The sequence below is a fragment of the Phyllobates terribilis genome, unplaced genomic scaffold (assembly GCF_046119375.1).
Source record: "Phyllobates terribilis strain yellow unplaced genomic scaffold, ASM4611937v1 Scaffold_7__3_contigs__length_470593459, whole genome shotgun sequence".
Lineage (NCBI taxonomy): Eukaryota > Metazoa > Chordata > Amphibia > Anura > Dendrobatidae > Phyllobates > Phyllobates terribilis.
Genome location: NW_027362767.1, coordinates 408,031,709 through 408,103,797, shown reverse-complemented (window position 1 = coordinate 408,103,797; position 72,089 = coordinate 408,031,709). Strand labels below are relative to the sequence as shown.

Here is a 72,089-nt window from a genome sequence, read left to right as displayed (position 1 = left end):
TTCTCGCACAATCCGTTGGTTTGGGAGTGATAGGGCGTTGTCTTTATCTTCTTGCAGCCATACAGGTTGCAGAACTCCTGGAAGACCTCCGCTTCGAAGGCTGGACCTTGGTCAGTCAACACTTGGTCCGGATACCCGTGTGGACGGCAGAAGTGCTGCTGGTAGGCTCTAGCTGCTGTCTGAGCCGTTAAGTCCTTGACAGGGACCACCACCAGGAACCGGGAGTAGTGGTCTACGATGGTGAGGGCGTAGACGTACCCGGACCTACTTGGAGCCAGCTTCACATGGTCCAGGGCTACCAGTTCTAGTGGCTGCTTGGTGATGATGGGCTGCAGGGGAGTCTTCTGGCTGGCACGGTCCTTTCTTCTCAGTTTGCACGGGCCGCAGTCTCTGCACCATCTCTCAATGGCCCCTCTCATGCCTACCCAGAAGAACCGTTCAGGCAACAGGAACTCCAGCTTCTTCCACCCAAAGTGCCCTGCTCCGTCGTGGTATGCCTCCAAGACCATAGCCGTGTCTCATCTCGGGACCACTACCTGTCAGATCAGTTCATGTGTCCGGGAGTTGACAATTCTCTGGCACAGCTTCCCCTTGTAGAGAAACAGTTTACTCTTCTCCTTCCACAGCTGTTTGGTCTCTTCCGGAGCGTCTGGGTCAAGGTGGGCATCAGCCTGTGTCAGCATCTCTTTTACCAGGCAGACTGCTGGATCACTGTCTTGCGTCTCCCCCCAGCTGTAGTGGGGTAAGGGATTGAACGTGGCAGAGTGCTTGTCCCTTACACAGTGGGAACACTGGGTAATCCCATGACGGTGGAACGCAGGGAGTTCAATCTCTTCCCGTTCTTCTGGATCTTCTCCTCCGTCCGGCAAGTTCGGCATCCTGGACAGGGCTTCTGCTTTGGCATTTGTGCGTCCCGCCCGGTATTTGATGGTAAACTCATAGTTGGACAGTCGGGCCATCCATCTTTGCTCCAGGGCACCAAGTCTTGCAGTGTCCAGGTGTGTCAACGGGTTGTTGTCCGTGTACACAGTGAACTTGGCAGAGGCAAGGTAATGTTTGAAACGCTCCGTCATTGCCCACACCACTGCCAGGAACTCTAGCTTGAAGGAGCTATAATTCTCAGGGTTTCTCTCTGTGGGCCGTAGTTTTCGGCTGGCGTAAGAAATTACCTGCTCTCTGCCCTGCTGGATCTGGGATAGTACGGCTCCTAGCCCCACGTTACTGGCGTCTGTATGGAGGATGAAAGGCTGGCCGTAATCAGGGTAAGCCAGGACCTCATCCCCCGTGAGGGCCATCTTCAGCTGGCGGAATGACTCCTCTTCCAGCTTGTCCCACCTGAAGGGCGGCTTCTGATTCTTGGTCTTTGACTGACCCAACAGGAGGTTTTGCATAGGGGCTGCCATTTTGGTGAACCCGGGGATGAATCTTCGGTAGTAGCCTACCAACCCGAGGAACTGCCGCACTTCCTTTATGCTGGAGGGTCTTGGCCAGTCCTTAATCACTGTGATCTTATCAGGGTCTGGAGCTACTCCATCAGCACTCACCACGTGTCCCAGGTACTGTACCTTTGGTTTCAGTAGATGACACTTGGAGGGTTTCACCTTTAGGCCGTAGCCTGCCAGGGCGTCAAACACCTCTGCCACCTGTTTCAGATGGTCCTCATATGTTTTGGAATACACGATGATATCGTCCAGGTATAGCAGGACCGTCTCGAAATTCCTGTGCCCCAAGCAGCACTCCATCAACCGCTGGAAGGTTCCTGGTGCGTTGCAGAGCCCGAACGGCATACAGTTGAATTCGCTGAGACCCATCGGGGTGGTGAACGCGGTCTTCTCCTTGTCTGCCTCTGCTACAGGAACCTGCCAGTACCCGCTAGTAAGATCCAAAGTGGAGAAGAAGTTAGCAGACTTTAATGCAGCTAAAGATTCCTCTATCCTAGGTAACGGGTACGCATCTTTGTTCGTGATACGGTTGACCTTTCTGTAATCTACACACATTCTCATGGTGCCATCTTTCTTTTTCACAAGAACTAGTGGAGCTGCCCAGGGGCTACAGCTGTCCCTGATTACCCCAGCCTCCCTCATTTCTCGCAACATTCCCTTGGCATTCTGATAGTGTGCAGGGGGTACAGGTCGGTATCTTTCCTTTATGGGTGGATGGTCTCCCGTGGGGATGTGGTGTTCTACCCCCTTTACTTGCCCAAAGTCTAGCGGGTGTTTGCTAAAGACTCTTTCGTACTCCTGCACCACCCGGTAGACTCCCTGTTTTTGGTGTGAGGGAGTGGAGTCGGTGCCCACATGCATCATCTGACACCAATCCTCCATTTGTTTCTTGGAGCCGTTACCCTCCTCTGGTTGAGATGGAGGCAAGGGTTCCATGGCCTTTACAGAGTTTTGGTTAACGGTGAACAATCTGGCTAGAGTGGCATACCGGGGCAAGTATAGTTCTCTTTCCCCAATGTTTAGGATGCGGACGGGTACCCTCCCATGGCGTACATCGACCACCCCCCGTGCTGTCAAAATGGTGGGCCTACTGTCTGAGTAGACGGGTTCTACCATGGCTTGATAGTCCCTTCCTCTTAACCCGATTGCAGTCCGGCACCAGATCATCATCTCACTTTTTGGGGGCATGGCGATAGGGAACGGGTCACTCATCCTAACACTACCAATCTCACCACCAGACAGTTCTACCTGTTGCCTTTTCATCAGGGCTCTGATCTCTTTTTGTAGGACACGCTGCTGGCTGGAGCTGGCGTTCACCGCAACCTGCTGTAATATGACAATTATCTCTGCAAGGCAATTTTCAATAACATTAGTACCCAAGGTTATCTTAGGGTGGCTTTCACGACGGTCAATGTCCACAATAATCAGTCCTTGCACTGGCAGTTCAACTTTACCAATTTTTATGGTCACCTCCTTGAATCCCACCTGCGGCACGGGCTGACCATTGCTTGCGATGATGCTCAAATCGTCATCTGGGTAGCGGGTAATATCTGAGTCATTCCAGTACCACTTAAAAAGCACATAGGGGGTGGTGGTTACCTGTGACCCGGTGTCCAGTAGCGCACTCATAGGAATGCCATCCAGCACCACAGGCAAGACCGGTCATCCCCCTACGTACTTATCACGCCAGCTTGATGGGCCTGATGGTCTTATGCCTGGGGGTCGGCCCTCTGCCCAAGGTTGGGCCCGTTTAAATAACAGTACCTTGCCATATGTCCTGGTTGGTTGCAGCAGCGGCAGATGGGCTGTCCGTCCTGGTCGTAGCGGTCGCTGGGTCTTCCTCTGGACGATGGGATCCTCCTCTGTCGGCGCCAAGGGACGTCCTCCGGACTGGAAGCCAGCTGGATCTTTCCTGGAGGGGACACCTGTAAAGACTGCACAGTTCTGGTTAGCGCGGCAACGCTTTTGGTCAGCTCTTGGACCTGATGGTGCAGGTCTGCAGCCGGGGCTTTGTCCAAAGCCTGTGCATCAGCTCCCACAGGCTCTGCAGACAAGGGCACCGCCTCCTGGTAATAGGTAATAGCAGGGCGCCTGTGGTTTACAGCACCACCTGGTGCCGGTTCCCGGAGCACCCGTATGGCCCTGTCTTTAAACTGCGCAAAGTCCAAATCAGGGTTCTGCAAGGCCATTACACGCAACTGGGTTCGGTGGGCGCTGGAATGTAGACCCTCAATGAACTGTTCAGTCAACAGCTTATCCTCATTCCGCACGCTGTCAGGGTCTGCCTGCTTAATGGCTCTCAGGGCCTCCTGCAAATTCAAAGCATAGTCCCGTATACTGTCTTGTGCCCTCTGTTTGCATCCATAAAATCTTAGCTTGATCTCTGCTGAGGTGCGGGTATCAAAAGTGTCCTTTAGACGGGCCAGTAATTCCTTTACAGTCCCCTTTTCCCTGGCTGACCAGGACTTCACTTCTCTTTGGGCTGCTCCGATTAACTGGCCTATCAGGATGCTCACTTTTTGTTCCTCGGACGGGGGTATACTTTGAAGAGGCTATACAGTCTTTCTTTAAAGTCGCTCGGGGTATGCAACTCCCCTGAGTACTGGGGTAACCATGCCGCTCCGGGGATGTACGGCATCATGAACGGCATCACTGCGGCAGCAGCCGCGCTGGCGGTGGGAGCTCCCTCCATTCCTGGTGTCTTCCTCCCCCCTAGTTAACCGTGGCATACCTTCCGTTGCTTCCTCTCCGTAGGCCGCGGCTCCGCAGGCGATCGTCGGGGTCGAGGACCTTGCGTCGCACGCTGGTGACGTTGGCGTCCGCTGGGCTCCTTCCAGGACCTTGCGCAGCGTCAGTACGTAAGGCGGGGCTTCAGCTCTCGCACGCTTTTGACATCCACGCCCGTCTTCTTCCCGCGCGGCGTCCCGAAAATGGTGCCCAATGGCGGGAAAATGGCTGCGGATGGCGGGAAAACGGCTGCGGATGGCGGGAAACTTCACCATGGTAAGTATCACAGTCTTTCTCCAGGCACGCAGTACCCGGTGGTTGCGGGCACGAAATCCTGCCGACTACGCCAAAGTTGATGCGCTCCCTGGGCCGTTTGTGGGGGAATACCCGGAGCCAGGTCTCTGTGTAATGCTGGGGGTTGTAGTCTCCGTGGCGGCGACCCGGTCCCGTGGCTCAGGGTGGTCTAACCAGTGGCGGATCTGTTTATTTGGTTTTTAATGTTTAAATGTCCGACTACGCCACCCGTGGATTGCGGTCACTGAGAACCGCCGCTGCGGGGCAGACCGCTGAGGCTGATGTTGTGTGCGCAGCAGAGGGTAGTATAACTCCCCACGGGAGGAGTATAGCCTCAGGGCAGCGTGTGTAGATGGTGAGGGTTGTGGTGCATGGGCGCAGCAGAAATGACTCAGAGTCCATGCAGTGCAGTTCAGGGTGTTTACTGTTGGTAATGGAGAAGGCCCTGTCAGGAGTACTGGCTAACATTAGAAGCCTGGTCAGTCTGTGAGCGAACAAGAGTCCCCCTGGCCAGGTGGAGGTGTAGGCCTTCCCATCTGACTGCACTCTTCTTGGCTACCCTGCTGTAGTCGTGTAGTAGCCCACGTCCCTGAGTGTACCGTGTGGTGCTCATCCGTATGGCTGGTGACTTTGGGCCTTTGGTTCCTTCCGCTCCTCGATGGCGGTGCCGGTCCCTTGCGTGTGACTGAGCCTCTGGCCTTTCTACGGCCAGAGGGCCTGAAATCCCCTGCCAGGTGGTTTCTGCTGCTGGATGTGAATATCCCCACAGCCTCGGACTCCGGTGTCCGGTTCTCTGCGTCTTCTGCCAGGATGAGCTCTATCAGCTCCAATCCCTGGCCTTCAGCTCCTGGCTCCTACAGAGCTCCTTGCTGCTGCCCCTTCCTCTGGAACTAGACTGTCTAACCCCGCCCCAGATCCAGTTTATAAAGGGCAGGTTCCTCCCCTCCCTGGACTGGGGCAGGAGGCGTGGCATGCAATATTGCTCCTGACCAGGAAAACCCATGCTCGCTCTCAGACATGGTATTTCTACCACTGTGGCAACCAGACCCCTGGGGTGCCACACAATGACTAAAGATTAGGCCCGATATGGAATTTAGCAGCCACTGCACAAATATTTAATTTCTCTGATTATAATTTCACAGATTTATGATTAATTGGGCACAAATTCCAACAGACACTCTCCAAAATTTTGGGGAATGTCTTCAATGAATAATGACGACTGTTAAAGCAACTAAAGGGGATCCAACTTCATATTAATCCCCGCTATCTTTAAATAGTATGTCCATCAGGCCCACATTGCCGTGATGGTCGGGTGTCCACATACTTTTGGATGATTTATAGTTAATTTTTCACCTAAATTCTGATATTTATGGCAAAGTATTTGGTGCCAATTGTGTCAAATATATTTATTAAATAAGAATAAGAGTACCCCGTACAAGTCAGATTAGGCAATCTGAATTTGCAACACATTTAAGAAATGTTGCACTGTTTTTTTCTACTAAAATTAGTTGGTTATAATTTGCAAAAATTCTAATTGGACAAAGCTTGGCACATTTTATCATGTGCTAAATTTCATAAATTCCATGTGCTATTATCAAATCTACAGTGGGTATGGAAAGTCTTCAGACCCCTTTAAATTTTTCATTCATTGTTTCATTGCAGCCATTTGGTAAATTCGAAAAAGTTAATTTTTTTCTCATTATAGTACACTCTGCACCCCATCTTGACTGAAAAAGACAGAAATCTAGACATTTTTGCAAATTTATTAAAAAAGAAAAACTGAAATATCACATGGTCATAAGTATTCAGACCCTTTGCTCAGACACTCATATTTAAGTCACATGCTGTCCATTTCCTTGTGATCCTCCTTAAGATGGTTCTACTCCTACATTTCTGTTTTTTTTCAGTCATCATGGGGTGCAGAGTGTACATTAATGAGAAAAAAATGAACTTTTTAGAATTTACCAAATGGCTGCAATGAAACAAAGAGTGAAAAATTTAAAGGGGTCTGAATACTTTCCGTACCCACTGTATATAAAACATAGAAGTATAGGAGGTTTTATTATAAACTATTAAGCTACACCAAATGTATTAATAAATTTGTCACATCTTAAGATATTATGTTTCTGTCAAAAAATGTTTCTCCACTTCTTACTCTACTGTCTTACTAAAGTAAGTTTGCACTTTTGGGGGGGCAAGGGGGCTTTTATAAAAAGTTAAAATTCATGAACCTGGCCAAAATGTAAAATAAATCTGCACTATAATGCATCAAAGATTAAATATCATCATTCTCATCACATGGTGGTATGAGAATTAAGAAATTAAGAAGGAAACTTTTAGTTTTACTAAAATAATTGATATAAAAAAAATTGAAATCTTGTAATTATCACACTGACAACCAAGTCTAAAATTAGACGCACACTTCTTGTTCTATACAGATGACTGTTTAGTAGTCTTATTATCATCACAGACAGGATTACAATAAAAGACAACAAATCTATATACAGTAGATAACACAGGATCCACCATTCATAATAGGTGATATCACAGCTCACCTCCTCCTCCTCCTGTACAATGACTGATAACACCTCTATATACAGTAGATAACACAGGATCCACCATTCACAATAGGTGATGTCATAGCTCACCTCCTCCTCCTGTACAATGACTGATAACACCTCTATATACAGTAGATAACACAGGATCCACCATTCACAATAAGTGATGTCACAGCTGACCTCCTCCCCCTCCTGTATAATGACTGATAACACCTCTATATATAGTAGATAACACAGGATTCACCATTCACAATAGGTGATGTCACAGCTGACCTCCTCCCCCTCCTGTATAATGACGGATAACACCTCTATATACAGTAGATAACACAGGATTCACCATTCACAATAGGTGATGTCACAGCTGACCTCCTCCCCCTCCTGTATAATGACGGATAACACCTCTATATATAGTAGATAAGACAGGATCCACCATTCACAATAGGTGATGTCACAGCTCACCTCCTCCTCCTGTACAATGGCTGATAACACCTATACTACAGTAGATAACACAGGATCCACCATTCACAATAGATGATGTCACAGCTCACCTCCTCCCCCTCCTGTATAATGACTGATAACACCTCTATATACAGTAGATAACACAGGATCCACCATTCACAATAGGTGATGTCACAGCTCACCTCCTCCCCCTTCTGTATAATGACTGATAACACCTCTACATACAGCAGCTAACATAGGATCCACCATTCACAATGGGTGGTCACAGCTCACATCGCCCTCCTGTACAATGACTGATAATGATGGATTACACAGGATCCATCATTCACAAAAGGTGATGGCACAGCTTACATCCTCAGTCTAATATTAGGCCAAATGGCCAATGTAAAAATTACAAGTTTGTAAAATAATTACATTAATATAAAAAGGCCATTCTCTTTAATGCCTCCGGAGTAATGGCTAGAGTGTAATTATGGGGTCACTTACTTTCCACCACAAGCCAAAACGTTTGTGTGGAGGATGCAATGTAACTGGTACTTGCAAGAATCACACATGAGCCAGCCACGGGTACTCGTCATCCTCATGACATATTGTCACATGACACGTTATGTCTATTCCCTCACATCTCCTCCATTCCCTTTCCCCGGCTGTCACCACTCACCTAACTAAAATATTTAATCTCTTTCTCATCTGGTATCTTTCCCTTCTTGTGTAAACACTCCATCATACATCCATTACATGAAAAAAAACATCCCACGACCAGACTGCGCTGCTAACTACAGACCTGTCTCCAATCTTCCCTTCATCTCCAAACTCCTGGAACGCCTGGTCCTTTCCCGTCTAATCCGCTATCTCTCAGATAACTCTCTTCTCGACCCTTTACAATCTGGTTTCTGCTTTTTACACTCCACTGAAACTGCCCTCACTAAAGTCTCTAACGATCTACTAACAGCTAAATCTAATGGTCACTACTCCCTGCTGATTCTCCTGGATCTCTCTGCAGCATTTGACACTGTGGATCACCAGCTCCTCCTCACTATGCTCCGCACTATTGGCCTCAAGGACACTGTTCTCTCTTGGTTCTCCTCCTATCTCTCTGACCGCTCCTTCTCTGTGTCTTTCGCCGGCATCTCTTCCTCTCCTTTTCCCCTTACTGTCAGGGTTCCTCAATGATCGGTCCTAGGCCCCCTCCTTTTCTCTCTATTCACTGCCCCTATTGGACAAACAATCAGTAGAATCGGTTTTCAGTACCATCTCTATGCTGATTACACCCAATTATACACCTCTGCTCCGGACATCACCCCTGAATTACTACAAAATACCAGTGATTGTCTTTCTGCTGTGTCTAACATTATGTCCTCCCTCTGTCTAAAACTGAATCTGTCAAAAACTGAACTCCTTGTGTTTCCTGCCTCCACTAACCTACCTGTGCCCGATATTGCCACTTCCGTGTGTGGCTCCACCATTACTCCCCAGCAACAAGCCCGCTGTCTTGGGGTCATACTTGATTCAGATCTTTCTTTCACTTCCCACATCCAGTCACTCGCTCTCTCATGTCACATAAACACGAAAAACATCATCTCTAGAATTTGACCTTTCCTTATCTTTGACTCGGCAAAAACTCTTACTGTTGCTCTTATTCATTCTTGTCTGGACTATTGCAACTCTCTACTAATCGATCTCACTCTTACTAAACTCTCCCCTTTCCAATCTGTCCTGAATGCAGCAGCCAGGATCATATTCCTCTCCAACCACTACACCGATGCCTCCACCCTGTGCCAGTTAATGCACTGGTTGCCTATCTGCTACAGGGTCCAATATAAACTCATCACTCTCAACCACAAAGCTCTCAATGTTTCAGCACCACCCTACATCTCCTCCCTCATCTCAGTCTACCACCCTACCGGTGCCCTCCGTTCTGCTAATGCCCTAAGACTAACATCCTCAATAATACGAACCTCCCACTCCGGTTTCCAAGACTTCTCGCAAGCTGCACCAATACTCTGGAATGCTCTACCCAGGAAAATTCGATTAATTTCCAATATTCACAGTTTTAAGAGTGGCCTAAAAATGCATTTCTTTAGACTGGCCTATCGACTTATCTCACTTATCTAACTAGCCGCGTTTTGCCCATACAAAAATGTCCTCAGAATCTGGTCCTTTGTAGGATCTGTTCACACATCCTCCACTCACTTATTAGCCCTCTGTATCTGTACTGATACTGCCTGGTGTCTCGTTCATGGAGTGTTATGTGAATCCACTTACGTATTTTATTAATGGCGAGACAATTAAAAGCATTTTTTACCACTCACTTTTCGTGTTACCCTTATTTCCTCATAGATTGTAGCTTGTGAGCAGCAGGGCCCTAACTCCTTTTGGTATCTGAGTTATGTGTTATTCTTTAATGTCTTTTTGCCTGTACAAGCTCCCTTTAAAACGTAAAGTTCTGTGGAATATGTTGGCGTTATAAAAATTGAAACTATATTATGTGATGGCTGCAGTATACCAATAAAACTCTTTGTATTGCAGGGAGCCTCCTGGCCCTTGGTAATATTGCCATGGCATCTTTACCGCAGAAGAAGTGACTGTAACGAGAACTTCAGCAACATTCGAGAGCCTGATAGAGAATTATGTTTCATTAAAAGCTTTAATGTGTTCCCCATTTGTCACTGTCGTCCATGTAAGACGATTCATTATTTATTCTACAAAATCAGAAAAATGGACATTACCCAGGAATATGAAAAAATGCAAGAGCGCAATAGGGTCTTATCCAACGTAAATAATTGGTAAAGAAGTAACAGAACCGCTCACCTAAAAGGTTTGTGTGAGACACAACATCTAAAAAGCTTGGAATCCAGATGCTGCAGCTTCCTGGGGATAAGTCAGAAATAGGTGCTGGAAACGGAAGTTGTTCTGCACTCTCTGGAGTCATGACAAACCAGTGGTAAGGATAAAAATGTAGGTTTATTGTCTACGCATTTCAGAGTCCACCGACACCTTCCTCAGGACAACCATACATACAGATGTATGGTTGTCCTGAGGAAGGAGTCTGTGGACTCTGAAACACGTAGACAATAAACCTACATTTTTATCCTTACTATGTATGGCTGTCCTGAGGAAGGAGTCAGTGGACTCTGAAACATGTAGACAATAAACCTACATTTTTATCCTTACTATGTATCGTTGTCCTGAGGAAGGAGTCTGTGGACTCTGAAACACGTAGACAATAAACCTACATTTTTATACTTACTATGTATGGTTGTCCTGAGGAAGGATTCAGTGGACTCTGAAATATGTAGACAATATACCTACATTTTTATCCTTACTATGTGTGGTTGTCCTGAGGAAGGAGTTAGTGGACTCTGAAACATGTAGACAATAAACCTACATTTTTATCCTTATTATGTATTGTTGTCCTGAGGAAGGAGTCGGTGGACTCTGAAACACGTAGACAATAAACCTACATTTTTATCCTTACTATGTATGGTTGTCCTGAGGAAGGAGTCAGTGGACTCTGAAATATGTAGACAATAAACCTACATTTTTATCCTTACTATGTATGGTTGTCCTGAGGAAGGAGTCTGTGGACTCTGAAACACGTAGACAATATACCTACATTTTTATCCTTACTATGTGTGGTTGTCCTGAGGAAGGAGTCGGTGGACTCTGAATTATGTAGACAATAAACCTACATTTTTATCCTTACTAATGGTTTGTCGTGACTCCAGAGAGCGAAGAACAACTTCCATTCCCGGCACCTATTTCTGACATTACCCAGGACTGACACATCTACAAAGATACCAAATCCCTGCAACTTTCCGAGCAAAGCGCCTGATCATTTCTACCAAGCAGCAGAAGTTACAAGGTTTTTTAAAGTCAGCCCATCATGGCGGGTAAATTGGTGACACCAGTGGTGGTCAACGAGCTGCAAACCGCTGAGGGACCTACCTTCTCAAGAAAGAGAAAGCCTCAGTCATTATCAACTCAAGAAAGTGATTTAAAGAGTAATCATCATTTTATTTTTTTTATTTCATAAATCAATAGAACACATGAAATTAAGCAACTTTGTAATATATCTGATCAGAGAAATCTGCTTCTTTCTCCTTCTAGACTGATATTACACTCTCAAAATTCTCAATTGAAAGCTAAAATGTGTCTTCAGCAAATACAGATTCAGGAGAAAACAGTTGGTGCTCATACAGTTTTATGGAACTTGTAGTAGGATGACGGCCGGCCTCTAACTCCTCCTCCCTCCGTAGAATTGTAAAGGCACCAACTGTCATCTCCTATCTCAGTAATGGGAAAATACCTCTTCACTGAATACAAATTTTACCCGATGATTTGAGAGTGAACAATCAGTCCTGGAGGAAAAAGAAGCGGATTTCTCTGATAAGATATATTACAGAGTTTCTTATTTTCATATCTACTATTGATTTATGAAATAAAAATTAAAGTGACTGTTAGTCTTTAGGACTTGTCAGCCAGTCAAGGAAACTGCTGACCCTTAGGATATTAGAAGTTATATATGCCTCACCCAGGACTCAAACTCACAAATTACAGTGTTACACCATGCTTCCCAATGCGACAACCACTGAACTGCAGCACATAATGATAATGGTAGGAGATTTTGGTTATCTTGACTCTACATTGACATGAGTCCAGTAGCAGAGTATATAGCTCCATAGAAATACATTGTATATATAACAATGTATTTTTATGGTGGCTGTATACTGAGGTGAAGACAAATATTTTTCTTGTTCCTATAAGGCTATGAGCCGAAGCTCCGTAATGGCAGCGTTTTGGACGCCGCTCACCTCTGCTGCATCCAAAGCGCTGCGTTCTACATTAGAAGCACAGTGGATGGATTTATAGAAATCCCATGCCCACTGTGCTTCTGTTTGACGCTGCGTAAACTCACCCGCGGCGCAGATTTAGAAGCCACAGCACGTCAATTTCTGTTGCGGAGATGCTGGTCTCCACTATGAAATTTCCACACTAGAATGTCATTAGATGCGGTAACTCCGCATGGTTCAGTGAACACATGTGGATTTACCTGCGTGGTTAGAACGCAGCGCTTTGGACGCAGCGAGAATACGCTGCGTCCAAAGCGCTGCTCTTCCTGATTATGTTGGTAATGTAGCCTAAAAGTATTCAAAATAATAAACAATTAAAAATTCTTTTTTTTTTTAGTGTCTACTCAGGTCTTTAGCTCACAACCTTCACATTACAGATAGATGGGAGCCTTAGTGTGCTGAGCCACAAACTCCAGTGGTGTAATGAGGAGGATTCCATGTACTTGATCTGTACTGCAGACTCTGACTATATGCTGATAGGAATACACTGCTGTGTGCAATGTATGGATTTTTATTCTACAGGGAGACCGGGTATTTGCCCACGATGTGTACCAGCCTGGAGCCCCGACACTGCGGAATAGCCGCCACCGGCTTTCGCTCAATATGCAAATGAGCGGCGCCATTTTAATTTTTTTTTTCACCTGCAGACTTACGTCATAGATGTTAGGTCTATTGGGAAAGTCCACATGCGGATCCGCAAGAGACATTGACATGCTGCAGTCTGGAAAGACGCACCATGCAAGGCTGGACTGGCCATCTGGCAATTCTGGCAAATGCCAGATGGGCTGGTGACAGCATCTCCTTCACTCCTGGGATGGACATGCAAACCTTCTCCTGGTGCCCCATTTTTTTATTTAGAGTCCTGCGCTGCACGGGGATTAACTCCATTGGTGACTTGACCTCCGCTTCTTCCTATCCACATTCAGTACATGAAGGAGGAAGGAGGGCACGACGCCAATGCAGCCAGTCAGCTTAAAGGGGTTGTCCGGTCTGAAATGAAAACTCTCCTCGCTTTTGGACAAATCCAGACATGCAGAGAAAGTGAGAGCTGCGTCTGCTTTTTCACCTCCTTCGGATGTCAGTTATGTCCAAAGGAAGTAAAGTGAAGAAGCCGCTGAATTGCTTCAGGGATCACCTGAAATGGCGTCGGCACCAGAGGGGAGTATAAGTGTTATTTTTTCAATCTGAGGAATAAAAATAATAGTGATTGAGAAGGGGTTGTCCGAGTAGTGGACAAACCCTTTAATCATCATTTATCATCATTCAATATGCAACAAAAAAAAGGGGCTAATGAAAATGTAAAAAAAAGGAGCAATACAGTCATGGGGGCAGCTTAGGGAGTTAGAGCAGCTGATAAGTTCCCTTTAATGGTACATTTAGGTGCAGTCAATGCACCTTGAAGCGGTAGTCCGAAGCAAATAATGATTTTCATCCTTAATTATTATTTATTGTAATATCATTTCTAATATGCTTTAATTAGAAAGTCTTTATCATTCCCTTTCTAATCTAACTGATTTAGTTATTTTTTTTATCTATTTCCTCTTTGAGACTTCCGTTGGAAAATCCCCATTGCATGCTGGGATAATCAAACGAGTCTCCTGATGACTGTGACGACTCAGGTCAGAGGGCGCAATGACGTCTTTCCAGCGCGCCCTCTGCTGAGCAGTCACAGTGCGGCAGAGAGCGGGAAGACGGCGACGCTGAGGAGTCCGGAGCAGCGGCAGTGAGGAGAGGTGCGTATTTGAATTTTTAATGTATGTAGGCATGGAGCGTTATATAGGGCCCATTATGTAGGGAGCATTATATGGGGTCCATTATTCTGTATGGAGCATTATAGGAGGTCCATTATTCTGTATGGAGCATTATATGAGGTCCATTATTCTGTATGGAGCATTATATGGGGTCCATTATTCTGTATGGAGCATTATATGAGGTCCATTATTCTGTATGGAGCATTATATGGGGCCCATTATTCTGTATGGAGCATTATATGGGGCTCATTATTTGTATGGAGCAATATATGGGGCCATAATACTGTACGGAGGACTATGTAGTAACATAGTAACATAGTTTTTTAATGTTGAAGGAAGACTAAGGCTATGTGCCCACGTTGCGGACCTGAAGCATATTTTTTACGCTTCTCTCTGGCGGGAAAATCGCATGCGGATATTACATGCGGTTTTCCCGCCAGGTAGAAGCGTTGGTGAGGCGTCTTTGCATGCATTTCCGCATGCGGGTTATCAAGCACTTCTCCAAGCATCACTTGGAAAAGTGCTTGACAACTTGTTCAGAATGGTAAAAAATAAACTTTATACTCACCTTCTGATGCATTCTCTGCCCCGTCCGGAGGCTTGAGCGGCTCACGCTGTTGTGTGCAGGACCTGCGGTGACGTCATTGAGTCATGTGGTGGGTCACATGACTCAATGACGTGGCAGGTCCTTCAGACAACAGCGCGACGGAGGGAAAACATCAGAAGGTAAGTATAAACTTTAATTTATTCTTTTTTTTACAGGTTCTTTGGTACCCAGGTCTGGATGAGAGTCTCCTCTCATCCAGACTTGGGTACCATCCGCACATTGATTCCGCTGCGCTTCCGCAAAATTAATGAACATGCTGCGGATTTTTGACCGCAGCATATACGCTGCGGAAAAATCCGCAGCATGGGCATTGACATTGCGGAATGCCATTGGGGACCATGGGGTGCGGATATACATGCGTTTTTCAAGCGTTTACGCTGCGGAAATTCCGCAGCATATACGCTTGAAAAACGCTACGTGGGCACACAGCCTTAGGCTAAGTGCCCACGATGCAGAAATGCTGCTGATTTATTCTGCATCTCCCTGGCAGGAAAAACGCATGCGGATTTTACATGCATTTTTCTTGCCAGGTAGAAGCGTTTGTCAAGCGTTTTTGCATGCATTTTCTCATGCGGATTATCAAGCGCTTTTCCAAACGATTTTAGCATCACTTGGAAAAGTGCTTGACAACTTGGTCACACTATATAAATCCATGCAACCGGCATATATAGTGTGACCAAGTTAATAGTTAAAAAAAAGAATAAAAATAGTAAAAAAAAAAACCATCATACTCACCTTCTCATGGCCCGCAGTCTTCTCTCCGGTGCGTCCAGTGTCTTGGTGTGACCTGTCACATGACTAAATGACGTCATGGAAGGTCCTTTTACACCATCGCGAGCCACCAGGGAGCCAGGACGCACAGTACCGGAGACCGCGGACCATCGGAAGGTGAGTATAATGTATATTTTTTATTTTAAATTCTTTTTTTAACAGGTACCATGGTACCTGGGTCTAGAGGAGAGTCTCCTCTTCTCCAGACCCGGATACCATCCGCACATTGAAACGCTTAATATCCGCATGTGCACATATAGTGATGCGGATATTAAGTGATTCATTGCAACTCAATGGTGGCAATTACGCTGCGTTTCCGCAAAAATAATGGACATGCTGCGGATTTTTCCGCAATGATAATCCACAGCGGAAATTTCCGCAGCATGTGCACAGCACATAAGGATTATCATTGGGGACCATGGGGCACATATTACCAAGCGTTTTTAAGCGTTTTCGCTGCGGAAATTCTGAGACAAAAACGCTTGAAAAACGCATAGTGGGCACACAGCCTAAGTCCATCTAGTTCAACCCATAGCCTAACATGTTGATTCAGAGGAAGGCAAAAAAAAAAAACATGTGGCAAACACTAAGATCCACATTGGGGAAAAAAATTCTTTCCTGACTCCATACGACAATCAGACTAGTTCCCTGGATCAACTATGTGGTGCCCATAATACTGTATGGAGGACTATGTGGGGCCCATAATACTGTATGGAGGACTATGTGGGCCCCATAATACTGTATGGAGGACTATGTGGGGCCAATAATACTGTATGGAGGACTATGTGGTGCCCATAACACTGTATTGAGGACTATGTGGGGCCCATAATACTGTATGGATGACTATGTGGTGCCCATAATACTGTATGGAGGACTATGTGGTGACCATAATACTGTATGGAGGACTATGTGGTGCCCATAATACTGTATGGAGGACTATGTGGTGCCCATAATACTGTATGAAGGACTATATTGTCCGGTCTGCACTGTGCGCTTCGAGGATTCGCCGGTTTTTGAGATGTTGTAGAATTTACAATAGATATCGTTCATGTAATGTAAGCAATAAGTGAAATCTTCGACATGATACTGTACCTATATTTCTCTGCGGTATCTGTGCATCATGAATCGTGGTATGTGTTAAAGGGGCCCACTGAGGCTCTTTCACTCAGGGCCCACGAAAACCTGGAGCCGGCCCTGATTAGATCGGTGATGGTCCAATTCTCGGCACCGCTGGCAATCAGTTTTTTTTGCAGGGGCCACGGCCTCCTCACCAATGTAATATTTATGGTGAGAGGCTTGAGGGTCCGGACACTCTTATAAAATCCCGATTATATTTGAAAACTGTATTAGATTTTCTTTGATTTCAAACAGACCCTTCAGCGAGAACTGAGCAAAAAGATTCCTTTTGCCCTGGTCCTCTGTGGCAGCCGGACCAGTACAGTCTTTACTTTTGCATCAGATATCCTGGACACCTTATAAACTTACCCCGTCACCACAATGTTAAGACATCGCATGGGGCTTAGTTACTGGGCTTCACAGGACATCATGGCATTGCAGGGTCTAAGTAAACACAAGAAGCGACCAGATCGCCGGCGGAGGGTGTTAGGTGCAGAAGTGACGGCTGCTCTAGTCCAGCTGCCATGGAGGACCAGGGCATCGGAAATTGTTTTGCTCAACCATTTCAGCAAATAAAAAATAAAAATGATAATTAAAAAAAGAAGATTGGATGAAGGGGGAGCAGTTGATGGGTCGTTCGTGACCAATCCAGCATAAAGAGTCGGCTCCCTTTTGTGAACATGCCCAGGAAGAGCCACTTGCAGTTTATTAATGGCTCTCACTTGGGGTAAAATGACCCCGTTTGGCTGCTGACGAGAAGGGATTCAGCCTCATCAGACCATAGTATGAACACATAATTAATAGGGATCCATTTGGAATCCTAAAAAAAAAAATGTCTCTTTTTGGTGAGAAGAGCCAAATGATCCAGATCACCAAAAAGAGCCGGACTTCCCAACAATAACTGACTGAGGCACAGCCAGCACACCGGGTCATAAGGCATGTAATAATATACAGCCATCAATATTACACATTACCGCACAATATATACTACAGGAGCGGTCTGGTTTCCTATTGCAAACAGAAGACGGAGGCGTCTCCACTGCAGGAACCTGGAAAGACAAAATATACACCTTCGAGGACGCCTTTGAAAGATTTTATTTTTATGTATACAGTAGATTGAGATAGAAATGGATACCATGTCGAAAATCATACAACATCAACACTTTACTTTTCAATAGAAAAACTATACAACAAACTCTGGTACTTGACCACTGTGATGCCATAAAAGTATGTGTACCCCCTGTCTCACATAAGAAAATCACATACACCCACAAGGCACAAGCAATAAAGTTTATAGTTCAGACTAGAACCAACATGGCAACGAGCCACAACATCAGGAATGACCTCAGGGTTTGGGCCAGGCAGAAGAAGACAAGCTAAAGGCACCAAGACTAGAGATCTGCGATTCACAGTAAGGATTAGAGGTGAGGGAATAGATTCATAACAAATCAAGTGTGTTACAAATTTTCTGTAAATTTCATATTTGCCAGAATATGAAATTTTTGGGATTTGATATGAAAGAATCTTAGAAATTGGCAAACAGCTGTCATTTTGATGGAGTCTTTTGAGGACCAGAAAGAATCCATGAAAAATGACACTTACTTGTGTTAGGCCTGCCGCCGCAGCTTACCTCCCAGTCCCCCTCCAGTTTTTGGATCTTCAGGTGCTGACTATATTGGTCACATGGACCATGGCAGACAAGGAAATCAAGGGCAAAGCAAGTCATTGACGAGCATTGTGCTCCAGGTGACTGCTTGAGGTCTAGTAAGCGCCAGAAGATCCAAAGATCGGAGGAAGAGAGCAGAGAACCAGGTGAGGACAGGTGTGTATAATCTTTTGTTATTTTTAATTACTCCCTCCCCTCCGTTTATTGGGGTCTGGAGAGACCTCCAAGCATAATAAATTTATTTTCGGGGCACTTTCGATTCAGGTCGAATCAAATCTTTTTTGGCCGATTCAAGCAAATCTGTCTGAAACTAATTCACAGGAGAAGATATGGACCACCTCTCGTATTTGTAAATCACGGTAGGTTTAATGGTGCTAGGAACCCACTGCATACCTGACCATTAACTACTGGACTATTATCCACTTTACCCAATTATTGTGCCAGGATAGTGTTAAAATGGGGCAAAGATGTTACTATAGAGAAGGAGAGATGTTTTAATGCACACGTGTCAAACTCTGGCCCGTGGGCCAAATCTGGCCCTCAGGGTGATTACAGTCATGGCCAAAAGTTTAGAGAATGACACCAAAATTATATTTTCACATGATCTGCTGGCCTCTGGTTTTTATTAGTGTTTGTCTGATGTTTATATCACATACAGAAATATAATTGCAATCATATCATGAGTACCAATAGGTTATATTGACAGTTAGAATGAGTTAATGCAGCAAGTCAATATTTGCAGTGTTGCCCCTTCTTCTTCAAGACCTCTGTAATTCTCCCTGGCATGCTCTCAATCAACTTTTGGACCAAATCCTGACTGATAGCAGTCCATTCTTCCATAATCAATGCTTGCATTTTGCCAGAATTTGTTGGTTTTTGTTTGTCCACCCGTCTCTTGATGATTGACCACACGTTCTCAATGGGATTAAGATCTGGGGAGTTTCCAGGCCATGGACCCAAAATCTCTATGTTTTGTTCCATGAGCCATTTAGTTATCACCTTTGCTTTATGGCAAGGTGCTCCATCATGCTGGAAAAGGCATTGTTGGGCGCCAAACTGCTCTTGGACGGTTGGGAGAAGTTGCTCTTGGAGGACATTCTGGTACCATTCTTTATTCATGGCTGTGTTTTTAGGCAAGACTGTGAGTGAGCCGATTCCCTTGGCTGAGAAGCAACCCCACACATGAATGGTTTCAGGATGCTTTACAGTTGGCATGAGACAAGACTGGTGGTAGCGCTCACCTCTTCTTCTCCGAATAAGCTGTTTTCCAGATGTCCCAAACAATCGAAAAGGGGATTCATCAGAGAAAATGACTTTGCCCCAGTCCTCAGCCATCCACTCCCTGTACCTTTTGCAGAATATCAGTCGGTCTCTGATGTTTTTTCTGGAGAGAAGTGGCTTCTTTGCTGCCCTCCTTGAAACCAGCCCTTGCTCAAAGAGTCTCCACCTCACAGTGTGTGCAGAAGCACTCACACCAGCCTGCTGCCATTCCTGAGCAAGCTCTGCACTGCTGGTAGTCCGATCCCGCAGCTGAAACAGTTTTAAGATACGGTCCTGGCGCTTGCTGGTCTTTCTTGGGTGCCCTGGAGCCTTTTTGACAACAATGGAAGCTCTCTCCTTGAAGTTCTTGATGATGAGATAGATTGTTGACTGAGGTGCAATCTTTGTAGCTGCGATACTCTTCCTTGTTAGGCCATTTTTGTGCAGTGCAATGATGGCTGCACGTGTTTCTTTAGAGATAACCATGGTTAACTAAAGAGAAACAATGATACCAAGAACCAGCCTCCTTTTAAAGTGTCCAGTGATGTCATTCTTACTTAATCATGACTGATTGATCGCCAGCCCTGTCCTCATCAACACCCACACCTGTGTTAATGGATCAATCACTAAAACGATGTTAGCTGCTCCTTTTAAGGCAGGACTGCAATGATGTTGAAATGTGTTTTGGGGGTTAAAGTTCATTTTCTGGGCAAATATTGACTTTGCAAGTACAGTAATTGCTGTTAAGCTAATCAATCTTTGACATTCAGGAGTATATGCAAATTGCCATTACAAAAAATGAAGCAGTAAACTTTGGAAAAATTACTATTTGTCTCATTCTCAATACTTTTGGCCATGACTGTATATTTGGCCCGCGACACCAGAACCACCACCCCTATGTGGGGCCATTATTCTGTATGGAGGACTATTTGGGGCTCATTATACTGTATGGAGGACTATGTGGGACCATTATTCTGTATGGAGGACTATGTGGGACCATTATTCTGTATGGAGGACTATGTGGGGCCCATTATACTGTATGGAGGACTATGTGGGGTCATTATTCTGTATGGAGGACTATTTGGGGCTCATTATACTGTATGGAGGACTATGTGGTGCCCATTATTTTGTATGGAGCCCATTATCCGCGGCTTTGTCCAAGTTTTTCATTTTGGCCCTCTGTGTGTTTTGAGTTTGACATCCCTATTTTAATGTAAGCTTCTACTTTCCCTAAATCCAAAGGTTTCCAACATTTCCAAGATGATTCTATAGGGTTGAGATATAACGACATTCCAGGATTCTCTAGCAGATGGTCCAACATAGAAGCCTCATAATATATCACACGTTCTTCAGAATCTTCTTAGCCTTAGTATTCGCATCCTGTATTCGATCTTGATTCACTGCAACCTGGAATAGAGATAACATTTTTTTTTTTAGAAGTGCCTAAAACTAAAAGCTTTTGATCCACCCACGTGTCTCCATCTCACCTTTTCCATGATTTTTTCAACTTGTCTGTTCTGTGTATCAATTTCATTACCAACATCCAGCGCCATGCTACGAAGATTGCCCAGAATGCTTCCAACTTGATTTAGGTTTTCCTCCATTTCATCTTCTCGAGAATCCCTTGTTATCCTACAGTAAAAAAGAAAAATCTAAGGATGAAAAAGTTTCTCCAGGAATAGAAAGAAAAAAAATTATAGTAAGGAAGCTCTGCTGCTGTGACCTAGAGATAACCTATACTGCCATGCTGTCTCTACTTCACAACAGCCCCTCAGCATTCAGAAAGCCATGGTGAACAGCAGTATGAGCAGTCACTTCTTATCTCAGCAATACTGGCATCTCAAGTTTTAGATCACATAGACAGGGTGGACAATAGTGTGAGCAGCCTCTTCTTACCCCAGCAATCCTGGCATCTCCAGTATTAGATCACATAGACAGGGTGGACAATAGTGTGAGCAGCCTCTTCTTACCTCAGCAATCCTGGCATCTCCAGTATTAGATCAGATAGTCAGGGTAGACAATAGTGTGAGCAGCCTCTTCCTACCTCAGAAATCCTGGCATCTCCAGTATTAGATAGACATGGTAAACAGCAGTGTGAGCAGCCTCTTCCTACCTCAGCAATCCTGGCATCTCTAGTATTAGATTAAATAGACAGGGTGGATAGCAGTGCGAGCTGCCTCTTCTAACCTAAGAACAGCTGGTATCTTCAGTATTCGATCAGATAGACAGGGTGGAAAGCAGTGTGAGCAGCTTCTTTTAACCTAAGGTCACCTGGTATCTCTAGTACTAGATCAGATAGACAGGGTGGACAGTTGCATGAGCAGCCTCTTCTTACCTCCTAGCAATAACCTATACTGTCCTGCTGTCTCCAGGTCACAACAGCCACTCAGCATTCAGAAAGCCATGGTGAACAGCAGTATGAGCAGTCTCTTCTTACCTCCGCAGAACTGGTATCTCCAGTATTAGCTCAAATAGACAGGGTGGACAGCAGTGTGAGCAGCCTCTTCTATCCTAAGGACACCTGGTATCTCCAGTATTCGATCAGATAGACAGAGTGGACAGCAGTGTGAGCAGCCTCTTCTTATCTCAGCAACCCTGGCATATCCAGTATTAGATCAGATAGACAGGATGGATGGCAGTGTGAGCAGCCTCTTTTTACCTCAGCACCCCTGGCATCTCCAGTATTAGATCAGATAGACAGGGTGGATGGCAGTGTGAGCAGCCTCTTCTTACCTCAGCACCCCTGGCATCTCCAGTATTAGATCAGATAGACAGGGTGGACAGCAATGTGAGCAGCCTCTTCTTACCTCAGCACTGCTGGTATCTCCAGTATTCGATCAGATAGACAGGGTGGACAGCAGTGTGAGCAGCCTCTTCTAGCCTAAGGACACCTGGTATCTCCAGTATTTGATCAGATAGACAAGGTGGACCGCAGTGTGAGCAGCCTCTTCTTACCTCAGCACTGCTGGCAGGAACCACAGCAGGAGAAATCAGACACTGACTGAGTTATTGTAGCCATGAATGTTTTTCTCTGAAATCCTGCAGCACTTGGGAAAAAACATACTTTGAAAAGTCAAGCAGAAACTATGTGCCTCAGATGACTAGTCTGAGGAAGGTGGCTTCTCCTTGCCCCGGTCCTGATGGCCAACAGGTTTTTCTAAAATGCTGCAGAGTTTCAGAGTAAAACTTACTGTATACGGCTGCAATAACACAGTCAGTTCTCCTGTCCATGGTTCAGGCAGCATTAATCCGTGGACAGATTCCATTTAAAGATCTTTCTTTTCTCTTTTCTTTGCTCTCTCCCTCATTAATGATTGAGGTGCCTTCTCATGGCTGTAAAGGTCTGTAGATCTCTTAATATGACCCACAACCATGAGATGGCGGAAGTAGAATAATTTTTGCCTAAGGCAAAGACTCTAAGCTGGAGACTTTACCTACAGGAAGTGTTCACCTAAGGTTCTTTGACATGAGATTGTGGGTTTTTGGGGTCTTCCACTGACAGAGGCCTGAAATACCTGAAGATTCAATTGTTGGACCAGGTTATATCACAATATTAAAGTGGACCATGAGGTTGTTCAGGAAAAACCCAATTGTAGATCACTTGGGAGTTAAAATTTATGACCTGGGTCCTCAGAATCATGAAGAGTCCATTGTATTAAATAGATGATAAATGAGTGAACATAGACTATTGGTGGCAGCGATGAACATAGACTATTGGTGGCAGCGAGCTTGAACAGAGATTGATAGAGAAGTATTCTCAAATGTTACCTCCGGATATAACTTCCGCTCATCATCATCCTTTCTCTTTCATCGGCAACGCGGGAAGGCTGAGCAGAGACAACGTCGTCGTTAGATTTACCCCAAGCAGCCCTGGACGTTGCACTGCTCGTCAACCTGAGGAATCAGAAACACAACCGGCTGGGACAATCATTAGCAATATTTTATCAATTTTTAACAACTTCTTTGTTATGGGATTAGTTATAACTCCAAAGGTGTCAGAGGTGTCTGACAGCGGCTTACCCCATCTTACCCATTCAGAATACATGCACGCTCAGCCAACCGAGTGTGCATGTGTGCATTGAGGATCAGGAGGAAATGTCTTTTGCTTTACATTGAATAACCAACTTTACAGAATCTGTTGCAGAATTTCAGCACCATGAGAAATGCGCAGAGGTACTTACCTGTCGCAGGAGCAGAGTCCGCAGCATTTACTCATATCCGTCAGGTTCTTTTCTGCTTCTCTCATATCCTGATTGATTTGGTTCAAACCTTTGTCAATCCGCTCCAGCTGCTCTGAATGCATAACATAAAAAGATAGAGTTAGACAACTGTCCTGGGGGGTTTGGAAGCGTATCCCGGGTTCATCTGTATCTGCATCTTTGGGACGCAGCTAAATGCAATAGTGGAGAAAGGAGCCATCAGCTCCCTGCTCCACCATCCAGCCTGTGAATGTCCTCTGGGCCGTCTGAGGCTCACTGCAGGAAGCGCAATCACATCCCTAGAAGATATCTGCTGTTCCAAGCTTCACACGCTGCAGGTCTATGCCACATACTGCGGGAGCGGGCAGAGGTGCAGAACTTCTCTATATTCCTGTAGGTCAAAATTGGTAGTTATTATTATTATTTATTATTATAGCGCCATTTATTCCATGGCGCTTTACGTGTGAAAAAAGGGGTATAATACAAGAACAATTACAATAATCTTTAACAAAAAGTGACGGCAACTGGTGCAGGATGAGCGAGGACCCTGCCCATGAGGGCTCACAGTCTACAAGGGATGGGTGAGGATACAGTAGGTGAGGGTAGAGCTGGTCGTGCAGCGGTATGGTGGAGCGAGGGTTACTGCAGGTTGTAGGCTTGTCGGAAGAGGAAGGTCTTCAGGTTCCTTTTGAAGGTTTCCACGGTAGGTGAGAGACTGATATGTTGGGGTAGAGAGTTCCAGAGTAGGGGGGATGCAAGGGAGAAATCTTGTATGCGATTATTGGAAGAGGAGGTAAGAGGGAAGTAGAGGAGATCTTGTGAGGATCGGAGGCTGCGTGCAGGTATGTACCGGTTATGCGTTAATATGTATGGAGGCCTTTAGAATTGGTCATATTGTTAGCCCCAGTCCAACTTATTACGAATGTCTACAGAATATGTAAGAAACATCGAATCTGGGACTTATTTGCCAAGCCCTGTTCCTTCTATTTTATTGGACCATCAGGACAGTTGGGGGGAACGGCAATGTTACAAAAAAAAATGGAGTCAGAACTTGACATAATGGATGTGGGGGCTAATAAATATCAGGCCATTTTGATCTAAATGGCTAAACCCACCACCATAATGGGGGTACATTTTGATCTATCTTTGCATTGGGCCAGCTATGTTACACAACTGGTATGTCATGACAATTTGGCATGTTAAAATAAGTTAGCAGGCTTATCTGCTTGACACCCATAGACTGAACTTCATGATCTCATTAAGTATTATGCCAAGAAACATATTCATCTCTGCTGCATCTATGTTTCAAATTGAACAGTAGGTGTAATCTATATTTTCACCACCAGATGTCACTGAAGGATCATTTATGTTATACTAGTAGGTGTAATCTATATTTTTAGAGTAACATGTTATACAAGTTGGTGTAATATATATTTTCACCACCAGGAGTCAATGTAGAGTAACATATTATACTAGTAGGTGTAATCAATGTTTTCACCACTGGAGGTCACTGTAAGGTAACATGTTTTATTAATGGCACGCCAGTATGAGGAGACTTAATCACCTTGCATTCTCCTCTGGGAAATTAAATATGCAAATTGTCTCTTCAGAGAGGACTTGAACTCTTGTGCCACCTATTGGAAACTAAATATGTGTGTCTGCAAATTGAGATTACTGGTTTGGCTTTTATCCTAAGTCATATTGCAAGGCTCGTTAAAGGGTCGATATTGACTTTTAGGATTGCTGCTTCCAATAGGTGGCGCTAGAGTTCAAGTCCTTTTCCTCTTTGAATATTTATTTGCTTTGCATATTAAATTTCCCAGGGGAGCATGCAAGGCGTTTAAGTCTCCTCCTACTGGCGTGTCACTCTCCACAAGGAGAAAACATACCCCTTATATATAAAGAAAAAGTGGGAAAAGTCTCCAATAAAAATTAATTCTCAGTTTATTTGTGCAAAATATTAAAATATATAAAGGTCCATGATAGCAGAGATTGGTGTACTCAATATTGTCACCACCAGAGGTCATTGCAGAATAACATATTAAACTTGTAGGTGTAATCATTGTTTTCACCACCAGAGGTCATTGCAGAATAACATATTATACTAGTAGGTGTAATCATTGTTTTCACCACTGGAGGTCACTGTAGGATAACATGTTTTGCCAGCTGACACTTGTGCAGGAACTTTGGGAAAACTTTGGTTGTTACTTTTCTGTGTTCCTCAATGTTGGAAGTTATAGAAGAGCAAGAGATTGTGATGGAAAAGAGAGTGAGGAGGTTTATAAGACACTGAGTAAATGAAAATTAACTATTGACTGTAGTCAGTCTTACCTCCTTGCTCATCCAGCATCACCAGAGTCCTTATTCCAGCATCCTTACTCTGTCCCATAATGGAATGATGGGTAAAGAAAAATATATAAAGGTTACTAGTTTACCTCTATAACTTTTTAAATGGAGTTACTTTTATAGTTATGGATCCATTGAGAACAATGGGACGAGGAAAAATTTGATTAACAGCTTTTCTGAATTATTAGACTTTCTTAGAAAATGTTCATAAATAAAACCCAAAATACCAAAAAGGTGTTTTTATTTCAATGGAGCTGAGCTGCAGTACCCAAGTACGGCCACTACACAAATATGGAGCTGTGGTGTGGCGATTCCATATACTGTGTGCAGGACATTTTGGGGACAGGCTTTCTAATGCCCTGACATGGAGGCGCTCACTACCTGCGCCAAAATCCTTTGTAGGTAGAGACAGGCAGCAGCACTATGTGTACCTAAAATCATTTACAAGGAGCGTCAGCAAGAAGTATATCTGTGAGAGATACAAGGAAGTAGCACTATCTGTTCCTACATCATGGACAAAAATATGGAAGCAGTGCTATTTGTACTAAATCAATTACAAGAAGAGATAGGACAGCAATATTACCTTTGCCTACATCATTTACAAGGCTAGACTAGGAGATAGTACTATCTGTACTCACATATTTTACAGGAGAAAAACAGGGAGGCAGTACTAAATGTGAGAGTGATGGGGAGGCAGCACTTCGTGTACCTACATCATTTACAGGATGAGACAAGGAAGCAGCACAACCTCTAACTACATCAATAAAGGGATACACAGGGAAGCAGCACTATCTGTGAGAGAGACAGGGAGGCAGCACTATCTGTGAGAGAGACAGGGAGGCAACACAACCTGTACCTACATAAATTAGAGGGAGAGACAGGGAGGCAGCACTATCTGTACCTACATCATTTACAGGGAGAGACAGGGAGGCAGCACTATCTGTACCTATATCATTTACAGGGAGAGACAGGGAGGCAGCACTATCTGTACCTACATCATTTACAGGGAAAGACAGGGAGCACTATCTGTACCTACATTATTTACAGGGAAAGACAGGGAGGCAGCACTATCTGTACCTACTTCATTGACAGGGAGGCAGCAATATCTGTGCCTACATTATTTACAGGGAAAGACAGGGAGGCAGCACTATCTGTACTGACATCATTTACAGGGAGACACGGTGAGGCAGCACTATCTGTACCTACATCATTTACAGGGAAAGACAGGGAGGCAGCACTATCTGTACCTACATAATTTACAGGGAGACACGGTGAGGCAGCAGTATCTGTACCTACATCATTTACAGAGAGAGATGGTGATGCAGCACTATCTGTACCTACATTATTTACATGGAGAGACAGGGAGGCAGCACTATCTGTACCTACTGTACATCATTTACAGGGTTAGACAGGGAGGCAGCAATATCTGTACCTACATTATTTACAGGGAAAGAAAGGGAGGCAGCACTATCTGTACCTACATCATTTACAGGGAGACACGGTGAGGCGGCACTATCTGCAACTACATCATTTACAGGGGGCAGCGCTATCTGTACCTATATCATTTTTACAGAGAGAGATGGTGAGGCAGCACTATCTGTACCTACATCATTTACAGGGAGAGACAGGGAGGCGGCACTATCTGTACCTACATTATTCACAAGGAAAGACAGGGAGGCAGCACTATCTGTACCTACATCATTTACAGGGAGAGACGGGGAGGCAGCACTATCTGTACCTACATCATTTACAAGGAGAGACAGGGAGGCAGCACTATCTGTACCTACATCATTTACAGAGAGAGACAGGGAGGCAGCACTATCTGTACCTACATTATTTACAGGGAGAGACAGGGAGGCAGCACTATCTGTACCTACATCATTTACAGGGAGAGACAGGTAGGCAGCACTATCTGTACCTACATTATTTACCTCCTACATATTTTACAGGGAGAGACAGGTAGGCAGCACTATCTGTACCTACATTATTTACCTCCTACATATTTTACAGGGAGAGACAGGGAGGCAGCACTATCTGTACCTACATCATTTACAGGGAGAGACAGGGAGGCAGGACTATCTGTACCTACATCATTTACAAGGAGACAGGGAGGCAGCACTATCTGTACCTACATCATTTACAGGGAGAGACAGGGAGGCAGCACTATCTGTACCTACATCATTTACAGGGAGAGACAGGGAGGCAGCACTATCTGTACATACTCTATATACACAATGTTATTACTATTTTAAGAATTTTAGAAAAATAAAGTGACCACAAACAAATGAACAGAAATAACATAAATGTGGCATAAAATGTTTGTCTTTCGATCTCTCACCTCTTCCACCATTTGCACCATACGACGGGTAATGTCCAGAGACTACAAGAGAGTAGAAAAGTGATAACACAGTGACCTGCTCAGTGGATCTCCAGCAGATCCCAAGATCATGTTAGTCCTGACCAGAGATGACCATGAATACAGACACTTTCCAGGGAGACACCTTGGACCCAGCTCCCCCCATTACCCCGTGTCGTCATCTGGAGACCGTCCTGGGGGCCAGCTCGTCCTTACAGACAGAGCAATAGGTGTGATCTGTGATCCGCTCACCTCTTCCGTCACCTGGTCCACGCGCCTCTTCAGCTGTAAATCATTATCACATCGGCCCTTATTCTCCATCTTATGGGTTCGCAGTCTGGAGAGGTGCGGATCACTACAGACAAGGACAGGTATAACACATTCATGGTTCCTTAGTATCAATGACATCATGATCAGGTCATCTACATTTAAGGATATAGATTTTTAACTTTTGAAAAATCTCCCTTTGTTGAGGTGGAGGGTAACTTAAAGTTGGTATCCAGAAAAAGAAAAAAAAACAGTTTTCTTTTTGATAGAAAGAGCTCCACTCCTGACCACAGGTGGAGTCTGGTATTGCAGCTGAACCTTAATAATTTGACTTGGGATGAGCTGCAATCCCATACTCAACTAATGGACGGGAGAGGTTGTGTTTAGGGGAAGAAAACGTGTTTTTTGTCGTTTTTTTCTTATACTGTAAAGTAAACTTTCCTAGCACCTGAAATTCTTCTGAGCCATTCATAAGTGTAGCATAGCGGTCATGTAAAAGGAAGCAGGGGACCCCTGTAATGTTAGGATAAATAGAGATAGGGGACAGCATATAATGTAATGAACAGAGGAGCGCCAATTAGGCACAAGAGGTAAAGGGGCAGCAACAAACTAGGCAGATAGAGAAGTGAGCAGACCTGGAGAAGAAGTATGGAAGGTGAGGAAGAAGCCCCGGACCAAGAGAGCAGAAGAGAAAAGAACAGCACTAGACTACAAGGATGCTAGAGAATGGAGTATCTTGACTGGGAAGAAAGTCAATAAGGCAGCAGCACTGCACTAAGGGGATAGTTGAGAAGGGGACAGCACTGTACTAGGAGGATAGTAGAGAAGGGGACAGCACTGTATTAGGAGGATAGTAGAGAAGGGGACAGCACTGTAATAGGGGGATAGTAGAGAAGGGGACAGCACTGTACTAGGAGGATAGTAGAGAAGGAGACAGCACTGTACTAGGAGGATAGTAGAGAAGGGGACAGCACTGTACTAGGAGGATAGTAGAGAAGGGGACAGCACTGTATTAGGAGGATAGTAGAGAAGGGGACAGCACTGTAATAGGGGGATAGTAGAGAAGGGGACAGCACTGTACTAGGAGGATAGTAGAGAAGGGGACAGCACTGTACTAGGAGGATAGCAGAGAAGGGGACAGCACTGTAATAGGAGGATAGCAGAGAAGGGGACAGCACTGTATTAGGAGGATAGTAGAGAAGGGGGCAGCACTGTACTAGGAGGATAGTAGAGAAGGGGACAGCACTGTACTAGGAGGATAGTAGAGAAGGGGACAGCACTGTACTAGGAGGATAGTAGAGAAGGGGACAGCACTGTACTAGGAGGATAGCAGAGATGGGGACAGCACTGTATTAGGAGGATAGTAGAGAAGGGGGCAGCACTGTAATAGGGGGATAGTAGAGAAGAGGACAGCACTGTACTAGGAGGATAGTAGAGAAGGAGACAGCACTGTACTAGGAGGATAGTAGAGAAGGGGACAGCACTGTACTGGGAGGATAGTAGAGAAGGGACAGCACTGTACTAGGAGGATAGTAGAGAAGGGACAGCACTGTACTAGGAGGATAGTAGAGAAGGGACAGCACTGTACTAGGAGGATAGTAGAGAAGGGGACAGCACTGTACTAGGAGGATAGCAGAGAAGGGGACAGCACTGTAATAGGAGGATAGCAGAGAAGGGGACAGCACTGTATTAGGAGGATAGTAGAGAAGGGGGCAGCACTGTACTAGGAGGATAGTAGAGAAGGGGACAGCACTGTACTAGGAGGATAGTAGAGAAGGGGACAGCACTGTACTAGGAGGATAGCAGAGAAGGGGACAGCACTGTACTAGGAGGATAGCAGAGAAGGGGACAGCACTGTACTAGGAGGATAGCAGAGAAGGGGACAGCACTGTAATAGGAGGATAGCAGAGAAGGGGACAGCACTGTATTAGGAGGATAATAGAGAAAGGGACAGCAATGTACTAGGAGGATAGTAGAGAAGGGGACAATACTGTACTAGGAGGATAGTAGAGAAGGGGACAGCAATGTACTAGGAGGATAGTAGAAAAGGGGACAGAAATGCATTAGGAGGATAGTAGAGAAGGTGATAACACTACAAGTAGGATAGTAGGGAAGGGGACAGCACTGTACTAGGAGGATAGTAGAGAAGGGGACAGCACTGTACTAGGAGGATAGCAGAGAAGGTGACAGCACTGTAATAGGAGGATAGCAGAGAAGGGGACAGCACTGTATTAGGAGGATAATAGAGAAGGGGACAGCAATTTACTAGGAGGATAGTAGAGAAGGGGACAATACTGTACTAGGAGGATAGTAGAGAAGGGGACAGCAATGTACTAGGAGGATAGTAGAAAAGGGGACAGCACTGTACTAGGAGGATAGTAGAGAAGGGGACAGCACTGTACTAGGAGGATAGCAGAGAAGGGGACAGCACTGTACTAGGAGGATAGCAGAGAAGGGGACAGCACTGTAATAGGAGGATAGCAGAGAAGGGGACAGCACTGTATTAGGAGGATAGTAGAGAAGGGGACAGCACTGTACTAGGAGGATAGCAGAGAAGGGGACAGCACTGTACTAGGAGGATAGCAGAGAAGGGGACAGCACTGTACTAGGAGGATAGCAGAGAAGGGGACAGCACTGTACTAGGAGGATAGTAGAGAAGGGGACAGCACTGTACTAGGAGGATAGTAGAGAAGGGGACAGCACTGTACTAGGAGGATAGTAGAGAAGGGGACAGCACTGTACTAGGAGGATAGCAGAGAAGGGGACAGCACTGTACTAGGAGGATAGCAGAGAAGGGGACAGCACTGTACTAGGAGGATAGTAAATAAGGGGAGAGCAATGTGTTAGGAGGATAGTAGAAGAGGGGACAGAAATTCACTAGGAGGATAGTAGAGAAGGGGACAGCAATGTACTAGGGGGATAGCAGAGAAGGGGGCAGCACAACACTGTACTAGGAGGATAGTAGAGAAGAGGACAACAGTGTTCTAGAGGGATAGTAGAGAAGGGGAAAGCACTGTACTAGGAGGATAGTAGAGAAGGGGACAGCAGTGTTCTAGGGGGATAGTAGAGAAGGGGACAGCACTGTACTAGGAGGATAGTAGAGAAGGGGACAGCACTGTACTAGGAGGATAGTAGAGAAGGGGACAATACTGTACTAGGAGGATAGTAGAAATGGGGACAGCAAATGAGAATAATGAAGCGAGCAGCTCCGGATGCAGGGTGGGTGGGCAGCTGGAGGGATGGTTGGTGCCAACCATTCATTTTGGCTACAGGAATATTGTGGTGAACGTCAAAAAAAATCATCCCAGGAATAAGGGTCTGTAAGGACTGAAGAGAACAGCATGGTAGTTAGGAGGGAGATGTAAATCCATGGAGGGACAGACTAAGGTGGCGAGGAAAGCCAGCGAATGAGTTATTGTTGGGGAGGTGGATAATGGGGAGCGGGGCACTGGGCTACCAGTTGCCAACAAGGAGAATGAGCAACAGTTGAATGGGAAAATTATTCATAAAGGGGTCAGGGGCTACACAGAAACGGGATGGTAAGAGGACAGCGAAATCCACCATTGGAGGTACATAGAAGTACACAGAGCACACAGTGACATCATGATGTGACATCATGACACAGTGATGACATAACGTATACCGTCACAACAGATATCCAGTAGTAACAACAATTTGGGACTTTTCCGTCTCGTGACAACATTTTGACATTGTGACGGAGGACAGACACCTCACCTGTGTCGCCAGCAGTGGTCGTCTGGCTGTGAGCACAGCGCGGCGCCCCGGTGGTTGTGGCGGCAGCTTCTATACGTTGTGATTGGCAACCACAGGAAACTTGCCAACCAATAATTCCCACCCTGTAGAACGCAGCTGGCTACCATGACGACGTCTTAGTAACTTCACCATGGAAACGGCAATCTCCGCACAGGGCGGGAAAGGACAATGACAGCGGAGCATGATGGCTAGTTATTCTGTACACCGGGGTGGGCCGGAGGGGGGTTATATTTAGAAGAAATCATATTTTGGCTGATAAGAGGAGTATTTTCCTACAGAGATGTATGGCTTACACCCCTCCTCCTCTCAGTAAGTTTCCATGGGGAGGACGTACAGTCTGTGATTACTAATCGGGGGTCACCATGCTCCTCAATAATGAAGCCAGCTGCTATGTGAAACGTCCTTGTCTAATATCCCCAGATAAACTTCTCCTCTTCATACCATACATACATTAGGCCGAGGCCTCCCAGCTGTTCTGGATGCAGCAGGACAGTCCTGGTTTGGGGGGCGAAGTAGGCGGCAGACACAGTTGAATATGTTGGTGGTGGAGGGAGTGTCAGCGCCCCGCTCCACCATCCACATGTACTGTCTGAGGCTCAGTGCAGGAGGTGCAGTGACCTCACTACATCGCGCCTGCTGCATCAGGAACAGACACAGCACAGAGCGGAGATCTGCTCCACTCAACAGGAATCAGGCCAGGGGAGAATCTCATATATATTTCTGGTGGAGTGGAAAAAGCCCACATTGGCATCATGTGTGGGGCATCATACTGTTTAGAGCATACATGTCAAACTCAGGCCTGTGGGTCAAATCTGGCCTGCAAGGTGGTTTTATTTGGCCCGCGACACCAGAACCATCACTCTTATATGGGGCTCATTATTCTGCATTGAGGTCTATGTGTGGCCCATTATTCTGTATGGAGGACTATGTGAGGCCCATTATACTGTATGGAGGACTATGTGGGGGCCATTATACTGTATGGAGGACTATGCGGGGCCCATTGTACTGTATGGAGGACTATGTGGGGCCCATTATTCTGTATGGAAGACAATGTGGGGCCCATTATACTGTATGGAAGACTATGTGGGGCCCATTATTCCGTATGGAGGACTATGTGGGGGCCATTATTCTGTATGGAGGACAATGTGGGGCCCATTATACTGTATGGTGGACTATGTGGGGGCCATTATACTGTATGGAGGACTATGTGGGGGCCATTATACTGTATGGAGGACTATGCGGGGCCCATTGTACTGTATGGAGGACTATGTGGGGCCCATTATTCTGTATGGAAGACAATGTGGGGCCCATTATACTGTATGGAAGACTATGTGGGGCCCATTATTCCGTATGGAGGACTATGTGGGGGCCATTATTCTGTATGGAGGACAATGTGGGGCCCATTATACTGTATGGTGGACTATGTGGGGGCCATTATACTGTATGGAGGACTATGTGGGGCCATTATTCTGTATGGAGGACAATGTGGGGCCCATTATACTGTATGGTGGACTATGTGGGGGCCATTATACTGTATGGAGGACAATGTGGGGGCCATTATTCTGTATGGAGGACTATGTGGGGCCCATTATACTGTATACTGGTTGGCCCGCGACTTTGTCCAAGTTTTTCATTTTGGCTGTCTTAGTTTGAGATCCCTGGTTCAGAGAGACACTGGAGGCATCATACAGTGTGGGTGGCAATATGGGGGCATCATTCTGTGTTGAGGGGTCATTGGCTGTTTCATACTATGTGGCAGGGGTCAGGGGGTTGGCATACTATGTGGGAGGCTCCATACTTTGTGAGGGGCACCATTCTGTGTTGCTAGGTCACTGGGAGTTTCACATCATGTGGGGAAATCACTATGGGTAAAGTTGTATGAGGGGCACTATGGGGGCATCATTCTGTATTGAAGGGTCAGTTTCATAACCCCGTGACCCAGCCACATGGTAACATTGTGTGAGGGACACTCTGGGAATCATACTTTGTGAGGCACTGTGGGGGCTCCATACTATATGGTCGGCGCTGTGGTAGCACCATTCTGTGTTGCTAGATCACTGGGAGTTTCACATCATGTGGGGATGTCACTATGGGTAGCATATTGTGTGGGAGGAACTATGGGGGCATCATACTGTGTGAGGCTACTGCATGGATATCATATTGTATGAGTGGAGGCATAATGTGTGGGAGGGCATTTTTGCATAGGGGCACAGTGGGGGCATCTTTGAAGCGTTCTAGTACATATAAACCATAAAAATGGGTATTATGCCATATGTGACCCCTTAGGAGCTTCACTAGCAGCATTATGTACACATAAATAAGGAGAGTGCAGTCATAGGGGTGTGGCGGAGCGGTCAAAAAATTGCAGCAGCAAATTGTGTATCTTTCCTATGCTTTAGAATTGGGGCCGCATGGTTTAAGGCACTGGTCGCCATGGGAATGTGGCTCCCTGCAATGCTAAAGGGGTGGCAGAGGGAGGCCGGCAACTGTGTGACCATCACCTGACCAGGATTAGATTTCATCATGAAGATCCATATTCAATGACAGCAAGCATGAAGAGGGTTGAAAACGGGTCCACGGCCCTATTACAAATATCAGATAGTATGTACCACGTGTCTCATATGGGCGCAGTGTGTGCCGCATCTATCTGATATGTGAGCGGCGTGTACAATATGGAAGTATTACAGTATAATACACAAGGAAATAAGTTTATAAATAAATGTTTTCATTTTTTCTCCCCTTTTTCCATGAGCCATAACTTTTATTATTTCTTTATCACCATAAGGCTTTTCTTAACAGAACGAGTTATAATTTTGAATAACACCATTCACTTTACCATATAATAAAAAAAAAGGAGGAGTGGTAAATTGTTGGGGGGGGAACCAAAAGAGAAAACTAGATTCCACCCAAAAAAGCCAGAACTTGGAAAAATAGGGTTTTGGGGGGGTTTTTTGAGACCGGTGACTTTTTTACATTCCCGTGGAGCTGTGTGAACGCTCATTTTGTCCCTGATTTGCGGTTGTTTTTATTATTTACTACTATGTAGTACATACAACAGTTTGATAACTTTTTGCGGCATTTTTTTCTGGAGGGGGGGAGAAGTGCAACGACTTAAAAAGCAGAAATTCATTAATTCATTTTATACTTTCATAGATTAATTTTTTTTTCTCTTTTTTCATAAACATTTTTTACGGGAACCGGTCTGTCAATTCTTGCTGTGCAAATCAAGGGGGGAAACCATGAATCAGAGCTTGGCAGCACAATTACAGCCAGGTATATTTTTGCGAGAAAATATAGATTAAAGGATACAACCGGGAACCATAGCCGGAGACGATACTAGTCCAGCTTCCCCTTCATAGCTTTAGGTGAAAAGATTGTCCAATGTGTGTACTTAGCAAGTGTGCAAAAAGAAAAAAAAAGAAGCTCCAGCTGCAGGTAAGTCCAAAATTCTTCTTTATTATAATAAAAACAGATGCCAAAAGCACATGTCCACAAGAGCAACACGTTTCGAACGCAGATGTTGCTTTCTTTATCCAAGCTAAATACAAATTGCAAATGTCTGATATATATATATAAGGCTCCACCAATAAAACTACATAAATAAATCACGTGACTACTTAAAAACAAATGATGCTAAAGGATGTATAATTAGCTACATCTATCGCCAACATGGCAATGTCATATTGGGAGCACGAGATGCTGTACGTCTCCACCAATCCTTGGTCCCGGGACCGCTTCTGGTATGGCAGATACATCGACGATCTGATTTTCATTTGGAGGGGCAATGTATCTGCCATACCAGTCTTTCTGGCATATCTGAATAACAGCACCTTCAATTTGTCTTTCACCCATTTTTTTCATCCTACCTGCATTTCTTTTTTAGATCTTAAATTGGAAATTATTGATGGCAATATCATCACATCTACATTTGTGAAACCCATGGCAGGTAACAGCATTTTACATGCCAGTAGTGGACACCCACTGCATACCATAAAATCCATAGCGGTGGGTGAATTTACTCGTATTAAGAGTAATGCGACTAAGTTAAACAATGAAATTGAGGAGTACAGGAACAAATTAACTAGAAGGGGGTATCCCTCATGGACACTCAAGAGGGCGGAGGGCATAGTAAAGAAAAAAAACAAGATCTGATCTCATTCAGACACCCCCCAATAGTAACTCTGATAGCACCATTTCAATTAATAATAAAAGTGACAAACCAGTGATTTCTTTAAAATTTAGTCCTCAAATTTTACCAAATTAAACATATAATTTTAAAATATTTGCCTATATTACACGATGATGCCACATTGGCTAGCATATTGGAACCAGGATGCAGAGTGGTAGCTAAACATTCCCAAACATTGGGGAATTTACTATCCCCAAGCTTCAGTAACCCAAAAATACGGCGCCACACTTGGCTTGATTGCAAGGGTTTTTACAAGTGTGGCCAAAACCATTGTGGGATGTGCTGATATGTAAAGGTTACAAAAGAATTCTCCAATACAGAAAAAAAACACAACAACGTGAGATAAGGATTATTATTAATTGTAATAGTGAGTACATTGTATATATAATTGAATGCACGATTTCCAATATGTTGCATGTACGATAAGTAAAATGAAGAAATGCATTGCGGCACACATTGGAGACATTGCTAATGCAACTAACTGCAATATATCTTGCGTTTCTAGGCACTTTATACAGACTCATAATAGAAACACTTCTTCTTTCCAAGTGTATGGCATTGAGCGTCTTTCTATGAATCCGAGAGGTGGGGATAATCAGAGACGTCTTCTTGATCGTGAAGCTTTCTGGATGTACTATTATTATTATTAATATTTATTATTATAGCGCCATTTATTCCATGGCGCTTTACATGTGAAAAAGGGGTATAATACAAGAACAATTACAATAATCTTGAACACAATGTGACAGCGACTGGTACAGGAGGAGCGAGGACCCTGCCCGCGAGGGCTCACAATCTACTATCTCAACACTTGTCATCCGGCCGGCTTAAACATGCGGAGGGAGCTTCTATTTCATTACAACTAGTAGCTCCTTGTCCGACTCTTTGCTCTCCTTTTCTTTTTGAATTATTACTAATATTATATTCTGTTTTTGTTCTGTGTCTGTATCATCCAGCATTATATGATGCATTGTAGCTAATTATACATCCTTTAGCATCGTTTGTTTTTAAATAGTCACGTGATTTATGTTTTATTGGTGGAGCCTTATATATACAGTGCTGTGCAAATTAATTGGGACAAAGCATTTTTTAAGTAAAATCGTAAGCTGGTTACCAGTCAGTGATTCAAACCAGTTTTAACTTCTTTGAACAGGTGTGAGTGTACAACCGTGAGTAACAAAATGTGGTTTGACTGGTTTTAGTCAGAAAATAACAGCTAGCTGCCCCCTCAGCTTCAGTTGAGAGCTTGTTTCTGTGAGGAGTGGTTTAGTGTACTTTTTCTCCATGCTACAATTCCAAGTGTGTGAAGAAATTCCTGGAAGAAAATAAAGTAAAAGTGCTGGACTGGCCTGGCAATTCACCAGACTTAAATCCTATAGAAAATTTGTGGATCATTGTGAAGAGACGTCTTGGCAAAATGGACTGTACAACCAAAGAACGCATGATAAACAGTGCCATACAAGTGTGGTTCCATGATGAAGAATTTATGCAAAAACTTGGTAGAATCAATGCCAAAAAGCATTGAAAATCTCATATCTGCTAGAGGAGGACATATTTCTTACTAAAAATAGTATGTAACAGTGCATTATAACATTTTATTATTAAATATTCAAAAATATTTTTTTTTGGCTTTGTCCCAATTAATTTGCACAGCACTGTATGTACCAGTAATTTGCCATTTGTATTTAGCTTGGATAAAGAACGCAACATCTGTGTTCGAAACGCGTTGCTCTTGTGGACATGTGCTTTTGGCATCTGTTTTTATTATAATAAAGAAGAATTTTGGACTTACCTGCAGCTGGAGCTTTTTTTTTTTTTTTTTTTTTTTTTTTTTGCACATTTGCCTTCCGAAGTGCTTCATTGTGTCCCGTGCTTCAGGACGCTAGAGCACAGGTGAGCTGGTGTCTCCCCTTATTACACTTAGCAAGTGACCTGATAATCACCTAGAGGGGCGATGGGAAGAGCCGGCCAGGGGCAGCACCGGATTAGTCTTGTCTCTGCCTATGGTGGGATACATTACGGTCCCTATGACTTCTATGAGCGCCGTACAGTTTTCCATGGTCGCTAAGCTAAATCGCATGACCGGTCGCTGGCGATGGGCGACATACAAATAAATCATTGCAGAAATGAACTGGTTGGATTTATTGTCATTCACCTGGCATTACAAGAAAGCATATAAGAGCAGAAGCATCACACAGAACATGGTGCCAGCGGGTCAGGTGCCAACCACCGCTGACCACACAGCTCACAGATTCCAATATTAAAGTGAAACTTTTTTTTTTTTTTTGTCTTTTTTTCCTAAAGTTTTTCAAAAGGTAAGGAGTGTAAAAAAAACAGGCATGTATACAGCTGGGACAGAGGGGAGAGTCCTTCACAGCTCCATAACGCGGCTCTTCTCCTGGTTCATGAATACATCGTCAGTTGCAGCCACTGCAAAAAAAAAAAATCAGAAGTGTGAAGCCGCCATCATACTGCACAGGATCACAGATGAGGTTATTGAAAGGGATTGTCCAGGTTTATAAAAAGCAAAGCCACACTAGGTTGTGTGCAGAATTATGGCTCGGAATCATTCACTTCACTGGAGACTAGCTGCAATACCAGACGCAGCCACTGATGGTGGTGGAGCTGTTTTCCATTTCTTGACAAGCTATCTAAGAGTCACTACTAGAATTATGGTATAAGGGCTTAATCTGACAAGATTACGGTTCACTTTTTTTGGAATCATTCTGTCAATTGTTTTCTATTTAATCATCTGCTCACAACCGAAGTGATCTGACACTGAGCCACCAGCATTGTGTGGGGAGGGGGTTACAGTCTAGACTTCAAAGTCTAAGGAAGGATCAAAAATCAAACGATCGGCCTTGGCAGGCGCTGCTTGCTCTTAGAACGGCAATGAGTGTCTACCCAATGCTGGCTATGCAAAGCGCAGCAGACGAGATTAGTTTGTTATCGGATGCTGCGCTCTGCATAGGGGGCCAGTGAGCTGACAGAAGACCGTATTGAATCAAGTGCAGTGCAGAGCACATGCCCCCTGGGCAATCCAAGCTACCCCATAACCTAGAGCAACATTTTACCAGCACACACATAAAAATGCAGGCCATTGTAGGGCGCCCCGGCTGCCATTGTGAACAATCAATTAAATGACCAGAATTGGAGCATTCTGGCCTGTGGACTAGGGTGTCAGCCGTACCTCTGTGACCCCTTGAAGACCCTGAGAACAGAGTTCTCTTAGGAATCTCTCTTTCACAGTGTCTCTTCCAACCACCTGTGTTTTGCTGTAAGACAGCCCCATGCTAGTGAATGGGTCTGTGCAGGTCAATGTGGTGGGCTGGAGAGAAAAAACTGTGGAGTCCCAGAAATCACCTTCAAAATGCTGCAGACCCTTAATTATGAGGTTCATCGAGGGCCCCCCCCCCCCCCAGTCAGGAAGCAATTGCAAATCATAGCCTTACTTTCTGTTGCAGGAGAAACTACCTCTTTAAAGGGTTATTTGAAGAATTGAAAGTTAATGCTACTCATAGGTACGGGGAGATAATGTACTGATGGCTCAGACTCTCAGTAATCAGAGATTAGTTGGAGTAGAATGGTGTGGAAGTGCACATGCTTGACGTTCACTCCATTTAATTGTCTATAGGACTGCTGGAGAAAGGAGAGTACAGTTCTCTGCTATTACCAGCGTCTCACAGACAATGAGGTTGAGCATGTGTACCTTCATTCCATTCGCCCGGAAGTCTAGGTATAGGGATCGGTGGGGACCCAGCAGTCAGAGTCAGTAACAGAGTGGGGGAGGGGATAACATTCAATTCAGGGAATACCCCTTATATCATTCCATTTCCATGGGAAAGTGTGAGGATTGCAGAAACACCTACATCCGCAGTCTCCGGAATAAAAAAAAAAAAAAAAACACGAAAAGCTCTCACCTCCTGAATGGTCACCCTGATCTTCCCATCTCCATCTTTATCCAAAGCTTTAAAAGCACCTGGAAAACAACAAAGTGAAGTATGATTACACATTGCCATCACCCTCATCCAGCAAAGGGGGACGCGGATGGAATCCCACCACTGGTTTTTGGATTTCATTTTCACGCCATTTAATGTTTGTAAATGGACTCTACAGGTCAGTATGCTTACTGTGATACCAAACTTGTATAGGTGGGTTTTTTCTTTGTAATTTTTAGTATTTTTGTGGCTTTTAATAATGTAAAAAAAAAAAATGGTTTGTGTTGCCATTTTCCCGAGACTTATAACTTATTTTTCTGGAGGTGGATCCGTGTGAGGGCTTGTTTTTTGTGCTTAATGCTGTAATTTTTATTGATACCACAATTTTTGGGTTCATTCATTGAAACAATCACTTTTTATTGCATTTTTTTGAGGAGGTAGATGCCATTTTGGAATTTAATCCCCCCCTTTTTACCTTATGGGTTAAATAAATTTATATATTTTGATAAATCCGTCTTATACAGACAGGGCGATGCCAAATAAAGCATGGGAGTCAAACTAACATTTCACTTTAAACATTTTAAAATATATATTTTTATATTAAATATTCACTTTATTTTTTTAGTCCCCTTTGGGGACTTTGATGGTTCGCACTATATTGTGCGTTACATAGTACAAGCAACAATCTGCTATGAAGCTCAAACTCGCTGTGTACGGAGCAGGGCTAATGACTTAAAGGGGTTGTCTAGGATCTTTATGTAGGATAGGTCACACCGGTATGAGATCGGCGGAGGTCCCACATCTGGTGCTCCCCCACCCATCAGCTGAAAAGTGCTCTGGCAGCAATAGGAACTAAGTAATGTATGGGGCAGAACACAGGAGTCCAAACGTGGGACCACCTCCAATCATCAGTATGTCAGCCCTGGACAACCCCTTTAAGGTGCAATAAAGTATACGAGTATTTAATAAAGCAAACAGGAGTCAGGAAAGACAGACGCTATGCTGTAAAGGAGCGCTCCAACCCCCTATCCAGAAATGACAAATGTTGGATGGCTGAGGACTGGCCGCTGGCATCATCTATGGTACGCACCAAACACAAGGCGGCAGAGTCTTCCCAGTGATGTGAACGTCCCATTATCCCGTTAGTGTGGTATTACTTACGGAACATGGCGTCGAGCCGCACCAGACAGCCGATGTAGTTGTCGAAGTCCATGTCCCCTTTCTCGTCGGAATAACGGCGGCTGATCATCTGGTACAACTGGCCGTTCAGCTGGAATCCTAAAAGAAGGGATGGACTATGTAATATGGTGATATCTGTAATGGTGGACGGTCTCCGCAATGATTGCTACCATCTAGGCTCGAGGCTCACTCCCCAAAATAATGATTCGTACCCTACATCAGATGTCAGGGGAGAATTCAGAGACCTTAATGCACACGAATACGAGCTAACAGCCAGCTCTGGTCACTGCTATAAGAAGCTGGTGCCCACCTAGTGAAAAAGCAATGGATTTTCAGCTCCGTATTAACTTATGGGAAAAGCTGCATATACAGTGTCAGCACAGGGCATGAGATATGTATAGATCGTGCTGTGAGATATCTCCACAGCGTAAATGGACTAGAGTTCCACGCGGCATCCGCCCCCACCCTGCGCCCTCGCAGCGGGCATCCGCCCCGCACCCTCGCAGCCGGCACCTGCCATAACTATACAATGATGTAAGAAGGGGGTTAAGAATGGGGAGTCAATGGATAACAGACCTCCTGCTACAGAAGCAACTAGGACACTGGACGGGGAAAAATGAAATCGGCCCCCTTCTTTTAGATGGTAACACTTATACGAAGTTGTGAATGCAGCCTCCTCTGTCACTACCCTGTGAGAGGGTAGGAGTTGTAGTAACTACCACCCACCTGCTGCTTGGAAAGCCCCTGGGAGCTCATTGCCGTTAATTGTTCCCGATCGGTCAGCGTCATATCTCTTGTAGATCATCTGGAAAAGTAGAAGTGGAAAAGATTTATAATACCCCCCTCAGCCACTGCAGAACCTCATAATACCCCCCCCCCTCAGCCACTGCAGAACCTCATAATACCCCCCCCCTCAGCCACTGCAGAACCTCATAATACCCCCCTCAGCTTCTGCAGAACCTCATAATACCCCTTCAGCCACTGCAGAACCTCATAATACCCCCCTCAGCCACTGCAGAACCTCATAATACCCCCCTCAGCCACTGCAGAACCTCATAATACCCCCCTCAGCCACTGCAGAACCTCATAATACCCCCCTCAGCCACTGCAGAACCTCATAATACCCCCCTCAGCCACTGCAGAACCTCATAATACCCCCCTCAGCCACTGCAGAACCTCATAATACCCCCCTCAGCCACTGCATAATCCCATAATACAAAACATTAGTTCAATGTGCACAGGAATCTCTCCTTACTCATGTAGATGCTGACCCTTCCTGTCAGTCCTCACAATGTGCTCATTACTGCCCCCTATAATCACTGGATAGGGCAGAGTACCCGCCTGGTGCGTGATCATTCTGCACTTTTCCTTACCTGCCATTTCTTGATGTTGTTCCACAAGTACTTGAATTCCTCAAAGCCCAGTTTGCCGGTGCTGTCGCTCTGTACGGAGGGGTTAAGGCGCAAACATCTCACCCATCACCGCTGCCTCCGTGTACACTACAGTACGAGGACTATCAGGTATGGGAAGTCATTATATAAACGTCCAGACTAATGTCACCAGGATTTGTATCTGGTTTTGCAGCGCAGCACCCTTGAAGAAATTGGAGCTTGTCTGCAATACCAGACAACCTGAGGACAGGTGTGTTGCCGTTTGTGGAATAAAGCACTGAATAAATCCCTAACAGTGAGACACCTATCAAAGCTTAATGCGCAAGGACGCCCCCTAGTGGACACTGCCCTCTAATAAGTGTAGAAAACGAAGTTAGTGATCTCAGAAAATGGTGACACAAAGTAAAATATTTCTTTTATGAAGTTTGGAATTTTTTTTAAACTACTAAAAAATATGTATATATTAAATTAAAAAAAAACAAAACATAAGTTTGGTATGGCCGTAATCGTACTTCCCGGGAGAATCGTGTCGCTAGGTCATTTTTACCGCACAACAAAAATGAACCCCCCCCCCCCAAAAAAAAACAATGATGGAATTGTTTTTTTTTCCCCAACTTGGAATTTTTTTCAGTGTATTATATGGTAAAATAAATTAACTATACTTCGCCTCAGAAATAAAAAAAAACAAGCCTTCATACTTCATATGGAGACGTCGGCAGAAAAAAATAATAAAATAAATTAAAAATAAAAAATGGCCATCTGATGTGTTGTGGGAGAGAAGGATCGGACATGTCGAATCTAAGAGGGAAGATCAGCCACTAACAGAGGACTTGGTGGGAGTCGGGAGAGATGGACGGCATTGGAGCCAGTACACGGGACGCTATGTAAGGATACGTCCATCACGGCGACCATACTGCGACATGAATCGATGCTGAAGCCGTCCGTCTTCAGGTCCTGATCTGTAAGAACAGAGGATCACAACGTCACTATTGGCCCGGCCGCGTCTGTGTGCAAATATAAGAGCCGACATTTACATGTGGAGAAAGAGGATCATCACCGGGATTTACATGAGGCTCAGCATGGGGCAACCCCAAATATGAAAGGGCCATTCCCCCTGCCAGGACATGCCATTACTGTATCTAATTGGGTCTCAGCCATGGACCCCGAGAATGACGGACGCACAAAGCCACCCGGCCGTGCAGGGACCCGCAGCTGGTACTGTTCACCGGCATGGACAGGTAACCATCGTGCAGGGAAGGACTAGGAAAGGGCACTGTGTCTTCTTCATTTTTAGAATCGGTGGTGTCTGAGAGCTTGGACCTCCACAGATCATAGAGTGATGGTGTACCCTATAAGTGAGATTATCCCTTTGTGTCGCAAAAAAAAAAGGCAGAGTCTTAAAAGGTTTGTCCAATCCTCTCAATATTTTTTCAGATGCCATAAAAGGTATGACCGATGGTGGTCCTACCGCTGGAACCCACAACCATCTCGAGAACAAGAAGTATGATGGTGTGGGTCTCAGCCGTAGGACCACCATCTATCTCCAGAGAAGCTCTGACTGATGGTGGTCACACAGCAGGGTCCATTGTCAATCTCAAAAACAGAAAGGAAGATAAATGGTGGTCCTACAACAGAGACCTTATAGATCGAGAAGAGTCCCACCTTATGTGCCGCTGTCAGTGCATGGCTCTTCTAATTCACTTCTATGGGAGTTGCAAATGCAATTTTTGCATGTCCCTAACAAATGAATGACTGATTGCTAATAGTGAACCCCTAATTGGCGCCATAAACTCTCTCCAATACTCACGTCGTGCAACCACTTTGTTGAGAATTCCCATCAGTTCAGAGGGGCTGACCTCCATGTCCTGGAGAAACAGGAGTCAACGTTAAACATTGTTCAGTACTGAGCACCCTCCCTGTGACAACACAGACGATCCCAACTCTGGAAGACGTGCCAACGCGCGCCCGTGACTTACATCACCGGCCAGCTGGCTGAAGAGCCGACGGAACTGTCGCTCCTCCTCGCTCTCATTGGATTGAATGACAGAAACGTGGGTCCGCGGGGGCTGCGAAGAGAAAGGTAAAATTAGGTGGTCGCAGACCTGTTCTAGTCCACCTTCTAGCCGGCTGCATAGAAGAGCATAATCTCTTGATTTCTGTTATCAGTCATTTTGGGTTCTTCCATTAAGAAGTCCCTGCTCCAAAATATACAGTGGTATAAAAAAAGTGTTTGCCCACTTCCTGATTTCTTCCTCTTTTGCATGTTTGTCACATTTAAATGTTTCAGATCACAAAACAAAATTCAAATATTAGACAAAGATAACACAAAGTAATCACAAAATGCAGTTTTTAAACTAAGGTGTTTAGTATTAAGGAAAAAGGAAATCCAAACCTACAGGGCCCTGTGTGAAAAAGTGATTGCCTCCCCCTTTATCACATCTTTGTGAAGCGGAGTTCAATTTCGCTAGCCACACACAGGCCTGATTACTGCCACACCTGTTCTCAATCAAGAAATCGGACCTGCCTGACAAAGTGAAGTAGACCAAAAGATCCTCAAAAGCTAGACATCATGCTGTGATCCAAAGAAATTCAGGAACAAATGAGAAACACAGTAATAGAGATCTATCAGTCTGGAAAAGGTTATAAAGCAATTTCTAAATATTTGGGACTCTAGCGAACCACAGTGAGAGCCATTATCCACAAATGGCAAAAACACGGGACAGTGGTGAACTTTCCAAGGAGTGGCCGACCGACCAAAATTACCCCAAAAGCACAGCGACGACTCATTCAAGAGATCACAAAAAACCTCACAACAACTTCCTGAGAACTGCAGGCCACAATTGCCTCAGTTAAGATAAGTTTTCATGACTCCACTATAAGAAAGAGACTGGGCAAAAATGGCATTTATGGCAGAGTTCCAAGAAAACCACTGCTGAGCAAAAAGAACAAAGGCTCACCTCAGTTGTGCCAGAAAACATCTTGACGATCGCCAAGACTTTTGGGAGAATACTCTGTGGACTGACAGGAAAAAAGTTGAACTTTTTGGAAGGCGCATGTCCCTGGCGTAGAAGTAACACAGCATTTCAGAAAAGGAATATTATACCAACAGTAAAATATGGTGGTAGCAGTTTGATGGTCTGGGGCTGTTTTGCTGCTTCAGGACCTGGAGGACCTGCTGTGATAAGTGGAACTATGAATTCTGCTGTCTACCAAAAAATCCTGAAGGAGAATGTCCGACCATCTGTTCATGACCTCAAGCTGAAGCGCACTTGGGTTACGCAAAAAATAAGCCTTCACCCGGCCCCAGATCCGGAAAAATGGGTTTTTTTTTTAAAGCAAACTTTCGATTTTTTTTCCCCACCACTTAAATAAAAAAGATCCTATACATGTTTGGGGTCTACGAACTCATAATGACCTGGAGAATAATGATGGCAGGTCAGTTTTAGCATTCAGTGAATGTGGTAAAAAAATAAATAAAAAAAAAAAACACATCTGTGGTATTGCACTTTTTTTGCAATTTCACCGCACTTGGAATTTTTTTCCCGTTTTCCCGTTCACGATATGGTAAAACCAGTAATGTCGTTCAAAAGTACAACTCGTCCCGCAAAAAATAAGCCCTGACACGGCCATATTGACCAAAAAATAAAAACGCAATGGCTCTGGGAACAAGGGGAGCAAAAAACGAAAATGCAAAAACGGAAAATCCCAGGGTCCTTAAGGGGTTAAAAAGGCGGTTCATGCTCGGAAACCCTCCAATGTGGCTGAATTACAACAATTTTGCAAAGATGAGTGGCCAAAATTCCTCCAGAGCGTTGTAAGGACTCATTGCCAGTTATCGCAAACACTTGATTGCAGTTGTTGCTGCTAAGGGCGGCCCGACCAGTTATAGGTTTAGGGGGTGATCACTTTTTCACACAGGGCCCTGTAGGTTTGGATTTCTTTTTCCCTTAATAATAAAGACCTTCATTTAAAAACTGCATTTTGTGGTTACTTGTGTTATCTTTATCTAATATTTTAATTTGTTTTGTGATCTGAAACATTTAAGTGACAAACATGCAAAGGAATAAGAAATCAGGAGGGGGGCAAACACTTTTTCACACATGGTACATGGTGTGCAACAAGTTCCTCAAAAGGGGTTTTCTGTGAAAGCAAGATCGATGATAACTTGCTGACTGCTGGGGGTCTCACCGATTGACCCCCACAATCCCGGGCTCTGGAGTGCCCAGTTTAAAAAGAGCAAAGCTCGCACGTGCCCACCAACGTCCAAAGACCATCAACCTAATGGTAGAGTGCATGGGTGACCATCGTATTCAAATGGGACTTTCCAGAGCCCGATATCATGGAAGACACAGTGGTGGGACCCCCAGCGTATCACCCTACAGCAGAGGCTTAACTGTCAATCACAGCCCAGCTCTGTAGATCATTGGGGCGATCATCATTAAGTAATTATACATTAAGAGCCACTGAACACTCGCTGGGTCCACAATTTTGGTGGCCTGTGGCCAGTGTTATGCCAGATCCCAAACATCTATGATGGCTAGTTATGAGCGGGACCACCTTTGTGTAATTAAGGGTATGTAGTGATCACTCACCGGTGGTGTTGGGTTGTAGTTTGCAGCTGCGTCACTGTAAAAAAAATACAAACCCCATTACTACATCTATGTGAATGTAGGGTGATAGGACACAAGAAGCACTAATATAATCCTCCTGCAGAAGGCGCTGCAGCCCTTGCTCCGATCGACTCCAGACATAGTGAAATTTACACCACGGTCAATCACAATGACTATTCACCCGCACTGTGCCACCTACCTGAGAACGTTGAGAATCCCTCCGAAGAGTCCACTGCCACCTCCAGCACCAAAGTAGCCTCCACCGCCACCTCCTCTGCCGCCACCGCCGCCCCCCATGTACTGATTGATCAGGAACATTGTTGCAGTCTACCTAGACGTGAAACAAAAACATTCCGACATCAAAGGTCTGCATAAGAGCTGCGTACCTAAAACGGCTTGAGAATTTTATTAAGCATGATCACTAGCAAAGTTGCTTCTTTATTGACCCAGAGGGTCCTCAGGGTCATAGACTTGAATGGAGCAGCAGCCACTCTGGGCTAACAGGACCTATCCAGAGGACTTGTTTAGATTTTATTACCCCTTTAATAGGAGGTTACAAAACATTACATTAACGAACCATTCTAGTAGAGGACCGGACCTTTACCAAGGGGTTGTGGCTCACAAGATCCTCTGGGGCGGGTCTGTAGGCTGCTCAGCATTATTACCCTGTGAGCCAAGCCCCATTGGTAAAGACCATAAAAAATAGCGATAAATAAAAGGCCCAAATCTCAGCAACCGTGTGGCGGATTTACAAAAGAAAAGAAACAGGAGAATAACAGGAATAAAAAAGGAGCAAAAACTGGCCACTTCTGATCTGGTGACAGGTCCCCTTTAAAGGGAACTCCATATAATATACGGCCATAGGGGGCACACATACAGAATGCTTGAATGCTGGAACAGAAAGATGAAAAATTCTGGCAACCCCCATTAATCTTAAGGGAGTCTGTCAGCATCGACTGACTGTTCAAACCAAGTATAGGCGCTTGGTGCACCCTTGGTGTGGCTGAACATTTAAGTGCACCTTCGACCTACTTATTTTCCATCTTTCTCCGCTTTTCTCTGGCTCTATAAAGCCAGAGCTGTCAATCAAAGCAGAGGGGGGGGGAGGGGGTTGGGTGGGTGGAGATGGATGGAAAACATGTAGGTGGGAAGATGCACTTAAATGTTTGGCCACACCAAGGGTGCACAGAGCGCCTGAGATTGGTTTGAACAGTTATTCTGCGCTGACAAAGTCTCTGCAAGAGAAAGGGTCAGTGGACCGATGCCACAAACACTTAGTTATACGCATTGGATTAAAGGGGGTTGACCAAGGGTGGTCAAAAAGTTAATTAAAAAAAAAAAAAAAAAAAAGCCATTCAAATCCGGATAGGTGCTGCTCCTAAGTACGGCTGTGGGCATCCCTCACAGTCTGCCGGCTTCCTCCTCCTCCAATCGATTTTAGTTTTTGACCTCGCTGTACCCTTAATAAAGTGTCATAAAAGTAGTGGACAAACCCTCTAAATCTTGGCCAGCCTTAACAATTTTGTCAAATGTGACAACCACCTAACGTTCAAGGGGTGCATGGCTACCCAAGATGGTGGCGGGGATTTTAACATGCCCTATCAATCCTTAGTTCGCATGGAGACGAGCCGCTGTCAGTGCTCTCTGGTATCTGCTGACTGACTCCTTGCTCCATTTGGAGAACACATGCACACTCAGCAGAGCCGAGCGTACGTGTGTGGTCGGGAGGGGTCTCGTGTAGGGTCACCTGACTTGCAAAGATATTTAACAGGAACAATCAAAATTGACCGTGCGGAAATCTGACCAATGTTCATCATCTTTAAGATCAAGCTGATTGTCGGTGGCCCCAATACCTGGGTGAATGGAGACGATCTGGGCCCGGATCCTTCTGCCATCGCTGTGTAGACACGGACCCTCCCTCGTCATCACTTCTGTACAGTAAATACAGTGCGCTCGCTGGAGGAACCGGTCGGACAGGTCTATGATTCAGGGGCTGATGTTGGACAGAAGTAAAAGCTGCCCTGCGGCGAGGTGCAGGCCGACGCCGATCCCCTGCCGCAGAGCGCGGAGGGGACGACGCCGATCCCCTGCCGCAGAGCGCGGAGGGGACGACGCCGATCCCCTGCCGCAGAGCGCGGAGGGGACGACGCCGATCCCCTGCCGCAGAGCGCGGAGGGGACGACGCCGATCCCCTGCCGCAGAGCGCGGAGGGGACGACGCCGATCCCCTGCCGCAGAGCGCGGAGGGGACGACGCCGATCCCCTGCCGCAGAGCGCGGAGGGGACGACGCCGATCCCCTGCCGCAGAGCGCGGAGGGGACGACGCCGATCCCCTGCCGCAGAGCGCGGAGGGGACGACGCCGATCCCCTGCCGCAGAGCGCGGAGGGGACGACGCCGATCCCCTGCCGCAGAGTGTGGAGGGGACGACGCCGATCCCCTGCTGCAGATATAAGGCAGCCTATAATGTCACACACACCGACGCTGATCCCCTGCTGCAGAGCGGGGGACGACGATGCTGATTCCGGGGCTGACGCTGATCCCCTGCTGCAGATATAAGGCAGCCTATAATGTCACACACACACACCGGCCTGGCTGGTTTGTTAGGAATGTGTAGGTGTAACCACACCCTAATAAATGTCAGACACACCACCCCCTGGTCACAAATCGGCCTGGGGGAAAATCGCACTCCTATACATTGAAGATAGAAGAACTGGAAGCTGCACGTGATAATGCATGAATGAGCCGGTGCGGAGAGTAGGGTTGGTAGTACATTGCATGATCTCACTAGTCCAGAGTGATTTCTAAGAACAGGGGAAGTGACAGCTGCAATGTGCACAGGATGCCAGCGATAGGTGGGGCGCGGTGCCTGCAGGCCGAGCACTCAGCAGTTATTGTGCATGCTAGCAGCCAGCGGAGATCAGGGGCGGCTGGAGACTGTTGTGACGTTCATCTCCAAGTATAGAAAGATCCACAGGGCGACAAAGTACAGCAGCTCCGAGTGGAGGTTGCCCATATCATGATTATGACACATGGGGGGGGCAGTCACCCTCTACTGGTGGGGGCTCCGTCATCTGTACAAGTTGGTTATCACTGAAGCCTTGCAGCGCTGGGGTCCTGGGTTCAAATGCCACCAAAGACGACATCTGCAAGAAGTTTGTATGTTCTCCCCCTGCTTGCCTGGGTTTCCTTTGGTTTCCTCCCACACGCCAAAAACATAGTGATAGGGAAAGTAGATTGTGAGCCCCAATGGGGACAGCGATGATCGTGTCTGGAAAGCGCTGTGGAATTATTGGCGCTATATAATGGTAGCGCAGCACACGGCGCATTCACTTGTAGGATCCTACCCAAAAGACAGGTGTAGAAAAATGACAGGGGAGGTGCAACAGAAAAGGGGAACAGCACCTGCTACACTGTAACGACACTCCTCCATACTGAAATAGCAAGTGCTGCACACACCAGAGGTATACACAGCGCTGCACACAATTATATCAGAAAGCCGCGCTCAGCGCTTTCTAAAACTGACATAATGGGGAGAGAACGAACATTCATTGTGTTACTATATAATGAAACCCCAGTCCCATTTATATATATATATATATATATATATATATATATATATATATATATATATATATATATATATATATATAATGGGACAGGGGTTTCAGAAACTGGAAAACCCCTTTAATTACACCTGGAAAGTTCTCTGTATGTATATGCGTAGCTGTGTGTATATTGTGTACATGCACATACAGACATACCTGTACACTGTGATAGATAGATAGATAGATAGATAGATAGATATACATACACACACATCTCAGAGGTGTAACGTACATATACACACACACACACATATGTATGTTACACCCCCCCCCAGACCTGTTATACCTATGTGTATGTATATAGCACAGTATACAGCATATCTGTACGTGGAGTGTATAGCACAGTATATATGTATGACGTGTCCCCCCAGTATTCGGTGCTCTGTAGTGTCCCGGTCCCGGTGCTCTCACCTCCCGTCCGCTGGTTCCGGGCTCCTCTTTCCTCCTCCGTTCCGGACAGGGCGCGGCTGCAGGACTGACTTAACGCTGCTGACAGCGGGGACACGCCCACAAGCATGACCACGCCTATAAGACACGCCCACTCACTGCATCTGCTGCTCTGCCACCGCCATCTTTGTGGAGACCATTGTCCTGTATTCTGTACACATAATAGTCTTCGACAACATGGCCGAGGACTGCAGACACTGACACCCTGTGTATGATGTTTGTTCTGGGCGTCGCTGCAGTGATACTGCGGGCAGAGAGCTGAGATCTGCCGGCTCCACTCCCTCAGCTTCTGCCGTCTCATGTGTCCCCGGGAATAGAGCGACTTTCACCTTTAACTCCTTCATGACGCGGATAATTTCTGCTTCTGATTTTTTCGGTTTTTCCTCCCCTTCTTCCCGGAGCCATACCTCTTTTATTTTTCCATCCCCATAGACATATGAGGGCTTGTTTTTTGTGGGATGAGTTGTACTTTGGAATGACGCCATTCATTTTACCACACAGTGTACTGGAAAACGGGGAAAAAATTCCAAGTGCAGTGAAGTTGTGCAAAAAAAAAAAAAAACCCGCAAAACCCCAAAATTCCCCACCACTTTCACATTGATGCCCTATCCTACAGATAGGGCATCAATGTATGATCGGCCGGGGTCCATCACGCAGCACCCCGCCGATCAGCTGTTATCGGTGCCAGCGGCGGTTGCTGGCCGGAAGTCCTTACCTGCGGTGCTTGGCCATCCATCTTTAGTGGCCACCGCAGTGTCCTGCACGTCCGCCTACCATTGAATTGAATGGGAGGCAGATGTGCAGTAACAAGCCCCGGCCACTACAACTTGATGGCCAAGCACCGCAGGTAAGGACTTCCGGCTACGGATAGGGCATCAATGTGAAAGTAGTGGACAACTCCTTTAATGTAACCTGTGATCGTCCCATCGCTTGTCATCGCATCGCCGTAGCGTCACTGCATGTAGTAAAAATCGCGTTCTCGTTTGAAGAACGGCCACAGGCAGAATTTCCAGTAAACTCCGTAATGATAGGAACAAAGATCTTCAACTGATCCCAGCTGTCATAGCAATCACATCACGGACGCCGATGAGCGTATGGAATGGCGCGACCCCATGCCAATAAGTATTACATGTCACTGTCAGAGTATGACAGCAGCATTTAACAGGTTAACAATCGCGTGGGGAGCTCCACCTGTAATTGTTAGAGGCAGGTCCTGGCTGTAATACACAGCCATCACCTGTCGGGTATGGGGCTCACTGGGGTGAGAAGAGGGGGCCCCGCGCTCTGAGGTGCCCACCCAGAGTTACCCTATACGCTACTGTAACTGTATCGGCATGCACAGCTTACCGATACAGTTATACTCTGCGGCAGAAAAGGGAGACTCGATCTGCTTACGCTGCCACGCGACCGCTATGGGGCCCTTGTGCAGGAGGGCTCCCTGCCAGTCATCGCAAGTCCAACTGTATTGGCTGGATGCCGATACAGTTGAAAACAATGATGAGACAGGGAGCAACACGATCCTTCTATACTATATAGAGGCCTATGAGAAGTGCATTACATTAAATGGAGGACTATGGGCTGTGCATTAGACTATATGCAGGACTGTGGGGAGTGCATTATACTATATGGAGGCCTATGGGGAGTGCATTATACTATATAGAGGCCTATGAGGAGTGCATTATATGGAGGACTATGGGATGCATTATACTATATGGAGGACTGGGGAGTGCATTATATTATATGGAGGCCTAAGTGGAGTGCATTATACTATATAGAGGCCTATGTGGAGTGCATTATACTATATAGAGGCCTATGTGGAGTGCATTATATTATATGGAGGACTATGGGAAGCATTATACTATATGGAGGACTATGGGTAGTGCAGTATACTATATGGAGGCATATGGGGACTGCATTATACTATATGGAGGACTATGGGGGGTGCATTATACTATATGGAGGCCTATGGGGTGCATTATACTATATGGAGGCTATTTAGGGGGCCATCATACAGTGTGGGGATTACAATGTGGGAGTAAATGTGCGTTTTTTGTACAGTGTGGGGGCCATCATACAGTGTTGGAGCCATCAAACAGTTTGGGGGCTACTAAGGGGTCAGTATACTGTGCGGGAGCATTATATTGTGTACAGGAGAGCATCATACTGTGTAGAGGGGAGCTGTACATGTGGGAGACTCGGGACTTTGTTAAAAGTTAAGTGGGCAGCTATCGTTATAGCGGAACTAGAATCATAGAATCATAGAATCATAGAATGGTAGAGTTGGAAGGGACCTCCTGGGTCATCTGGTCCAACCCCCTGCTCAAAGCAGGATTCACTAGATCATCTCAGACAGATGTCTGTCCAGCCTCTGTTTGAAGACGTCCATTGAAGGGGAACTCACCACCTCTCGTGGCAGCCTGTTCCACTCATTAATCACCCTAACTGTCAAAAAGTTTTTTCTAATATCTAATCTGTGTCTCCTCCCATTTAGTTTCATCCCATTGCTTCTAGTCTTTCCTTGTGCAAATGAGAATAAAGATGATCCTTCTACAATGTGACAGCCCTTGACATATTTGTAGACAGCTATTAAGTCTCCTCTCAGTCTTCTTTTTTGCAAGCTAAACATTCCCAAATCCTGCAACCGTTCCTCATAGGACATGGTTTGCAGACCAGTCACCATTCTGGTCGCTCTTCTCTGAACTTGCTCCAGTTTGTCTATGTCTTTTTTAAAATGTGGTGCCCAAAACTGTACACAGTATTCCAGATGAGGTCTGACCAAAGAGGAGTAAAGACCGATAATGACTTCACGTGATCTAGACTGTATGCTTCTGTTAATACATCCCAGAATTGTATTTGCCTTTTTTGCTGCTGCATCACACTGTTGACTCATGTTCAGTCTATGATCTATTAGTATACCTAAGTCTTTTTCACATGTACTGTTGCTTAGCTCTATTCCTCCCATTCTGTATATGCTTTTTTCATTTTTATTGCCCAGATGTAGTACTTTGCATTTTTCCCTGTTAAAAACCATTCTGTTGGTTGCTGCCCACTGCTCCAGTTTATTTAGGTCTTTTTGAATCCTCTCTCTCTCTTCTCTAGTATTAGCTATCCCTCCTAGCTTTGTGTCATCAGCAAATTTAATCAGTTTACCCTCAATTCCTTCATCTAAATCATTGATAAAGATGTTGAACAATACAGGTCCCAGGACGGAGCCCTGTGGTACCCCACTTGAGACATTCATCCAGCTGGATGTGAAGCCATTTACAACCACCCTTTGAGTCCGATCACTAAGCCAGTTATGAATCCACCTAACAGTTGCCTGGTCCATTGCATACTTGGTCATTTTTTCAATAAGGATGATGTGAGATACTTTGTCAAATGCTTTGCTGAAGTCAAGATATACTATATCTACAGCATTTCCCTGATCCACCCAGTCAGTGATTCTGTCATAGAAGGAAATTAAGTTAGTCTGACATGACTTGTTAGTTACAAACCCATGCTGACTCTGGTTAATCACTTCATTCTTATCCATGTACTTACATACATGTTGTTTAATAATTTGTTCAAAGATCTTTCCTGGTATAGAAGTCAGACTCACCGGCCTATAGTTCCCTGGGTCCACCTTCTTCCCCTTTTTGAAGATAGGAACAACATTTGCTCTTCTCCAGTCTTCTGGGACTTCTCCTGTTCTCCAAGAATTTTCAAAGATTATGGAGAGTGGTTCTAAAATTTCTTCTACAATCTCCTTCAGTACTCTGGGGTGTAATTCATCTGGACCTGGAGACTTGAACTCATTTATGTTAGCTAAATATTCCCTCACAATCTTTCTGTTTACTGATAACTTGGATTCCTCTATTCCTTTAAAAGGACAGTGAAGATCAGTTGATGTTACATTTTCTTTCTGAGAGAAAACAGATGCAAAATAGGAATTAAAAAGTTCGGCCTTCTCAACATCCTCTCTTACCATTTCTCCATTTTCATCCTGTAAAAATCCTATAGCATCTTTGACTTTTCTTTTACTTTTGACATACCCCCAAAATCCTTTTTTATTGCTTTTGACATCTCTTGCAAGCCTTAATTCATTGTCAGCTTTAGCTAACCTGATACGTGCCCTGCAGGATCTGCAGACTGCATTATAATCTTCTTTAGATATGCCTCCCTCTTTCCATTTAATAAACATTTCTTTCTTTCTTTTTAGCATGTGTTTAAGTTCTGTGTTCATCCATCCTGGTTTCCTTAAATGCTTCCCATTCTTCCTACTTTTCGGGATTGTTAACGACTGTGCTTTGAGAATCTCATTTTTAAAAATTTCCCATCCTTCCTGGACATTTTTGTCCTTAAGGACATCCAGCCATTGGATCCCTCCTATTCTCTTTCTGAGTCTCTTAAAATCTGCCTTTCTAAAATCTAACCTTGAAGTTTGAGTCTTCACATGTCTTTCTCCTCTAGTTATCCAAAATTCTATAATAGCATGATCGCTGCCTCCTAGGGTCCCAGCCACCTTTACCTCCTCAACCATTTCCTCCCTGTTTATAAGAATTAGATCCAAAGTAGCAGATCCCCTTGTTTTCTCCCCTACCTTTTGGAAGATAAAGTTGTCAGCAAGAGAGGATAAGAATTTGCTTGACCTGTTAGTTTTACTTGAGAGAGATTCCCAACAAATGTCTGGATAGTTGAAATCTCCCATGACCACTACGTCATATTTTTTGGAGAACTTGGTCATTTGATACATAAAGAGTTCATCCATATCTTCAGCTTGCCCAGGTGGCCTGTAGTAAATGCCTACAATGGTGTCCTTTCCGTTGTTCTCTCCTTGTATTCTTACCCAAACAGTTTCCACAGAACTCCCAGTCTCTGAAGCTTCAATCTCTGTGCAGATATACGCTTTTCTAATATACAATGCAACACCTCCTCCTCGTTTATCAAGTCTGTTTCTTGCAAATAAGTTGTATCCTTTTAGCCTTTTATTCCAATCATGTGTATCGTCCCACCAAGTTTCAGTGATTCCAATGACATCATATTCCTTTTCCTGCATTAGTAGTTTCAATTCTCCTTGTTTGTTGCCCATGCTTTGTGCATTTGTATAAAAACATTTTAGTTTGTGATTGGTTTCTCTTCCTCCCATATTTTTATTATTTAGATTTTTTTGTCTTTGTTCTTCTTTTCCACTTCCAGTAGCAGAGATCTCAATAGTATTTGTCAGCTGTATGGCTTTTTCTGGCCTTTTGCTTCCCTTCCCACATTGTTCTAGTTTAAAGCTCTTCTGATGAGTGTAGCAAGGCGACTTCCAAATACATGTTTTCCAGTCTTCGTAAGGTGCACCCCATCTCTAGCAAGTAGTCCATCATATAGGTAATTCATTCCGTGATCCAGAAATCCAAATCCTTGTTGACGGCACCATCGACGTAGCCAGTTGTTCACCTGTAGAATCTTATTCCACCTCATTGTTCCATGGCCATCCACTGGGAGGATGGATGAGAAGACCACCTGCGCTCCCAATTCTTTCACTTTCTTGCCTAAGTCTTCAAAGTCACTGCAGATGGTTTCCAGGTCCTTTCTTGCGGTGTCATTTGTCCCCACATGTATTAGCAGGAATGGGTAGTGATCTGTAGGTCTGAAAAGTCTTGATATCCTGTCAGACACATCTTTAATTTTTGCTCCTGGAAGACAGCACATTTCTCTTGAGGTTATGTCTGGTCTGCAGATAGCGGCAGATAACTCAGGTTATTGTGACTGTCAAAGGAGCACACAGAGGGCATTATTACTTTATATGGGGCACAATGTGGGCACTGTTTTGTAGCTCACTTACACACGGCATTACTATATTCTAGAGGTTTGTTTTACCATCTAGAGGGCACACAGCAGGTGCAGTAATAGGGACACGTACAGCAGCTGTGGCTCAGTATTGGGGTATCAGCACGATGAGGAGTTTGTGCAGGTTGGGAATAGATGGGGACGGTGCTGGAAATGTGAGAAGCCAGATGTGTCTATTTTATAATTTCTGCAGATGAGTCTTGACTGGAGAAGTCGTCATGTTGGTCCGGGCCAGATGGAAAACACGGGAAAAGTGAACGAGTCCATCAGAAAGAACGTCAGCTGTAAGTTACTATATATAACTGTACTGCGATCTCTTATACATTCTGCGGGACTGGAATCTACCATTATATGGTCACCATATGGCGGTAATCAGTAGCGTAGCTACCGTGGGGGCAGAGGGTGCGACTGCCCCCGGCTCTACATTTAACTGTACCAGCGCGTGCCGATACAGTTAAACTCTGCAGCAGAGCAGGGAGACATGATCTCCCTGCACTGCGGCTATGGGGCCCGTGAGCTGGGGGGGCCCCCCGTAAGTTCAACTGTATTGGCAACTGCCGATACAGTTGAAAGCAATGATGGAGGAGGGAGTATCATTCTTTCTCGGTGTCTGACGTCTCAGCACGATGACATCACTACATTTCATCAACTACGCTGAGATGTGCGACACTTCAGAAGACAAACTGCGTAGACCGGAGCAGCGGGGAACAGGGAGAGGTGAGTATTGTATTTTATTATTTTTTTAGAACATTCTGGTGGACATAAAACTGTATTGAGGACTATGAGATGCATTATGCTGTACAGACTATGGGGTGCATTATACTGTATGGGCTATGGGGTGCATTATACTATATGGGGGTTCATTATACTGTACAGACTATGGGGTGCATTATATTGTATGGGCTATGGGGTGCATTATACTGTATGGGCTATGGGGTGTATTATACTGTATGAACTATGTGGTGTATTATACTATCTGGGCTATGGGGTGCATTATACTATATGGAGGACAATGGGGTGCATTATATTATATGGAGGACTATGGGGTGCATTATACTGTATGGGCTATGGGGTGAATTATACTATATGGAACGCTATGGGGTGCATTATACTGTATGGACTATGGGGGTGATTATATTATATGTACTCTGGGATGCATTATACTGTATGGTGTATGGGGTGAATTATACTGTATAGACTATGGGGTGCATTATATTATATGTACTATGGGATGCATTATACTGTATGGACTATGAGTGCATTATATGTACTATGGGATGCATTATACTGTATGGTGTATGGGATGCATTATACTGTATGGACTATGGGGTGCATGATACTGTATGGACTATGGGGTGCATTATACTGTATGGTGTATGGATGCATTATACTGTATGTACTATGGGATGAATTATATGTACTATGGGATGCATTATACTGTATGGGGTGCATTATACTATATGGGCTATGGGGTGCATTATATTATTTGTACTATGGGATGCATTATACTGTATGGACTATGGGTGCATTATATGTACTATGGGATGCATTATACTGTATGGTGTATATGATGCATTATACTGTATGGACTATGGGATGCATTATACTGTATGGACTATGGGGTGCATTATATGTACTATGGGATGCATTATACTGTATGGACTATGGGGTGCATTATACTGTATAGACTATCGGATGCATTATACTGTATGGACTATGGCATGCATTATACTGTATGGACTATGGGGTGCATTATATGTACTATGGGGTGCATTATACTGTATGAACTATGGGCTGTGCATTATACTGTATGGAGGGCTATGTGGTGGCCAATATACTGTATGAAGTACTATGGTGTGTGCATTATACTGTATGGAGGACTATGAGGAGTACATTATACTGTAATCACTGTATGAAGGACTATGGGCTGTGCATTATACTGTATGGACTATGGGCTGTGCATTATACTGTATGGACTATGGGGTGCATTATATTGTATGGACTATTGGTGGGGTGCATTATACTGTATGGACTATGGGGTGTATAATACTGTATGAACTATGTGGTGCATTATACTGTCTGGGCTATGGTGTGCATTATACTATATGGAGGACTATGGGGTGCATTATACTGTATGGGCTATGGGGTGAATTATACTATATGGAGGGCTATGGGGTGCATTATACTATATGGAGGGCTATGGGGTGCATTATACTATATGGAGGGCTATGGGGTGCATTATACTGTATGAAATATAATCCAAATGTTAGTCGGCACTACGTGTCTCCAACTGGTGCACGTGGGGAATCCAATAAACCAAAGAATAAATAGCCCCGGCACTCACATGTTGAATAAATGCTTCTTTAATAGCAATCCACAGAACTCAGCAAGACGTTTCAGCCCCTCCCAGACTTTTGTCAATGGACTATGGGTGCATTATTTGTACTATGGGATGCATTATACTGTATGAACTATGGGATGCATTATACTGTATGAACTATGGGGTGCATTATACTGTATGAACTATGGGGTGCATTATATGTACTATGGGATGCATTATACTATATGGACTATGGGGTGCATTATACTGTATGGACTATGGGATGCATTATACTGTATGGACGATGGGATGCATTATACTGTATGAACTATGGCATGCATTATACTGTATGGACTATGGGGTGCATTATACTGTATAGACTATGGGATGCATTATACTGTATGGACTATGGCATGCATTACACTGTATGGACTATGGGGTGCATTATATGTACAATGCGGTGCATTATACTGTATGGACTATGGGCTGTGCATTATACTGTATGGAGGGCTATGTGGGAGCCAATATACTGTATGAAGGACTATGGTGTGTGAATTATACTGTATGGAGGACTATGGGGAGTACATTATACTGTAAGTATTGTATAAAGGACTATGGGCTGTGCAATATACTGTATGGACTATGGGCTGTGCATTATACTGTATGGACTATGGGGTACATTACATTGTATGGACTATTGGTGGGGTGCATTATACTGTATGGACTATGGGGTGCATTATACTGTCTGGGCTATGGGGTGCATTATACTATATGGAGGACTATGGGGTGCATCATACTGTATGGGCTATGGGGTGAATTACACCCTATGGAGGGCTATGGTGTGCATTATACTATATGGAGGGCTATGGGGTGCATTATACTATATAGAGGACTATGGGGTGCATTATACTATATGGAGGACTATGGGGTGCATTATACTGTATGGGCTATGGTGTGAATTATACTATATGGAGGGCTATGGGGTGCATTATACTGTATGAAATATAATCCAAATGTTAGTCGGCACTACGTGTCTCCAACTGGTGTATGTGGGGAATCCAATAAACCAAAGAATAAATAGCCCCGGCACTCACATGTTGAATAAATGCTTCTTTAATAGCAATACACAGAACTCAGCAAGACGTTTCAGCCCCTCCCAGACTTTTGTCAATGGACTATGGGTGCATTATATGTACTATGGGATGCATTATACTGTATGAACTATGGGGTGCATTATATGTACTATGGGATGCATTTTACTATATGGACTATGGGGTGCATTATACTGTATGGACTATGGGGTGCATTGTACTGTATGGACTATGGGGTGCATTATACTGTATGGACTATGGGGTGCACTAAATTGTATGGACTATGGGCTGTGCATTATGCTGTATGGACTATGGGCTGTGCATTATACTGTATGGACTATGGGCTGTGCATTATACTGTATGGACTATGCGGTGCATTATATTGTATGGACTATTGGTGGGGTGCATTATACTGTATCGACTATGGGTGAGGTGCATTATACTGTATGGACTATGGGGTGCATTATACACTGTGTGCAGAATTATTAGGCAAGTTGTATTTTAGAGGATTATTTTTATTATTGATCAACAACTATGTTCTCAATCAACCCAAAAGACTCATAAATATCCAAGCTTAATATTTTTGGAAGTTGGAGTGTTTTTTTTTTTAGATTTGGCTATCTTAGGAGGATATCTGTTTGTGCAGGTAACTATTACTGTGCAGAATTACTAGGCAACTTAATAAAAACCAAATATAATCCCATCTCACTAGTTTATTTTCACCAGGTAAACCAATATCAGTGCACAAAATTTAGAAATAAACATTTTTGACATGCAAAAACAAAAACCCAAAAAATTAGTGATCAGTATAGCCACCTTTCTTTATGATGACACTCAACAGCCTTCCATCCATAGATTCTGTCAGTTGCTTGATCTGTTTTCGATCAACATTGCGTGCAGCAGCCACCACAGCCTCCCAGACACTGTTCCGAGAGGTGTACTGTTTTCCCTCTCTGTAGATCTCACATTTTATGATGGACCACAGGTTCTCTATGGGTTTCAGATCAGGTGAACAAGGGGGCCATGTCATTATTTTTTCTTCTTTTAGAGCTTTACTGGCCAGCCACGCTGTGAAGTAGTTGGATGCATGTGATGGAGCATTATCCTGCATGAAAATCATGTTTTTCTTGAACAATACCGACTTCTTCCTTACCACTGCTTGAAGAAGTTGTCTTCCAGAAACTGGCAGTAGGTCTGCGAGTTGAGCTTCACTCCATCCTCAACCCTAAAAGGTCCCACAAGTTCATCTTTGATGATACCAGCCCATACCAGTACCCCACCTCCACCTTGCTGGCGTCTGAGTCGGAGTGGAGCTCTCTGCCCTTTATTGATCAAGGCTCTGGCCCATCCATCGGGCCCATCAAGATTCACGCTCATTTCATCAGTCCATAAAACCTTTGAAAAATCAGTCTTAAGATATTTCTTGGCCCATTCTTGATGTTTTATTTTATGTTTCTTGTTCAAAGGTGGTGGTTTTTCAGCCTTCCTTACCTTGACCATGTCCCTGAGTATCGCACACCTTGTCTTTTTGATACTCCAGTAACGTTGCAGCTCTGAAATATGGCAAAACTGGTGGCGAATGGCATCTTGGCAGCTTCACACTTGATTTTCCTCAATTCATGGACAGTTATTTTGCGCCTTTTTTGGCCAACACACATCTTGCAAGCCTGTTGGCTATTTGCCATGAAACGCTTGATTGTTCGGTGATCACGCTTCAAAAGTTTGGAAATTTCAAGACTGCTGCCTCCCTCTGCAAGACATCTCACAATTTTGGACTTTTCAGAGCCCGTCAAATCTCTCTTCTGACCCATTTTGCCAAAGGAAAGGAAGTTGCCTAATAATTAAGCACACCTTATATAGGGTGTTGATGTCATTAGTCAACACCCCTCCTCATTACAGAGATGCACATCACGAGATTTACTTAATTGGTAGTTGGCTCTCAAGCCTATGCAGCTTGGAGTAGGACAACATGTATAAAAAGTATCATGTGATCAAAATACGCATTTGCCTAATAATTCTGCACGCGGTGTACTGTACGGGCTATGGGGTGTATTATGCTGTACAGACTATGGGGTGCATTATACTGTATGGAAGACTATGTGGGGGCTATTCCAATGTTTGGAGGGCTATGTGGGAGCCTTTAAACTGTGTGCAAGCAATTATACAGTGTGAAGGTTTGTGTGGGGTCCATCATACTGTGTGGAGGGCTGTGTGGGGACCATTATACAGTGTGAAGAGGTGTGGTGCCATTATATTGTATGTAGGCCCATTATACTGCATGGAGAGCTATGTGGGGGTCACAGTTGGGGGATCATACTGTGTTGGGGTCATCATACTTTTCTGGGGCAGCTGAGGGGTGGGGGACAGTAGGGTCATTGTACTGTGCATGTGAAGGGTACTGTGGAGGAATTCACTGTAGGGGTATCTTTGTGTTTGTGGGGCACTTTTGTTGACATCAGACTTTATAAGCGCAATGAGAGGGGAATCTAGAGCTCCAGTAGGAGGAAAATTAGGGGGCACACAGTACCACACATCAGGTACAGTAAGTCATATGTGTCTTTGTTATAATCTCTGTAGACGCGTTCTGGCTTGAAGAAGTCGTCATGTCGGTTTGGGCCAGATGGAAAAGACGGGAAAAGTGAACGACTCCATCAGAAAGAACATCAGCTGTAAGTCACCATCTCTAACTGTACTGTAATCACTCGTATGTTCTGTAGCACTGGTATCTATCACTATATGTCACCATATGGCAGTAATATCAGTGTTGGTCTTTGTATAGAGATTATTTTCCATAACAGCTCAGTCATCTGCTGAGGTTCTCCTACATCTACTATTAGGGCAGAGACACACTGCTGTATAACTTGTGCGATGGTCGCATTGCATTGCACGGACTGGTCCGGCACCTCTCCTGACCTGAGCATGACAGTGACTCGTCCAGGGGGATATGGGGGACTCGGTACCCGGGCCTTGACCTTCTTGCGATGTCACGGCAGTCGGCTCCCGGGCCCGTACTCTGGGGTCACTCTTTAAAAAGGGGTTTGTTACTCGATGGGATGAATAACAGTTTTGTCTCGTGACGCCACCTGTGGTTCCCGGTAATGGGTACCGGCGCTGCTGCAGACCTCTGGAGCAGGTGTTAGGGCAGCTGGGTTGGTGCGGCTCTCCACAGGCAGAGCACAGCTCCAGGGCAGTGTAAGTGCAGATGGTGATGCTGGGCGTTGTGGTGCAGGAGGGATAATGTGGTGGAAATAATTGACAGAAGCAATGGGGTGCAGTCATCCGATTTTACTCACAGTTATTTAGGCTCTTCAGATGGCACTGTACAGGTGACAGCCTCCCATTTCGCGCTGCGTTTGCCAGGCAGGGGTTCAGCACTCCCTCAAGTATATCAGAAGCACTTAACGGGACCCCTTTCTGTATGTTCCTTCCTTAGCCGACTTCCCGCGCTGGGTCTCTCCCTCCTGCCTTGCGCCTCGTCACACAAAGTCCCGATCGGGTACCTTGAGATCCCTCTGGGCAACTTGAAGTTCCCGGACCTGACTTGGTGCCCTTTTCGGCGACTTGGGTGCAAAAGTGGCGACTGCACCCTGAAAGTGCAGAGGCCTCTGGCTTTCCAGCCAAGACTTGAAGTAACACTTCTGGTCCAGGGACCGGTTCCCTTCTTGCGGCCTGATCCCTCTGACACTTGGCAGATTCGGGCGTACGCGTGCCGTCCTGCACTCACCGTACCCCCTGGGATCCCTTCTATTACTGGAGCCTTCCTCCCTGACTCCCCTCTCACTAGGCCTCTCTCACTAGGCCCCACTCTGGAGCAGAGCTCGTGAAGAGACTCTGCTCTTCAGACTGCTCCTGTCCTCTTCTCTCTCCTGAATCCACTGACTGACTGACCTCCTCTAAGATGGCTTCCTTTATTATACTACTCCTGACAGTGCTCCCCTGTTCTGCATCCTCCACCCGCACCCACTACATGGTTCCCCCTCACTTTTGGTTCCCCCCACTCCAGCCAGGGACGGGACAGCAGAAGAAGTGCATAATGCCCTTCCAGCCGGCCTGGAGTAGTGTAGTGTTGAGTGCAGGTGTTGGGGTCCCGGGCAGTACTCCATCCTTACCTGAGAGGAGATGCCACACCTCTGGGTGAGGTGCAGTACCTTTGTGGCGACTGAACCCTCAGGGGCGCCACAACAGCGTGATGGATTTCTATGCAACTGTCACGCTCAGGTCAGGAGAGCAGACAGCAAGTCCAAGGTTTACGATGCGATCCTTGCACAAGTTATACAGCTGTCTGTCTCTGCCCTTAGGGTGCACCATCATATTTGTAATCAGGGTTACCTGATTAGGGGCCCAGTCAAAGTTTCGCCCCCCCCGAACCAAACCCCTAGCTACACCTCCGAGGAGGACTATGGGAGTGCATAATACTATATGGAGGACTATGGGGGTGCATTATACTATGTAGAGGACTATGGTGGATGCATTCTACTATATGGATGACTATGGGGTACATTATACTATAAGAAGGGAGTGAGGGGGATCATATATGGGGGATGGTATGTATCCCCCAGGATGCTCATAGAAGCATATTGAACCCACTGTACTGCATTGCAATCACAGGCACAGCTGTGGTTGCAGTGCAAAATAAAAGTTGAACTTGGTCAAGCTATTTGACCAAGGCGGATTAAGAAAACCCAGCATGTGTTTTTATTTTTGGAGCAATCTACAGGATGGAAGTGGGGCTGGTCGCTCCCTCCAGCCGGGTCTTGCATGTGGCTCATGTCCACAGTTTTCATTTAAAAACCTGCAGCAAAGGTTTGGGTGTGTCAGTCTTTGGTTTGCAAGCTGCAGAGCAGGAGGCTCTGTGCTATACCGGCCTGTGTGACGTGAACACAGAGCCCCAAGAAGGTAAAGCTTCTGACGCACCTCGAAGTGACAGTTGCCCACGGCAACGGTGTTTTGTTTGTACAGACTATTTTGGACAACCCGGCTGCGATCCGGAGGATAAAGTTGCCTTCACTCTGTGAGTTTTTTTGACAATAAAAACTTTAAGCTGGACATTCTTGGGTCACTGCCTTTTAAATCGCACTGTGTGAACACTGCCACACTACAAGGGCTATGGTGGTGCATTATAGTGTATCGAGGACTATGGGGTGTGCATTATACTATATTGAGGACTATGGGGTTGCATTATACTATATGGAGGACTATGAGCTGTGCCTTATACTATATGGAGGACTATGGGGTGCATTATACTATAAGGGAAGTGCATTATACTATATGGATGACTATGGGGAGTGCATTATACTATATGGAGGACTATGGGGGGCCTATGGGGACCCATATATCTAATCCCATCATGCGTGATATGCCCCAGACCAGTGTATATAATCCCATCATGCATGATACACCCCAGACCCATGTATCCAAACCCATCATGTGATACACTACACTGAGGCATGTATCTACATACGCGGAGTGTAACACACTCTGAGATTAATCGCAGCATGTGATACACTCCGCATATCTAACCCCAGTTTATGATACAGTGACCGTCACCAACTAACAGAATCAGCGCTGACGTCCGTCCTTAGTGACGCTGTCCACATCTCAGTATAATTTTGCAGTCACCAACAAAATGGCTTCTCACTGTGATCCTGGACTTCATCCTTTCTTATCCTTTTGCAAATGCCTGGAAGGGGAGGAGAGGAACTACTTCATACACATGTGAGCAGACCCAGCCCACATTTACTGCATTCGTAATGTGAGCTAGTTGTACACTAGGTTTTCATGGCAAATTTCAGCAGCTGCTCCCCCGTTAAGTGTTTAAAAGTGGAAAATATCAAACCTTTTTAAATAATTTTTCATGTTTTATTCCATTAACAACAAATTATATTTCTTTAAAAAATTAAAACAATCATACTTTCCGTTTTTCCAATTGTTGAATATTTTTTTTATGGTACCTTCCCTTTAAAGGTTTTTCTTACAAATGGAGAGGTGGTGAGGGTGATAGCTTAGACTATGTTCCCACGATGAGCTTTTGGTGCATTATTGATGTTGCAGAATTTCTGCACCTATTATTTAAATTAGGTTACTTGTGTTTTTTCATTGCGTTTTTATCGCGTTTGGTGTCTCTTTTCCATGTGTCATGCTTTAAATAAAGCTGCTTTGTTATTGAAACATCCTGTTTTTTTGTTTTGAGAAAACCTTATTGACATACTTAGGTGCAGATTGCGTGTGTTTTTTTTTCTGTGGATTTTCCACATCTAATACAAGTCTATGGGTAAAATCCGTTGTAAGATGGCCACCGGACATGTCCTTGAGGGGAGATATGTATCGCTGAGGTTGGTAGCTTCAGTGATGTAAAACCGGGAAAAGCATGCTCCTTAACACATAGCGATGAGAGAGTTAATTGGGCGTATCAGGGCCGGTTTTTACGAGCAATCATAAGAGATGGGTGGGATTGGCTGCTCACATATCCCCACCCCAGGGCGTATGTATAAAATGGAGATCGAGTGTCTCATTCAGTGTCTGTGGCTGGAGGTGTGGAGACCTCCAGCGTGTCTGTGCTACAGGACACTGACTGTGAGTGGGTGAACCCGCAGTATTGCATGGACTGTTTATTTTCCTGTTTTGTTACTTTGTGCCAGACAAGGCTGTGTTTTGTTACTTTCTGCCGGACAAGGCTATGCTTCATTTACTAAACTACCTTCGACATTTTAAAGAAACTGACTCCTGTGACTACCTCAAAAGCGGCTGAGTACCAAACCCCTACAATTGGTGGAGAATGCCGGCACGAATCCCAAGGGGCAGTGTGACTGCTACAAGAGGGATTGTATGTCCTGGGTGAATTCTGCCACAAGCCAGCAAGTGACATCAGACAAAATGGAGGACCTGCTGAAACATTTGGTGTAGGCGCCACAAGCACAACACCAGCAGCACCAGCAATTATTGCAGCAGCAACAAATGGCGCAACAAGAGACCACTAAGATGCTGATGCAGCAGATCCAGCTCCAGAAGCAGCAGCAACAGGAACAGCATCGTCAACAGCAGCAGCAGATCGAGTTACTGGCAGAGGCGATCCGTGACACGGCGATGGCTCTGACAAGTCCAGGTGATGACTCTCACATCAGGAAGACGGTAAGGAGAGCGTTACAAAAGATGACCCTGGGTGATGACGTTGAGGCGTTCCTGACTGTGTTTGAAAGGGTGCCGGAACAGGAGCAATTGCCTCCGGAGCAGTGGGTGGAGGTGCTGGCGCCATATTTAACAGAAGGCCTATTATGACCTGGCCTTGCAGGAAGCAAGGAGTACGCCAAATTGAAAACTGAGATTTTGGCGCGCTTGGGAGTGACTCTGACTGTCAAGGCACAACGGGTGCACCACTGGGCCTATTGCAGTGACAAACTTCCCCGGTCTCAAATGTTCGACCTCCTACACCTGGTTCAAAAGTGGTTGGTGGAAAGATACCAGGCAGTGGAAAGTTCCTTGGGAAAGCCCAGGGTCGTAGCGTCTCCATACTGGGGTTCCCAAAAGGGGACGGACACCCAAAAGAGGGGAACTAGATCCACATCTGGAGGGCGACCTAGAGCCCAGAAAGGTGTCGGAGTTGCTGCCAAAGGTCCAGCCCCTTAACATAGTATGTTGAGATGTCACACCCCAGATCACAAACTGTAGCCGCCCGGTGCCCCATGACAACTGAGCCAATGGACTGCAGCGCAGGATGGCACTGCTCATATTTTGCATAATGTGCCTGCAGTGCTGTCCCTCAACCAGGCGAGGGACCGCAGGCATGCCTCGTGTCGGTGAATGGTATGCAAGTGACTGCTCTATTAGTGAGGGCCACAGTTCCTCATAGACTGGTTCCGGGGAAAAAGGTCGGCATCCGTTGTATCCATGGGGACGCTAAGAACTACCCTGTGGCCCGAGTGGTCATATACACAAACTGTGGCGCCAAGTCCCACGAGGTCGGCGTAGTCAAGGACCTGTTGCACCCTGTTATAATAGGGCGGGACTTTGTCTTGTTTTGGGACGTGTGGGAGAATTGGAGGAAGCCGGGTTGTCCGGGCGACAACTAAGTCGCCCCTGAAGAAACCTCATCGCAGGCCGCAGCCGACGGTTTTCCCTTTTGTGTGCTGGTTGGGGATGAGGCAGCATCCCCGGAGGCTAACATCCTTGAACTGGAGGTGTCTGGGGGAAACTTTGGAACCGCCCAGCTCAGGGACTTAACTTTAAAAGGGGCGTTCTTAATGGTTCTTAATGGTGTTGCTCAAGAGCCGGTGGCTGACACCCGATATCCACACTTTGCCGAAAATGGGGAATTACTACAGTGGGTACGGAAAGTATTCAGACCCCTTTACATTTTTCACTCTTTGTTTCATTGCAGCCATTTGGTAAATTCTAAAAAGTTCATTTTTTTTTCTCATTAATGTACACTCTGCACCCCATCTTGACTGAAAAAAAACAGAAATGTAGAAATGTTTGCAAATGTATTAAAAAAAAACAACTGAAATATCACATGGTCATAAGTATTCAGACCATTGCTCAGACACTCATATTTAAGTCCCATGCTGTCCATTTCCTTGTGATCCTCCTTGAGATGGTTCTACTCCTTCACTGGAGTCCAGCTGTGTTTAATTAAACTGATAGGACTTGATTTGGAAAGGGACACACCTGTCTATATAAGATCTCACAGCTCACAGTGCATGTCAGTCAGATGAAAAAAGCCTTGGACAGGCTGAAACGTCTTTTTGTGAGTTGTGGAATAAACCAACTAATCATCAACACGTGAGTGCCGGGATTTTCTTTTCCTACAGACATTGTTTTCCACGTGCACCACCCTAGCTACACGGAGTGCCGACTATTTTCTTTTGATACAGATGAGAATCATGAGCTGAAAGGAACTGCCCAAGGAGCTCAGAGACAGAATTGTGGCAAGGCACAGATCTGGTCAAGGTTACAAAAGAATTTCTCCATTACTCAAGGTTCCTAAGAGCACAGTGGCCTCCATAATCCTTAAATGGAAGAAGTTTGGGACCACCAGAAGTCTTCCTAGACCTGGCTTTCGAGCCAAACTGAGCAATCGTGGGAGAAGAGCACTGGTGAGAGAGGTAAAGAAGAATCCCAAGATCACTGTGGATGAGCTCCAGAGATGCAATAGGGAGATGGGAGAAAGTTCCACAAAGTCAACAAAGTATCACTGCAGCCCTCCACCAGTCGGGCCTTTATGGCAGAGTGGCCCGACAGAAGCCTCTCCTCAATGCAAGACATATAAAAGCCGGCATAGAGTTTGCTCAAAAACACATGAAGGACTCCCAGACTATGAGAAATAAGATTCTCTGGTCTGTTGAGACGAAGATAGAACTTTTTGGTGATAATTCTAAGTGGTATGTGTGGAGAAAACCAGGCACTTGTAACGGGTCTGGGAGGCGGAACCTCTGAGCAACTATACAAGGGGACGGTCCTTGTAAGGAAGCGGGTGGATCCCAGGGAAGACGGGCAGGTAGTCACGGCAAGTGACAGGGACAGTCTCTGGGTAGAAGGGCGGGTACTCATGGCAAGTGACAGGGACAGTCTCTGGGTAGAAGGACAGCAGGCAGGTGGCTGGTGAGCGGGCGAGAGTCTTTGGACAGGCAGGTGGTCACGGCAAGTGACGGCAGAGCCTCCAGGTAGGCTAGCAGGCAGGTAGCAGGTGAGCGCTCCCAGGTGAGCGGGCAAGAGTCTCTGGACGGGCAGGTGGTCACGGCAAGTGACGGCAGAGCCTCCAGGTAGGCTAGCAGACAGGTAGCAGGTGAGCGCTCCCAGGTGAGCAGGCAAGAGTCTCTGGACAGGCAGGTGGTCACGGCAAGTGACGGCGGAGCCTGCAGGTAGGCTAGCAGGTAGGTAGCAGATGAGCGCTCCCAGGTGAGCGGGCAGGCTGGTCCATAGACAGACTGACAGGTGTCGGAAGGCAGACCGTCGGACCGCAGGCTTGCAAGCAGGTAAACGGATATCAGGCAGGTATCAAGCAGGAATCTGGCAGGAGACTGGCAGGTAACAAGCAGGAATCTGGCAGTTGACTGGCAGGTAACAGGCAGGAATCTGGCAGGTGACTGGCAGGTAACTGGTAACGGGACCTGAGGGCTGAAGCAGAGTGAAGGCTTTGCAACAACATTGCTAGGGCACCTCCATTTTGGAGGAGGTGCCTTATATATGGTGAGGTCCTCCGGCCATTGGCCGGAGACTCCTTAGGACGGCGCGCGCGGCCCCTTTAAGAGAGGGGGAGCGCGCGCGCGCGCCCTAAGCACAGTGGCCGGGAAGCAGCGCGCGCTGCCAGCAGAGCGAGAGGAGGACGCCGGGCACGGAGTGGAGAGGTGAGGGGAACAGCGTCCCTGCCTAGCAGGAGGCAGTGACGCCGACGCTACAGTACCCCCCCCTTTAGGCCCCCCCTTTTTTAGGCCAGACAGAAATTTATCAAGGATGAGAGGGGCATGGATGTTCTCCCGGGGCTCCCACGTTCTCTCCTCAGGACCAAACCCCTTCCAATCTACCAGAAAAAAGGTTTTTCCTCTTACCCTTTTGGTGGCCAGAATGTTCTCTACCTCAAACTCGTTTTCAGCGGAAACCGGAGCAGGAGGCGTACCTGTAGACTTGGAAAAAGAGTTAAGTACCACGGGTTTGAGGAGAGATACATGGAAGGAGTTAGGGATCCGCAAGTTGGCCGGGAGTTTCAATTTATAGGCCACTGGGTTGATTTGTTTGATAACTTCTAGTGGGCCGATGAACCGAGGCCCTAACTTGTAGGAAGGAATCTTGAGCCGGACATACTTGGACGAGAGCCAGACTTTATCTCCAGGACGGAATTGTGGAGGATCCAGGCGTTTTTTGTCAGCGTGTTTTTTCATCCGCTCGGACGACTGAAGGAGTGCGGATCGGGTACTCTCCCAAATGGAGGAAAATTTGCTAACGAGAGATTCCGCAGCCGGATTGTCCACCGAGGTGGAGACGGGAAATGGGATCCGAGGATGCTGACCGAAGACTACAAAAAACGGGGATTTAGAGGAAGATTCGCTCTCGTGATTATTGTAAGAGA

General features: G+C 45.4%; 3 protein-coding genes across 4 annotated transcripts in view; 1 reads left to right on the top strand and 2 right to left on the bottom strand.

Annotated features, from left to right (window-relative positions):
* LOC141153279 (cytochrome c oxidase subunit 7A1, mitochondrial-like) overlaps positions 1-10,137 on the top strand; it is an 18,219-nt gene extending 8,082 nt beyond the window's left edge. Inside the window, exon 4 of the mRNA XM_073637989.1 lies at positions 10,010-10,137. Coding sequence (XP_073494090.1) covers positions 10,010-10,065 — 56 coding nt within the window. The 3' untranslated portion in view covers positions 10,066-10,137. The remainder of the gene's footprint in view (positions 1-10,009) is intronic.
* A 7,520-nt stretch (positions 10,138-17,657) lies between these two features.
* LOC141155077 (synaptosomal-associated protein 25-like) lies at positions 17,658-32,568 on the bottom strand. Its single transcript, XM_073641714.1, has 8 exons — positions 32,408-32,568; positions 28,658-28,760; positions 28,388-28,429; positions 26,035-26,083; positions 23,686-23,797; positions 23,273-23,398; positions 20,992-21,136; positions 17,658-20,911 (listed from the first exon to the last, which is right to left on the bottom strand). The coding sequence occupies exons 1-8, from the start codon at positions 32,551-32,553 to the stop codon at positions 20,843-20,845; spliced, it is 792 nt and encodes a 263-aa protein (XP_073497815.1). The 5' UTR covers positions 32,554-32,568; the 3' UTR covers positions 17,658-20,842.
* Positions 32,569-38,762: 6,194 nt separating this feature from the next.
* CAPNS1 (calpain small subunit 1) lies at positions 38,763-51,916 on the bottom strand. Of its 2 annotated transcripts, none has more exons than XM_073641712.1 (11): positions 51,770-51,916; positions 47,953-48,084; positions 47,736-47,769; positions 45,120-45,209; positions 44,951-45,008; positions 44,038-44,102; positions 43,126-43,194; positions 42,479-42,557; positions 41,735-41,851; positions 40,556-40,614; positions 38,763-39,065 (listed from the first exon to the last, which is right to left on the bottom strand). In XM_073641712.1, the coding sequence occupies exons 2-11, from the start codon at positions 48,069-48,071 to the stop codon at positions 39,039-39,041; spliced, it is 717 nt and encodes a 238-aa protein (XP_073497813.1). In that variant the 5' UTR covers positions 48,072-48,084; positions 51,770-51,916; the 3' UTR covers positions 38,763-39,038. The 2 variants fall into 2 exon arrangements, with proteins under 2 accessions (XP_073497813.1, XP_073497814.1); XM_073641713.1 differs by having other exon boundaries at positions 47,953-48,080; positions 51,770-51,908.
* Positions 51,917-72,089: the final 20,173 nt, after the last annotated feature.

Bases quoted from the DNA above. Each gene is read 5' to 3' on its own strand.
- CAPNS1 (XM_073641712.1), bottom strand. From the start codon at position 48,071: ATGTTCCTGATCAATCAGTACATGGGGGGCGGCGGTGGCGGCAGAGGA. The intron at 45,009-45,119 runs GTAAGTCACGGG...CTGTTTCTCCAG, and splicing joins TCAGCCAGCTGGCCGGTGAT to GACATGGAGGTCAGCCCCTC. The intron at 42,558-43,125 runs GTAAGGAAAAGT...CTACTTTTCCAG, and splicing joins ACAACATCAAGAAATGGCAG to ATGATCTACAAGAGATATGA.
- LOC141155077 (XM_073641714.1), bottom strand. From the start codon at position 32,553: ATGGTAGCCAGCTGCGTTCTACAGGGTGGGAATTATTGGTTGGCAAGT. The intron at 28,430-28,657 runs GTGAGCGGATCA...ACTCTCTTGTAG, and splicing joins TGGACCAGGTGACGGAAGAG to TCTCTGGACATTACCCGTCG. The intron at 20,912-20,991 runs GTGAGATGGAGA...TCTCTATTCCAG, and splicing joins TTGAAAAAATCATGGAAAAG to GTTGCAGTGAATCAAGATCG.